This window comes from Musca vetustissima, unplaced genomic scaffold (genome assembly GCF_032173495.1).
Source record: "Musca vetustissima isolate MV318-11 ecotype Yass unplaced genomic scaffold, APGP_CSIRO_Mvet_v1 utg19474, whole genome shotgun sequence".
NCBI classification, from domain to species: Eukaryota; Metazoa; Arthropoda; class Insecta; order Diptera; family Muscidae; genus Musca; species Musca vetustissima.
Window position 1 is genome coordinate 56082 of NW_026876593.1, and position 72089 is coordinate 128170.

General features: G+C 35.2%; 2 protein-coding genes across 2 annotated transcripts in view; one reads left to right on the top strand and one right to left on the bottom strand.

Annotated features, from left to right (window-relative positions):
• Window positions 1–13595: 13595 nt before the first annotated feature.
• LOC133321134 (fibronectin type-III domain-containing protein 3A-like) lies at window positions 13596–53307 on the top strand (the record flags this gene model as incomplete). Its single annotated transcript, XM_061530228.1, is given in 5 exon segments — window positions 13596–13790; window positions 48757–49114; window positions 49187–50773; window positions 50776–52265; window positions 52333–53307. Coding segments are annotated over 5 exon segments (4605 nt in total), but the record flags the coding sequence as incomplete, so codon positions are not given.
• A 13504-nt stretch (window positions 53308–66811) lies between these two features.
• Window positions 66812–72089, bottom strand: part of LOC133321135 (coiled-coil domain-containing protein 28A) — a 14212-nt gene continuing 8934 nt past the window's right edge. Inside the window, exons 3-4 of the mRNA XM_061530229.1 lie at window positions 70981–71061; window positions 66812–67073 (exon numbers count right to left, since the gene is read on the bottom strand). Coding sequence (XP_061386213.1) covers window positions 66853–67073; window positions 70981–71061 — 302 coding nt within the window. The 3' untranslated portion in view covers window positions 66812–66852. The remainder of the gene's footprint in view (window positions 67074–70980; window positions 71062–72089) is intronic.

The window sequence follows — 72089 nt, forward strand, 5'->3', positions numbered from 1 at the left end:
TTAAAAAATCCACGCCTTGTCTAATGTCTTCCAAGAATTTTCTTTAAAAAATCCACGCCTTGTCTAAGGCCTTCGAAGAATTTTCTTTAAAAAATCCACGCCTTGTCTAATGCCTTCCAAGAATTTTCTTTAAAAAATCCACGCCTTGTCTAAGGCCTTCCAAGAATTTTCTTTAAAAAATCCACGCCTTGTCTAAGGCCTTCGAAGAATTTTCTTTAAAAAATCCACGCCTTGTCTAAGGCCTTCGAAGAATTTTCTTTAAAAAATCCACGCCTTGTCTAAGGCCTTCGAAGAATTTTCTTTAAAAAATCCACGCCTTGTCTAAGGCCTTCGAAGAATTTTCTTTAAAAAATCCACGCCTTGTCTAAGGCCTTCTTTAAAAATCCACGCCTTGTCTAAGGCCTTCTTTAAAAATCCACGCCTTGTCTAAGGCCTTCTTTAAAAATCCACGCCTTGTCTAAGGCCTTCGAAGAATTTTCTTTAAAAAATCCACGCCTTGTCTAAGGCCTTCGAAGAATTTTCTTTAAAAAATCCACGCCTTGTCTAAGGCCTTCGAAGAATTTTCTTTAAAAAATCCACGCCTTGTCTAAGGCCTTCGAAGAATTTTCTTTAAAAAATCCACGCCTTGTCTAAGGCCTTCGAAGAATTTTCTTTAAAAAATCCACGCCTTGTCTAAGGCCTTCGAAGAATTTTCTTTAAAAAATCCACGCCTTGTCTAAGGCCTTCGAAGAATTTTCTTTAAAACGTCTTTCTCGGGGGTCTTTTCCAGGATTTGGCACAGTGTGAATATGTGGTCGATGGTGGATTTGCCAGGACCGAAATAATGACATTGACCATTGGCTTCTGTCGTTCACACAGAACGCTAGATATTATTTTATATGCGATGTTATTCTTATTCCTCTATAGTTGGCATATATCGTCTTGTCTCTTTTTGTTGTGAACGGGACACAGGATGCTGAGGTTCCAATCATTGGACATGTATTCCTCTAGCCAAATTGTACTAATCAGCTGGTGCATGCTTCTGGCCAGCATCTGACCACCAGTCTTGAATAGTTTGACTGGTGTTGTGATGACTTCCGTCTATCACAACATGATCAATTTGATTTCTCGTTGCTTGATCAGGAGAACTCCAGGTGACCTTGTGTATATCGAGATAATTGAATCTGGTGCTGCTAACTACCATGTTTTTGCCGCCGCAAAGTCAATCAACATCATGCCGTTGTCTGATGTTTCTTCGTGGAGGCCGAATTTTCCGACGGTGGGACCAAAAATAGTTTCCCTTTTGATCTTTCCATTAAAATCTCCTAGCAGAATTTTAATGTCATGGCCAGCACAACGGTCGCACGCTGTTTCTAGGCGCTCGTAAAATATGTGTTTGGTCTGATCATCTTTATCTTCGGTCTTAGCATGGGCGCAAATAAGGCTGGTGTAGAAGAACTTTGCTTTTATACGGATTATAGCAATTCGCTCATCTACTGGAGTGAATTTGGAGACGAGGTCTTTTATTGTCCTGCTATAATACAAGGCGTAATCACCTGATTTACTTACGCGCCAGTCCCATTCCATCGCATTTCCTGTAAGGCAATAATATCGGCTTTGTACTTCTTGAGTACATCCGCCAAAGCGAACACTGCGTCTGTTCTGTACAACGTGCGCACATTCCAAGTGCAGATTCGCAGATCGTGGTGGGTTTTCTTTTCCTTTGCTTTTTCCTAGTAGGTTAGGTTTTTGAGTGTGGGCAACTACCCCGACGTCTCAACCCATTTTATATAGTTCTTATGGGTGAACTCGCGGCACATATTAGCTCATGTTAGGTGATGAAAATAGCTACCCCTGGTGGCACCATGGAGAGGTTAGTGTCCAAAATTGGGATGAAAGAGAGCACAAGATAAGCCTGGACTTCGCCATGTTAAAGCCAATCAGAGCCATGTTAAAGCCAATCCCCTACGCCACCTTTAAAAAAAATCTACGCCTCATATAAGGCCTTGAAAAAATATTATTTAAAACCAGTGAGCGGAGCAGTATAGTCGGACGGCGCCGACCATATGATACCCTACACAACTACCACGAAAAGCACACTTTCGGCGGTTCTATCCTCTGAGCCTGGGCAATATTTCGTGATAATTGCACCCTTTTTACAGTTTATAGATCAACAACTCCTATTTCTAAGTCTTGCATATTTTCCAAATGTTTTTTCTTGAAGAGAATTTTTACCATACAATAAAAAATTGGTCACTTTAGGTTTTGTTTGATTTGACCCTCAGAAAATTGACCGATCATCATCTAAACAGCCGCTCTAAGTGTTTTGTCAGATCCCATTCACCTTGCAAAATATTTGATGTTCTGTATATAATAATTGCCTCCAAAGCAACTAGAAAATCTGACAAAATTAAATTTTCGGTTCATTGCACCCCCTGAATGAAATCTTAACTTCATCGAAAACTATAAGCGTCGTCCTTGACCATAGTCGGAACTTCATGTACAATTTCAAAGCGATCAGCGCGACATTTCCGTCCTATAATGGAGTAAAAGTAATAATATTCATATAGTCACCTTTACATAATTACGTATAACTCCCGCATCGGAGTACATACAGCCATATAATTGGTATCAATTTGAAGGTCAACAACTCATCTTGGGCATACTATCAACATCTCGAGTATATGTCTTTCAGGAGCAAGTATATACGTCCCAGAATAAAAATTTTGTAATTTTTCACACAAAAGTCAGGGTCCATTTGACCCGCTAAATATTGACCGATCTTTATCAAAACAGGTATGCTTATTCTTAGCCCCGATCCCCTTCTCCATGTAAAATTTCACGATGTTCGAACCATAACTGCGGCCTCTGGAGCGACCAGAAAAACCGAAAAAATTTAGTATTTGGTCCATTTCATCCCCTAAATATTAACCGATCTTTATAAAAAACAATAGGGGTCTTCATTGGCCAGAACTCATCCTACATGCAAAATTTCGTGAAGATTGGTCCATAACTGTGGCCTGTATCGTGTTTTCAAATTATAATGGACAGGCGGACGGACGGACGGACGAACGTACACACATGTCTAGATCGACTCAGCTAGTCGAGATATGACGATCGGTATACTTAAAGGTGGGTCTAGGACCAATATTTCGCGGCGTTACAAACTCTTGGGGCTGCACAAAGCTATAATACCCTGACAACATAGTTGTGTAGGGTATAAAAATCTTCTTTAAACATTTAATCCTTGAAAACATCATCATACAACATCCCTAATGTTTTGCAATTAAAAACAAAATCAAAATCCTCATTAAATTTTGTTATTGTTGTAGAAATTCAAAAAATGCTGTAATCATTAAAGTAAATGTTCGCTTCGCACCATCAGCGTTCGCTGGCTTGTTCGTGCCATGCAACAATATTTTGGCCTAATATCTTTGGCATAATTTTGTGGACTTTTATTGTAGCAAATTGCGTTGCTATGTTTCCGTTTCCTTTTAAAGTGCGCCATATAATCTACAAGTTGCTTTTAACAACAACAACTAGAATAACAATGTTGTTGTTCTTCTTCTTCTTGTAATAGCAACATAGTAACCTAATTTCTCTACCAGGCCAAGCCATCTACATTTTGCGTGGTAGTAGAGTGAATGAGAAAAAACAGCTACAACAACAAAACCAGCAACATCTATTAAAACTAGTGCATACTTTCCGGTGTATTTGCCTATGGCAATGTTGCTTTTGTTCCCCACCCTTTCCCCACCCGCTCTGCGAACTTTTAATTTTATCGAATGTTTGGTATAGTTGCATATTGTTATGGGTTTTGGATTTACATTAACTTTTGTGAAAGAGCCTAGCCTACTTTTAGGGAGGAACGAGGCGTAGTGTGTATGTGTGTGAATGTAGTGGTGGTAAATTACCAACTATGTTTCGAAATAAGTTGGTCGATGAATTTTCAAAAAACAAACCAAATTACACATAGACCATTTAATTTGAGTGTGTGTCTGTGTGTGGGTGTAAAACCCCGATTATCCAACATTATACCACTACCGAGGCAACAGCAACACTACTATGACGATGACAAAATATAAAAATGACTCTAAATAAAATTGCATTTTTATACATTTGTGAAAACTATATATGCGTCTGTCCGCCACTCTCTCCCTTGTCGAAATGCAATCGACTCTAATGACCGCAGAGCGTAAAACCGCCACTATTTGCCATGACATTTTGCCCCCGTATTTTAAAGCTAAAACATTGGGACTTTATTTTGGATAATTGGTTAGTGGTGGTGTTGTTGTGTGGCGTTGTTTGCAAAAAAGAAAAATATTAAAAAATTGTTCCATTAGAGCATAATTGTAACCTGGCAATGGTTTGATGGGGATATTGAATGCATTACTTTTGTAAATACCAGTAATTAAATGTGCTGATATCCATCCGGTTGGTTAAAGGTTGAATAATAATAGGGGATCGTGTGGCGTATACGTGTTGTCAGTAATTATACGCCTGAATTATAAAAATGTAAAAAAATTAACTACAGGGATTAAATGTGCCTGTCAGGAATTGCTAAATAGGCAGAAAATAGTTTTTGCAAAGATCAACACATTGTATATTAGTTCAGTAACACTTTTTCAAGGATCATATATGCCTTGAATACAAATTCGTGGCAGAGAATTTCCCACTCCATATAAGGCGTGGCCTTATATAAGGAGTGAATTTTTCATGGCTAATAAAAGGCTTGGATTTTTTAAAGAATATTTTTTCAGGCTAATATAAGGCGTGGGGGTGGCGTAGTGGATGATAGATACCAAGCAGCGGCTCTGATTGGCTTTAACATGCCGAAGTCCAGGTTTATCTTGGTCCATCTTTCATCTCAATTGTGGACACTGACCTCCCCACGGTACCACCTGGGGAGCTGTTTTCATCACCCGATGAAATAGTGAGCTAATATGTGCCGCGAGTTTACCCATAAGAACTATAAAAAATAGGTTGAGGCGTCGGGCTAGTTGCTCACTCTCGGAAAACCCAACCTCCTATGAAAAAGCAAAGAAAAAGAAAACCAAAACCCCCTAATGTTGACGACCCCCGCCAACGTATAAAGGATCATGATCTGCGAATCTGCACTTGGAATGTTCGCACGTTGTACAGAACAGGCGCAGTGTTCGCTTTGGTGAATGCACTCAAGAAGTACAAAACCGATATTATTGCCTTACAGGAAATGCGATGGAAAGGGAGAGGCGTAAGTAAATCAGAAGATTACGCCCTGTATTATAGCTGCCATGAAATGAGACGTGAATTTGGCTGCGGATTTATGGCTAACCGGAGAATAAAAGACCTCGTCTCCATATTCACTCCAGTAGATGAGCGAATTGCTATAATCCGTATAAAAGCGAAGTTCATCTACATCTGCAAAGCCCATGCTCCGACGGAACACAAAGATGAACAGACCAAAGACATTTTTTACGAACGCCTAGAAAATGTATATGAACGCTGCCCCGGTCATGACATTAAATTAAATACATTAAAATATCTTTGGCCCCACCGTCGGAAAATTCAGCCTTCATGGAGAAATATCCGATAACGGCATGAGGTTGATTCACTTCGCGGCAGTAAAAAAAACAAGGTAGTTAGCAGCACCAGATTCAAAGATCTCGATATACACAAGGCCACCTGGATTTCTCCTGATCAAGCAACGAGAAATCAAATTGACCATGTTGTGATAGACGGAAGGCATTCATTCAGTGTAAGGAGCGAATATCGATTCGGACCATTACCTTGTGGAAGCCAAGGTACGCACCCGTCTTAATGTAGCAGCAAAGGTGCGATCTAATGTAACACGCAAATTTGACATCGAAAAGCTGCATATACAACAGATAGCAGAAGCCTACTCCGCTCAACATACCCAACTGCTTCACGAAAGCAATAATATAGAAGCACAGTGGCAGAGAATTTCCCACTCCATACAAACTGCATCAAAAGCAACATTTGGGTACCAAAGACCACCATTAAGAAATCCGTGGTAATATCCGGAGTGTCACAATTCTACTGATCTGAAAAACGCAGCGTATAGGGCAACCCAGCAGATACTAGCAACACGTAATGCGATAGAGAATTATCGGGAGAAAGAGATAGCGGAGAAACGTATTTTCAGAAAAAAAAGAAGAAAGAACAAGAAAAACATGAGCGTGAGCACATCGAGATGTACAGGATTCAGAATGAAGTCCGAATATACTACCAACGGGTAAAACATCAAACCGAAGGCTTTGGTGCAAGCACATCCTCCTGTAGAGATGGAGAAGGAAACATGGTGAAAGATACAGACAGCGTGTTGAGGATATGGAAGGAGCATTTTGAAAAACTTCTGGTATCAAATAGTGGCAATGAAGAAGATACACCAGAACAAATATAAGATGATGGTATAGAGTCTATACCACCTAACCAAGATGAGGTCATAAAAGCAATTAATCGGCTCAAGAACAATAAAGCAGCAGGAGCCGATGGGTTACAAGCCGAACTATTCAAGACTGGTGGTCAGATGCTGGTAAGGAGCATGCACCAGCTGATTAGTCAAATTTGGCTAGAAGAATACATGCCTAATGATTGGATCATCAGCATCCTGTGTCCCGTGCACAAAAATGAAGACAAGGCGATATGTGCCACCTATAGAGGAATAAGTCTCCTTCCCATCGCATATAATGTGCTATCCAGCGAGCAGTGTAAACGACTGAAGCCAATGGTCAATGACATTATTGGACCATACCAATGTGGCTTCAGACTTGGCAAATCCACCATCGACAAGATTTTCATTCTGCTCCCAATCCTGGTAAAACCCCACGAAAATCACATCGACACATTCCACCTATTCGTCGACTATAAAGCCGCATGCGACAGCCCTATCCGTTCAAAGGTGTATAAAGCCATGTCTGCGTTTGACATTCTTGCAAAATTAATACGGCTATGCAGGATAACTTTAACTGGCACAAGATCAGCAGTTAAAGTCGGAAAGGACATCTCAGAGACCTTTAATATCGAACGAGGATTCAGACAAGGTGACAGTTTGTCGTGTGACCTTTTTAACATCCTGCTGGGAGAGGTCATACGAGAGGCAAAAGTGAACAGAAATGGCGCTCTGTACACCTAACAACACACGTTACTCGCCTACGCCGATGACATTGACCTTTGAACAAATTGGGAAGGAGTCTGCCAAAGTGGGCCTGACAGAAAACAAAGCTGATGGTATCAACGCGCAAGACGTCCAGTAGACTCGGACCAACTGTGGAACTTTAGAACTACAGCTTCGAGATAGTAGATTTTATACACCATGGTACCGCCATAACTAAAACGAATGACTTCAGTTTTGAAATTCGGAGAAGGATAGTGATGGTCAACAGAAGCAAGGCCACCTCCCGCCAGACCAAACTCACATTCTACAAGACGCTGATACTACCCGTGCTGTTATATGGATCTGAAGCATGGGTACTTACGCAAGCAGATGAGGCAGCTCTTGGAGTGTTTGAGAGAAAAATTCTCCGAAAGATCTATGGGCCGATCTGCGTTGACGGCGAATATCGCCGTCGAATGAACCATGAGTTGTACCAGCTATTCTCGGATATCGACATTGTTAGACGTATTGAGCTGCAGCGACTACGTTGGCTAGGTCATGTTGTGAGAATGGATGAAGATGCCCCAGCCCAGAAGGCATATAAAAGCGAACCAGCTAATGGTTCATGCAGAAGGGGAAGGCCACGAATAAGATGGAAAGACCAAGTGGAAGACAACATTGCCGAATATGGTCTTCCAAATTGGAAAAACTGCGCAACAGACCGACGCGCCTAGAATTTTTTTTTTTTTTTTAAATTCGGCTTATGGAACTAAGCAAGCTAAAAAAAATTCCAGGCCTTGGACAAGCCGTGGATTTTTAAAGAATAATTTTCCAGGCCTTTGACATTGAGTTATTTTTTTAAGGATATTTTTTGATTTTTTTTTTAAATATATTTTTCAAGGCCTATATAAGGCGTAGATTTTGTAAATATTATTTTTTTCTAGGTTTAAATAAGGCGTAGATTTTGTAATTTTTTTCAAGGCCTTTATAAGGCGAAGATTTTGTAAATATTTTTTTCAAGGCCTTTATAAGGCGAAGATTTTGTAAATATTTTTTTCAAGGCCTTTATAAGGCGAAGATTTTGTAAATATTTTTTTCAAGGTTTATACAAGTCGTAGATTTTTTAAGTAATTTTTTTCGAAGTTTATATAAGGTGTAGATTTTTTAAATAATTTTTTTCAAGGTTTATATAAGGTGAGGATTTTTTAAATATTTTTTTTCAAGGTTTATATAAGGCGTAGATTTTTTAAATAATTTTTTTCAAGGTGTATATAACGCGTAGATTTTTTAAATAATTTTTTTTTCAGGGTTTATATAAGGCGTAGATTTTTTTAATAATTTTTTTCAAGGTTTATATAAGGCGTAGATTTTTTAAATAATTTTTTTCAAGGTTTATATAAGGCGTAGATTTTTTAAATAATTTTTTTCAAGGTTTATATAAGGCGTAGATTTTTTAAATAATTTTTTTCAAGGTTTATATAAGGCGTAGATTTTTTAAATAATTTTTTTCAAGGTTTATATAAGGCGTAGATTTTTTAAATAATTTTTTTCAAGGTTTATATAAGGCGTAGATTTTTTAAATAATTTTTTTCAAGGTTTATATAAGGCGTAGATTTTTTAAATAATTGTTTTCAAGGTTTATATAAGGCGTAGATTTTTTAAATTTTTTTCAAGGTTTATATAAGGCGTAGATTTTTTAAATAATTTTTTTTTTCATGGTTTATATAAGGCGTAGATTTTTTAAATAATTTTTTTCAAGGTTTATATAAGGCGTAGATTTTTGAAATGTTTTTTTTTTAAAGTTTATATAAGGCGTAGATTTTTTAAATAATTTTTTTTCAAGGTTTATATAAGGCGTAGATTTTTTAAATAATTTTTTTCAAGGTTTATATAAGGCGTGGATTTTTTAAATAATTTTTTGTTCGAGACCTACATAAGGCGTGGATTTTTTAAATAATTTTTTTCAAGACCTATTGACAGGCGTGGATTTTTTAAATAATTTTTTTCAAGACCTATTGACAGGCGTGGATTTTTTAAATAATTTTTTTCAAGACCTATTGACAGGCGTGGATTTTTTAAATAATTTTTTTCAAGCCCTACAGGCCTGGATTTTTTAATTAATTTTTTTCAAGGTTTATATAAGGCGTAGATTTTTTAAATAATTTTTTTCACGGTTTATATAAGGCGTAGATTTTTTAAATAATTTTTTTCAAGGTTTATATAAGGCGTAGATTTTTTAAAGAATATTTTTTCAAGGTTTATATAAGCGTAGATTTTTTAAGATATATTTTTTTCAAGGTTTATATAAGGCGTAGATTTTTTAAATAATTTTTTTCAAGGTTTATATAAGGCGTGGATTTTTTAAAGAATATTTTTTCAAGGTTTATCTAAGGCGTAGATTTTTTAAAGAATATTTTTCGAAAGCTACCAAAGGCGTAGATTTTTTAAAGAATATTTTTTCCAAGCCTATATAAGGCGTAGATTTTTTAAAGAATATTTTTTCCAAGCCTATATAAGGCGTAGATTTTTTAAAGAATATTTTTTCCAAGCCTATATAAGGCGTAGATTTTTTAAAGAATATTTTTTCCAAGCCTATATAAGGCGTAGATTTTTTAAAGAATATTTTTCCAAGCCTATATAAGGCGTAGATTTTTTAAAGAATATTTTTTCCAAGCCTATATAAGGCGTAGATTTTTTAAAGAATATTTTTTCCAAGCCTATATAAGGCGTAGATTTTTTAAAGAATATTTTTTCCAAGCCTATATAAGGCGTAGATTTTTTAAAGAATATTTTTTCCAAGCCTATATAAGGCGTAGATTTTTTAAAGAATATTTTTTCCAAGCCTATATAAGGCGTAGATTTTTTAAAGAATATTTTTTCCAAGCCTATATAAGGCGTAGATTTTTTAAAGAATGTAAATGTTGCGTATAAGTGTTGTCAGTAATTATACGCACTGTAGTACAGATGTTCAATCATTGAGGTTTAGTTTTATCTCTGTTTTTCTCTCTAGCATTTAACATTTGTAATCTTCATCCTGAAACGCATACACATATATGTTTTTAAGAGTTTTCCAATATCAATACCTAGCTTTCTACTTTCTATAAATTTATTCACAATCAAAATGTTGTTAATCTACCTTTAGGCTTTGTATGCCTAACGCTAGGCAATACTTTTTTAATCTTTGGCACAGACATTATTTAGTAAATAGAAAGTAAAAAAAAATATGAAAAACTAATCCTAATACCATATCTCTGCTTCTTCGTCTACTATATTTTAATTATTTCATTTGCAAAGCAAAATCTAACTCTTTCATTTACTACGAAAAGTATACTACAAAAAAATATCCCCTCAAGGTAGGCTACAGTATTTTTCATTTTATGTTAAACTAAGCCGTTTAGGTTTAGAATCATTAAAATTCTGTAAATTGTAGCAGAAACACAGTAGTTTGAATTGAACAAAAAGGAGGGGATTTTGAAATCAACAAAAACATATTTGCATATCATTTTAAAAAGGGAAGGGATTTATAAAAAAAGCTACAATTTAAAAATGGAAGAGGAGCTCAGTTCCATTTTTTGTGGTTCGCACACCGCCCCCATAGCTTTATGGTGGTTTCCATGTCACATAAATTTAATATAATTATCTTTGTTCCATAAAAACAAACACGCACACACACACAGACTCCAACATATCCTGAAATGTTAATTTCACATGAATACCCAGTGATTATTAAAGTGAAGTTAGCGTAGAGCTTTTTATAATCTGTTTGCTTCCTCACAACTTCTTCCCCAATTCCTTTTCTACTTTTTCGCCTTTATGTGTTTCTTAAAAACAACTCGAACATTTTCTTAAGATTTTAATCTTAATGCAGACACTCGCACACACACACACACACACATACCAAAAACGACACCATTTAGCTTAAAACTTAAATGAACAATCTCCCTATGTAAGTGTGTCTGTGTGCGTGTTCAGGATACTGATTTTTTTCGTAGCATCCTTGCCGCCAAAACAAAAAATCTCTGCAGTAAAACTGGAAATGCGGCAAAACCAAAGACAACAGACCCATAAAAATTATCATTTCATGTTTGCCATGAAAAAAAACTATAGGGACTCCATAAATGTTTTTATCTGATAAGAATAATAAGAATAATATAAAGAAAAAGTATGAAAAACTTAAACTTTAATTATTTATTTACAAAATATATGAAATAAAGTTAAAAGTTATAATTCATAGCTCCTCAGGAAGTCTTTGCGTATGATTATTATTAATTTTGTTTCTAGGGTGCGTATGATTGTTGACGGCAATCATACGCACCCTAGAAATACAATTGTTTAAACAATATTTTTTTCAAGGGCTATAATAGGCGTGGATTTTTTAAAGAATATTTTTCAAGGGCTATAATAGGCCCGGATTTTTTAAAGAATATTTTCTCAAGGTCTATAAAAGGCGTGGATTTTTTAAAGAATATTTTCTCAAGGTCTATAAAAGGCGTGGATTTTTTAAAGAATATTTTCTCAAGGTCTATAAAAGGCGTGGATTTTTTAAAGAATATTTTCTCAAGGTCTATAAAAGGCGTGGATTTTTTAAAGAATATTTTCTCAAGGTCTATAAAAGGCGTGGATTTTTTAAAGAATATTTTCTCAAGGTCTATAAAAGGCGTGGATTTTTTAAAGAATAATTTTTCAAGGCTAATATATGGCGTAGATTTTTTAAAGAATATTTTTTCAAGGCTTCAAGGCGTGGATTTTTTAAAGAATATTTTCTTAAGGTCTATAAAAGGGGTGGATTTTTTAAAGAATATTTTTTCAAGGCTAATAAAAGGCGTAGATTTTTTAAAGTAAATTTTTTCAAGGCTAATATAAGGCGTAGATTTTTTAAAGTATTTTTTTTTTCAAGGCTTGCATAAGGCGTAGATTTTTTAAAGAATATTTTTTCAAGGCTTACATAAGGCGTGGATTTTTTAAAGAATATTTTTTCAAGGCTAATATAAGGCGTAGATTTTTTAAAGAATATTTTTTCAAGGCTAATATAAGGCGTAGATTTTTTAAAGAATATTTTTTCAAGGCTAATATAAGGCGTAGATTTTTTAAATAATATATTTCAAGGCTTACATAAGGCGTGGATTTTTTAAAGAATATTTTTTTCAAGGCTTATCCAAGGCGTGGATTTTTTAAAGAATACTTTTTCAAGGCTAATATAAGGAGTAGATTTTTTAAAGAATATTTTTCAAGGCTTACATAAGGCGTGGATTTTTTAAAGAATATTTTTCAAGGCTTACATAAGGCGTGGATTTTTTAAAGAATATTTTTTAAGGCTTACATAAGGCGTGGATTTTTTAAAGAATATTTTTTAAGGCTTACATAAGGCGTGGATTTTTTAAAGAATATTTTTTCAAGGCTTGCATAAGGCGTAGATTTTTTAAAGTAAATTTTTTCAAGGCTTGCATAAGGCGTAGATTTTTTAAAGTAAATTTTTTCAAGGCTTGCATAAGGCGTAGATTTTTTAAAGTAAATTTTTTCAAGGCTTGCATAAGGCGTAGATTTTTTAAAGTAAATTTTTTCAAGGCTTGCATAAGGCGTAGATTTTTTAAAGTAAATTTTTTCAAGGCTTGGATAAGGCGTAGATTTTTTAAAGTAAATTTTTTCAAGGCTTGCATAAGGCGTAGATTTTTTAAAGTAAATTTTTTCAAGGCTTGCATAAGGCGTAGATTTTTTAAAGTAAATTTTTTCAAGGCTTGGATAAGGCGTAGATTTTTTAAAGTAAATTTTTTCAAGGCTTGCATAAGGCGTAGATTTTTTAAAGTGAATTTTTTCAAGGCTTGCATAAGGCGTAGATTTTTTAAAGTAAATTTTTTCAAGGCTTGCATAAGGCGTAGATTTTTTAAAGTAAATTTTTTCAAGGCTTGCATAAGGCGTAGATTTTTTAAAGTAAATTTTTTCAAGGCTTGCATAAGGCGTAGATTTTTTGAAGTAAATTTTTTCAAGGCGTTACTTTAAAAAATTATAAATGTTTAACAATAAATGATATGTGTAATTTATAATATTTATAAAATCCCTGCAATAATCTGAGGCGTATACATTATGTCAATAATCATACGCATACATTATGTCAATAATCATACGCCCCCAGGTTACAATGAATTAACCAACATGAAATACTCAAATTTAAATCCTTTAACTTATATCCAAAAACAACAACTACAATAAACACACCATATTCACAAACAATAAACAATGGAGGGCGTGAATAAATCAACCCTTTAGCAAACAATTTATCATGTTAAGTGATAAGACCATACGAAACACACTCTCGCCCACACATACATATATACTCTTTTTTGACATTGGCAAATTGATGCTGTCATTTACCAAAAAAAAACTTTCTTTCGGCACATTCTCCTTTGCCAGAGTCGACTGAAATTTAATTTGAAATAATCACTCATTCTTAAACAAACCCAGAGAGTTACCAATTTTTTTTCTACCTCCTTTTCATTTGTTTTCTTTTTTGTTTTTCCTTCTTTTTGCAGGTCCTACAACTGTACAAATGGTTTCACAAAATCGTCCCCCACCACCAATGACAGTGCCAGTACAGGTGCCTCAGGGTCAGATGGTACAGCCGTATGTCAATGAAAGTGGCACATTGACACATGTGGTATTGTCACCGCAACAATATCAGCAGTTACATGCCGGCCAAGGACACATACATCCATCATTTGTAAGTATAAAAGCCAAAACATACACATACATATTTAAATGTTCTCTCGCTCTCACTCTCTCTCTTTGTTTTGGGGGGGAGAGAGCTCTTTCAATTTTCTTTAATGTTGAGTCATTAAGTTAACCCCGATAACAATGCAAATGGAAAAATGGAGGTCTATAACCTTCTCAAAAGTGAATAGACTTCGCTTCCTGTAGGCTGGGCTGGGTGATTCACTGACAAGGGATTGACAAACTGGCTATTGACACGCACATCGGTGTTTGATTTTAAAATAACTACTGCGTTTTGCATGAAAGGGATTTTTGAATAATTTTCTAATTGACTACGATTGAGGTACGTGATTGTGGTAACTTGGCATATGAAAAAGTTCTGAGGTTTTAAAGTTATAATCCGTACGAAAAAATAATTTTTTTCCAGTATTCATTGTGCCTGAGGAAGCCCTAGCGTATGACTAATATTGATTAGTTCCAAGGGTGCGTATTATTACTGGCAGCAATCATACGCACCTATGTTTTTCAATCATATTTTTTAGGCCTTAGATAAGGCGTAGAATTTGTAAAGAATATTTTTCAAGCCATACCGAAGGCGTAGATTTTTTAAAGAATATTTTTTCAAGGCTTAATGAAGGCGTAGATTTTTTAGGAAATAGTTTTCAAGGCGTAAATTTTTTAAAGAATATTTTTCAAGGCTTAATCAAGTCGTAGATTTTTTAGGAAATAGTTTTCAAGGCTTAATCAAGGCGCAGATTTTTTAAAGAATATTTTTCAAGGCATACACAGAAGGCGTAGATTTTTAAAAGAATATTTTCGAAGGCATACAGAAGGCGTAGATTTTTAAAAGAATATTTTCGAAGGCACACAGAAGGCGTAGATTTTTTAAAGAATATTTTTCAAGGCATACACAGAAGGCGTAGATTTTTTAAAGAATATTTTTCAAGGCATACACAGAAGGCGTAGATTTTTTAAAGAATATTTTTCAAGGCATACACAGAAGGCGTAGATTTTTTAAAGAATATTTTTCAAGGCATACACAGAAGGCGTAGATTTTTTAAAGAATATTTTTCAAGGCATACACAGAAGGCGTAGATTTTTTAAAGAATATTTTTCAAGGCATACACAGAAGGCGTAGATTTTTTAAAGAATATTTTTCAAGGCATACACAGAAGGCGTAGATTTTTTAAAGAATATTTTTCAAGGCATACACAGAAGGCGTAGATTTTTTAAAGAATATTTTTCAAGGCATACACAGAAGGCGTAGATTTTTTAAAGAATATTTTTCAAGGCATACACAGAAGGCGTAGATTTTTTAAAGAATATTTTTCAAGGCATACACAGAAGGCGTAGATTTTTTAAAGAATATTTTTCAAGGCATACACAGAAGGCGTAGATTTTTTAAAGAATATTTTTCAAGGCATACACAGAAGGCGTAGATTTTTTAAAGAATATTTTTCAAGGCATACACAGAAGGCGTAGATTTTTTAAAGAATATTTTTCAAGGCATACACAGAAGGCGTAGATTTTTTAAAGAATATTTTTCAAGGCATACACAGAAGGCGTAGATTTTTTAAAGAATATTTTTCAAGGCATACACAGAAGGCGTAGATTTTTTAAAGAATATTTTTCAAGGCATACACAGAAGGCGTAGATTTTTTAAAGAATATTTTTCAAGGCATACACAGAAGGCGTAGATTTTTTAAAGAATATTTTTCAAGTTGTAGTTTTATAAAGAAAAAATTTTAAGGCGTACACAGAAGGCGTAGATTTTTTAAAGAATATTTTTCAAGTTGTAGTTTTTTTAAAGAAAAAATTTTAAGGCGTACACAGAAGGCGTAGATTTTTTTACAAAAACATAACAAAAGTGGTAATAAACCAGTGAGCGGAGCAGTATAGTCGGACGGGGCCGACCATATGATACCCTACACAACTACCACAGAACTTTAATTTTTGCTTATGTTTATTTCGAGCCTGATCAATATTTTGTGATATTTTACCTCTTGGCCGATTAGAGATCAACAGAATCTCTTCCTTACATTGACATATTTTCCGAATATCCCAATATTCTGTACAGCCCTTCTAATTACTTGTCCGGATTCACTTCACCGTGTGTTGTGATTTTCGGTTTTGTAGCCAATAGATCGACTCGAAAAAATACAAAAAATTTAATCTGATCATCACAGAAATTATAGGCGTTATCCTTGACCACACCTGGATCCTCAAGGAAAATTTCAAAGCGATGAGCGCTATATTTTCCCCCTCTATTGTGGCAATATGTTACTAAATAATATATGAATACGTAAGCTCCTGAAAATATTTACGTGTAACTCCCATATCCGAGTACATACGACCATATAATTGGTATCAATTTAAAGGTGAACCACTCCTCTTGGATATACTATCAACTTCTTGAGTCTATGTCCTTCAGGAGTAAATATATACGCTCTAGAATACAAATTTTGTAATTTTTCACACAAAAGTCAGGGTCCATTAGATCCGCTAAATATTGACCGATCTTTATCAAAACAGGCATGCTTATTCTTTGGCCCGATCCCCTTCTCCATGCAAAAATTCGCGATGTTTGGGCCATAATTGCGGCCTCTGGAGCGACCAGAAAAACCGACAAAAATTAAGTATTTGGTCCATTTCATCCCCTAAATATTAATCGATCTTTACAATAGGGGTCTTCATTGAGCAGAACCCATCCTACATGCAAAATTTCGTGAAGATTGGTCCATAACTGTGGCCTGTATCGTGTTTACAAATTATAATGGACAGACGGACGGACGGACGGACACACATGTCTAGATCGACTCAGCTAGTCGAGATATGACGATCGGTATACTTAAAGGTTGGTCTAGGACCAATATTTCGCGGTGTTACAAACTCTTGGGTCTGCACAAAGGTGTAATACCCTGACAACATAGTTGTGTAGGGTATAAAAAGTATTTTTTTTTTAATATGTATTTACAGTACGTGAGGAATACCTAACGTATGACTATTATTAATTGGTTTCTAGAGTGCGTATGATTATCGACCGTAATCATACGCACTGAGGTACCACAAGACTAATTTCTAAATAATTGTAAAGTGTGGATTTATTAACGATTTGAAAATTTTCAAGGATTATATTTCAAATAATTTCCACATAGTTTTCATAACAATTCTAATTCCTATCAAAATTATTTTAAGTGTACACACATCATTCTGCCTTCTCTTCAACATCTTGTTCTTCAAATAATTGCTTGTTAACATTTGTATACATTCTTTTGTCCTATTGTTAGATTACTCATGCTATCCAGATTAATTGATTACAATATCAAACATGTGTAATAATATTCGTTTCATTGATTGATTTCACATAAATTACCAAATAACAAATATTGAACAATTTAAAATTTTGCTAATTGTCTTCATGTTGTCTGCAGAACATATAGTTTTGGGCTAATTAAAAATTTAGCCAATCAAAATATGCTATGCCATAACTATGATGATGATGAAGCTAATGATGATTTCTTAGTAAATTTGTGAAATTGGATAAAGTAATTATGTACGAAAAACTTCTTAAGTTAAGGAATTTTGTATATCAAAATAATTTTAATTGAAAGTAAATTTCAATAAGATGTCTTGAAATGCCAACGATATTTTCTGCAAGTAAATCTATTTAATTTGAAATCAATTTTAATTAAAAGTTTAAAATCAATAATACTTGAATGATTTTCTAGGAATTGTAATCATTTTTGAAATAATGGGGAGCGTATGATTGTTAATTTGTAGAATATAAGTAATACGTCACCATGGACAAGTGTACTAATTTTATTAATAACAATCATACGTCTACTGGGAAAGATGAATTTTGTTAATATAAACAATGACATTTTGGAGGAAAGTGGAAAAATTAATAACTAAAATCTTGTGAATATTTATGTGATTTAGTTTTTCATTATTTTTCATAACTATTTTGATAGCCATTCGGAAAAATATATCAAAAAAAAAGTTCCTCACACAATATCCTCACACCAAAAATATATTTTCTCCCTCTCCTCACAAATTGCTATCCTTCCATTCCGTTAATTTCCTGACTAATCCATAAATTCACAATTCAATACCAAAAATATATATTATTAATGACCTGCTTGGGGTCATATTATTCATACACCTTACAAAATGCCGCCAGCAGTTAGAAATAATAATAGTAATAAATTATGTTCTATTATGTGCCGAAAATTTAACTTTTATTCTTAACCAAATTTGTGTGTGTGTTGTTGGATTGGATTATGTGGGAAATGTCAACAATAATATTTAAATATACCCTGCAGCTATTTATGTTAATCTATTGTCCAAATGTATACGCTCCACACACACACACACACCTGTTTTCTATGTGGTAACATATATTTGACAAAACAATTAACAGGATGTGACATATAGCCGTTAGGTATAGGTAAGGGATAAGAGGATAAGGTTTTTTCTCTGTGGCATAGAGAAGTTAAATTGTCATGTGAATGCCATCGACTGTTTGTCGAACAAAGAATAAATGATAAATGGTATATTAACGTTCTTTTGAAATCAAAACCACTGGGCGTATGATTGTCGACAATAAGCATACGCACCAAAGATTGGTATTAACCATAGAAAATTTATTTGTGGGTGTAATACACAGCGGGCGTATGATTGTGGACAAAGACTATATTAATATTAATTCACAGTGCTTGAGGAAGTCCTAACGTATGACTAATATTAATATGCACCAAGGGTGCGTATGATTATTATCCACACTCATACGGACCAAATTAACTCATAAGTACAGCACATTATACATTTTACATAAAATATTTTTTTTTCGAAAATTTACACGAAAATTTCATGTTTTCCCCCACAAGGTGTGGATAATTCCTTATGTGAACGAATGCCCTTGTCGGGTTTAGCCCAGAAGGAAAAAATCACCATTGGTCATTAAATTTGTCATTCCATTTGGAACACCTCGAAATATTCACCGGAGACCTACTATATATTCTTGATCAGAATAAAATGTAGATTTATGAGTGTCAGTCTGAACATATGAAGTGGTCTTAAGGAAACTTTTCACTTCTGAAAAAATGATTTTTTTATGAACTGTTGAAAAAATTATTTTTACAAAAATCATTGCATTGATAGTCTTTTGATTGATTGCATTATTTGATTGAATTTTTTAAAACCAACCTACGCACTTATAGCTATTAAAAAATATTATAGTGTCTGAGGAAACCCTAACGTATGACTGATGCACTGAAGTACCAAAGGTCTATTCTTTAATTTTTTTTTTTAAATATTTTGATTACAAAGAGCAAAGTGTCAAAAAATTATATATTTTTTTAATATCTACGCCCTGAATCATTAATTATATATATATATATATATATATATATATATATATATCCTACGTTTTTTATACTCTTCACCACACTGTGGTACAGGGTATTATGTCTTTGTGCATATGTTTGTAACAGGCAAAAGGAAACGAGATAGACACATGGTTCCTTTCGAGAATATGCATAGAATCAATTTCTAAGTCGATTTATGCATGTCCGTCCGTCCGTCTGTCTGTCGATGTTAAATTGTAAACAAAGTACAGGTCGCATTTATAATCCGATTTGGATGAAATTTGACACAAGTCACTTATTTGGCCCAAGGACGAACCCTATTGAAATTGGGAAAAATCGGTCCAGATTTAGATATAGCTCCCATATATATTTTCGTCCAATTTAAGGTAAATGGGGCACCAAAGTCCCTCGATATCTTTCGATTTGTACGAAATTTGTCACAGAGTACTGAATTAGGTCCAGAATGATGCGTGCCAAATTTCGAGAAAATCAGTTCAGATTAGGATATAGCTCCCGTATATTATTTCGTCCGATTTAAGGTAAATGGCGCACCAATGTCCCTATATATCATTCGATTGGCATGAAATTTGGCATAGAGTACTGAATTTAGTGTAGAATGATGTGTGCCAAATTTCGAAGAAAATCGGTTCAGATTTAGATATAGCTCCCATATATATTTTCGTTCGATTTTAGGTAAATGGTGCACCAAAGTCCCTATATATCTTTCGATTTGCACGAATTTTGGCACATCGTACTGAATTAAGTCTAGAACGATGTGTGCTAAATTTCGTGAATATCGGTTCAGATTTAGATATAGCTTCCATATATAATTTCGTCCGATTTTAGGTAAATGGTGCACCAAAGTCCCCATATATCTTTCGATTGTGTTATATCGTACTGAATTAAGTATAGAATGATGTGTGCAACATTTCATGAACATCGGTTCTGATTTACATACACTTCCTACCAGCAACGTACACAGGATTTCATTTCGGGGGGGTGGGCCGTTAGTACAAAATGAAAAAATTCGCTGTTGCAAACAAAAATTTAATGTGAAAAAAATTCATTTGCGTACGTCCCTGCTTCCTACATATATTTTCGTCAGATTTTTAGTAAATGGTGCACTAAAGATCCATAGCTAGGCCGATTGACACAACGTACATAAGTTAATATAAATTAATCGCTGGCAAGTATCCTTGAAGTCGGTTCAGATGTAGGTATAGCATAGCTTCCATATATAATTTTCATGTTACCAAATAATCAATGGGTGTCTGATTGAGATTAAATTTTAAACAATGCATAGGTTGATGTCAGCCGGTTTAGATATAGATAAAGATCACAAATTCAGTTCGTTCGTTCAATTTCATGTCAATGTTCCTTCGAAAATGCGACGCCTTTTAGGATACGTAGAATATACCCAAAGTGGTGAAGGGTATCATATAGTCGGCCCAGTCCGACTTTACCGCTTTCCTTACTGGTTTTAGTATGACTTATACTATTTTTCCCTAGGACGCGATGCTTTTTACCATCAATCATATGTACTGAGGTACCACAGGCCTATAGCCTATATTTTTAAATTTTTGTTTTAAAAAGGGCAGAGTGTCGATTTTTAAACAATATTTTATGGACCTAGACAAGACGTGGATTTAAAAAAATAATATTTTAAGGACCATGGCGTATATTTAAAAAAAAATAATATCTTAGGGACCAAGGCGTACATCTTTAAAAGAAAAATATTTATAGGGACCTAGATAAGGCTTGGACTTTTCAAAAGACATTTTCTGGGACCTAGACAAAGCGTGGATTTTTTAAAGAATATATTTTCAGGGTGCTAGAAAAGGCGTTGATTTCTACAGATTTGAATATTGAATGAATATTTTTTCAAGACCTATGGATATTTGAAAGATTTTTAGAGGATTGTTTTTTTTTTTAATATTTTACAAGGCCCACTACAAGGCGTCGATTTCTTTAATCTTTTTTTAATAACCATATATTTTTCAAGCCCAATGGCAATGTTTTAATAATTATTAAGTAATCAACACATTAACAGCTAATGAAACAAATATTGCTAAATAATCAACCCATTGATAGACTTTGAAATAAACATTCGGCAAAAACTCGCCTTAGTAGTCTTTGGAAAAATAGTAAAAAATATGTTAAGTGTTCCTTTTGTCCGAAGAAGTCCTAACGTATGAGTAATATTGATTTGTTCCTTGTATGCGTATGATTATTGTCCTCAATCATACGCACTGAAGTACCAAAGGCGTATAGCCTGTATTTTTCTAATATTTAGTTTTAAAGCCGCAAATATAGATTTTATTTAAGAATTTTTATTAAGAGATATAAAACACAGACTCGTTAAAAGATACATAGGTGTAGAGTTTATAAAGAGAAACCAATTTTTAAATAATATTTTTGTCGAGCAACTCTAAAGGGTAGATTTTTTTAAATACTATTTTTGTAAGAATGAACGTAGATTTTTTAATAAAAAGTTGTTTTTATAAAAACAACAAACTGGGATTCAGCCTGAATATTTTGCAAAAAGAAAATACAACTGGTATTCCAAATAACCCATCAACATTACTGATTTTTTTTTAATAATGTTTTTGCAAGGCCTAGCAAACCATAGATTTTTTCCAAGCACCACGAAGGCGTAGATTTTATATTTACCAAGCAAATCGAAGGCTTAGATTTTTTATAAAATATTAAAAAAAATCTCAAAGAAGTAGATTTTTTAAAAAAATATTAAAAAAATCTCAAAGAAGTAGATTTTTTAAAAAAATATTAAAAAAAACTCAAAGGAGTAGATTTTTTAAAAAATATTTAAAAATCTCAAAGAAGTAGATTTTTTAACAAATAGTAGATATTTTAAATAATATTTTGTCAAGGCCCAACGAAGTGTAGATTTCTTAAAGAATATTTTATCAAGATCCAAGGTGAATGTAGATTTTTTAAAAAATATTTTTCCCATACAAATGCACACTTTCATATTTCCCATATTACTCACATCTCTCGCATATTGTCCTGTCACCTGTCAACAAGTTTTATTTACTTTATACTCCCTCCATGAATGTTGTTTCCCTTTATTTCTTTCTTTCAAACACAAAATGTGTTTTTCAACAGAAATTTGTTATGACAACAATTAAAGTTACACATCTATGAATTTAAATGAAATTATTCTCACCCAAGAAGTTTTGCAGTAAAACCGAAGAAGAAGCAGAAGACTGAATGGCCACAAGAAATTCCAGAATAAATAATTTAAATAACTTTTAATTGGCTTTTGTGTTGTGTTTGTCCTGTGTCAGCACTTGGGGTTTTCCCCCACTATTTCTGTCCCCCTCTCTCTTGTTGATATGAAAATATTTACAGGAGACAAATAAACTTGGTCAAAGAAAAAAAAAAACGACAGTACAGGTTTACTGTAAATGGAAAGGGGACAAAATTGAAATGATGAAGTGTGAAGTGTGATAGCTTGAAAAAATATTCTTTAAAAAATCCTCGCCTTGTCTAAGGCCTAGAGAAAATATTCTCTAAAAAATCCACGCCTTGCCTAAGGCCTAGAGATAATATTCTTTACAAAATTCAGGCATTGTCTAAGGCCTTAGAAAAATATTGAAATACCATTCTCGGCAATGTTGTCTTCGACTTGAGCTTTCCATCGTATTCGTGGCCTTCCGCTTCTGCGTGAACCTTCAGCTGTTTCGCTTTTATATGCCTTCTGGGCTGGGACATCTTCATCCATTCTCACAACATGACCTAACCAACGCAGAGAGAAAAATCTGGTCAATGGTGGATTTGCCAGGTCTGAAGCCGCATTGGTATGGTTCAATAACATCATTGGCCATTGGCTTTAGTCGTTCATACAGTACGCTGGATAGCACTTTATATGCGATGGGAAGGAGACTTATTCCTCTATAGTTGGCACACAGGATGCTGAGGTTCCAATCATTGGGCATGGGCATTCTTCTAGCCAAATTGTACTAATCAGCTGGTGCATGCTCCTTACCAGCATTTGACCACCAATCTTGAATAGCTCGGCTTGTAGCCCATCGGCACCTGCTGCTTAATTATTCTTCAGCCGATTTATTGCTATTCACTTCACTGCTACTACCAGATCCTCAGCACGCTTGGTGTATCTGTCACCAGGTTTCCTTCTTTATCTCTACAGGAGGATGTACCTGCACCAAAGCCTTCGGTTTGGTGTTTTACCCGTTGGTAGAATTTTGGGACTTCATTCTGACTCCTGTACATCTTGATTTGCTGACGCTCACATTTTTCTTGCTATTTCTTCTTTTTTCTGAAAATACGTTTCTCTTCTATCCTTTTCTGCCGATAATTCTCCATCGCATTACGTGTTGCTACTGTCCGCAGGATTGCCCTATACGCTGCGTTTTTCATATCAGTAGCATTACGACACTCCTGATCGTACCAGGGATTTCTTGATGGTGGTCTTTGGTACCCAAGTGTTGCTTTAGCTGCAGTTTGTAGGGAGTGGGCAATTCTCTGCCACTGTGCTTCTATATTGTTCTCGGGACAAGGGGTGCTTTCGACGTCAAATTTTCGTGTTACATTAGATCGCACATTTGCTGCTACAGTGAGACGGGTGCGACAAGGTAATGGTTCGAATCGATATTCCACGCCTTGAAAAAAATATTATTTAAAAAAATCCACGCCTTAAAAAAATATTTTTTAAAAAAACCACGCCTCGAAAAAAATATTCTTTAAAGAAAATCCACGCCTAGAAAAAAATATTTTTTAAAAAAACCACGCCTCGAAAAAAATATTCTTTAAAAAAACCACGCCTTGAAAAAATATTCTTTAAAAAATTCACGCCTTGAAAAAATATTCGTGTTCACACGACAAACTGTCACCTTGTCTGAATCCTCGTTCGGTATTAGAGGGTTCCGATAGGCCCTTTCCTACTTTAACTGCTAACCTTGTGCCACTTAAAGTTATCCTGCATAGCCGTATTAATTGTGCAGGAATGCCGAAAGTAGACATGGCTTTAAACATCTCTGAACGGATAGGGCTGTCGAATCCAGCTTTATAGTCGACAAATAGGTGGTATGTGTCGATGTGTTTTTCGTGGGTCTTTTCCAGGATTTGGCGCAGAGTGAAAATCTGGTCAATGGTGGATTTGCCAGGTCTGAAGCCGCATTGGTATGGCCCATTGATGTCATTGGCTGATGTAGAAAAACTTCGCTTTTATACGGATTATAGCAATTCGCTCATCTACTGGAGTGAATCTGGAGACGAGGTCTTTTATTCTCCTGTTAACCATAAATCCGCAGCCAAATTCACGTCTCGTTTCATGGCAGCTATAGTACAGGGCGTAATCATCTGATTTACTCACGCCAGTCCCATTCCATCGCATTTCCTGTAAGGCAATAATATCGGTTTTGTACTTCCGCCAATGCGAACACTGCGCCTGTTCTGCACAACGTGCGCACATTCCAAGTGCAGATTCGCATATCGTGGTCCTTAATACGTTTGCGGGGGTCATCAACATTAGGGGGTTTGGTTTTCTTTTTCTTTGCTTTTTCATAGAAGGAGGGGTTTTCCGAATGTGGGCAACTAACCCGACGCTTCAACCCATTTTTGTATAGTTCTTATGGGTGAACTCGCGGCACATATTAGCTCACTATTTCATCGGGTGATGAGAATAGCTCCCCAGGTGGCACCGCGGGGAGGTCAGTGCCCACTATCGAGATGAAAGAGGGACCAAGATAAGACTGGACTTCGCCATGTTAACGCCAATCAGAGCCGTTGCTTGGTATCTATCATACCCCACGCCACCTTTAAAAATCCACGACTAGAAAAAAATATAATCCACGCCTTATCTAAGGGCTAGAGAAAATATTCTTTAAAAAATCCACGCCTTATCTAAGGGCTAGAGAAAATATTCTTTAAAAAATCCACGCCTTATCTAAGGGCTAGAGAAAATATTCTTTAAAAAATCCACGTCTTATCTAAGGGCTAGAGAAAATATTCTTTAAAAAATCCACGCCTTATCTAAGGGCTAGAGAAAATATTCTTTAAAAAATCCACGCCTTATCTAAGGGCTAGAGAAAATATTCTTTAAAAAATCCACGCCTTATCTAAGGGCTAGAGAAAATATTCTTTAAAAAATCCACGCCTTATCTAAGGGCTAGAGAAAATATTCTTTAAAAAATCCACGCCTTATCTAAGGGCTAGAGAAAATATTCTTTAAAAAATCCACGCCTTATCTAAGGGCTAGAGAAAATATTTTTTAAAAAATCCACGCCTTATCTAAATGCTAGAGAAAATATTCTTTAAAAAATCCACGCCTTATCTAAGGCCTAGAGAAAATATTCTTTAAAAAATCCACGCCTTGTCCAAGGCCACGCCACCTCTATAGTACCTTAAACAATAGCCTGACTCCGGTTCTCTTTTTTTTTTTTTTTTGCTTGGGTTATAATAAAATATTTATCTTAATTAACTGTTTTGTTAAAACAAAATGTCAGTTAGTCTGGCCATCCAATATTTCAATTAACTTCGTCCAGACAATGGTTAATCCCAAATAATAAAAATAAAGAGCTGTCTTCTCGTGTACAACCTTCACATCCATGTGAAGGAAAAATTCCATTAATTTTTGTTATTCTTTTTTTGTTTTCATTATTATTTATCTCAGCATGCCTCAAAACATTGACCTTTTGACTTGACCCACTAAGTAGCCGCCATCAATCGCAAACATAATATTTATATTTATTATTTTGTTTGTGTGTGTATGTGTGTTCTCTCGCCAAAACGCAATCAGGCATTAGCTTAATTAAATAACAACAAAAACATCATTGGCAATTTGTTGGTGCCATAAATTTCAATGATGAAGCTTCTGTTGGCTTTGCCATTGAGTACAGCAAAATCCGACCATGCCTAACCCATCAAAATTACCTTTATAAATAATAAATAAATAATTACACCTGATTTAACCGCATATGTGTGGTTGATGGTTGATGATATTTTGTGATAAATGCACGCGCACACACACTCACACGGAGGCACACATATATATTTCACCAAAAAAATATGGCCAATTTATTTCACTTCATTTCTCAAAACAGCAACAGCACTCTTTATTAAAATTGTATTAGAACAACAACATCAAAAACACCAAGAGCATATAATTAAATTAAAATATTACAATCAAGTCCTCCCCCAAACGCACACACACCCCTTGACATCTACACGTTTCCAGATCTGCCTTATTTATATGTAAACATATACGTACACACACATACATTTATGAATATTTATTTATGTGTCTGCTTGCTTGTATGTGTTAAGATGTCACGATACGCTTGATTGTTAACACAAACACGCATATTGTTGCAATGCAATGGATACCACAAATGTTGTTGTTATTGTAGTCACAATGGCAAATGTACCGTATGATGGCAGTCAGATTAATAATAATGTTCAATACAATTCCGGAATAAATGTAACCCAATGAAGTTATAAACCGATGTAAATTTAAATGTGTGGTGCATAGTTTTAGGCTAAGCAAACAATTTTGAAGAGCATTTTATTAAAAAAATCAGGACAATTTTTTTTTTAAATATTTTTTCAAGGTCTATTTGAGGTATGGATTTTTCAAAGAGTATTGTATCAAGGCCTTACCAAAGCGGATTTCTTAAAGAATATTTTTTTCAAGGTCTACCAAAGGCGTGGATTTCTTAAAGAATATTTTTTTCAAGGTCTACCAAAGGCGTGGATTTCTTAAAGAAAAATTTTTCAAGGTCTACCAAAGGCGTGGATTCTTAAAAAATATTTTTTCAAGGACCATTAGACCAAGGCGTGGATGCATAAAGAATATTTTTTCAAGGTCCACCAAAGGCGTGGATGCATAAAGATTATTTTTCAAGGTCTACCAAAGACGTGGATTCATAAATAATATTTTTTCAAGCCCTTAGACAATGCATGGATTCAAAGAATATTTTTTGAAGCCCTTAGACAATGCGTGGAGTTTTAAAGAATATTTTTTCAAGGTCCATTAGACCAAGGCTTGGATTCATAAATAATATTTTTTCAAGACCTTAGACAAGGCGTGGAGTTTTAAAGAATATTTATTCAAGGCCTTATTCAAGGCGTGTATTTTTAAAGAATAGTTTTTCAAGGGTGGCGTGAACAATTCTGGACACTGACCTCCAAGCGGTTTCACTTGGTGTAGCTATTTTCATCACCCGTTGAAATAGTGAGCTAATATGTGCCGTGAGTTCATCCATAATAACTATAAAAAAATGGGTTGAGGCGTCGGGTTAGTTGCCCACACTCGGAAAACCCCTCCTACTATGAAAAAGCAAAGAAAAAGAAAACCAGACCAAATCAAACATATAAAGGACCACGATCTGCGAATCTGCACTAGGAATGTGCGCACGTTGTACAGAACAAGCGCAGTTTTCGCTTTGGCGGATGTACTCAAGAAATACAAAGCTTTACAGGAAATGCACACCAAACAACACATGTTACTCGCCTACGCCGATGACATCGATATAATGGGTCGCAAATTGCGAGCGGTAACAGCCACCTTTGAACAAATTGAGAAGGAGTCTGCCAATGTGGGTCTGGCAGTAAACGGCGAGATGACCAAGCTGATGGTATCAACGCGCAAGACGTCCAGTAGACTCGGACCAACTGTGGAACTTGAGAACTACAGCTTGGAGGTAGTTAACGATTTTATATTCCTTGGTACCGCCATATATAAAACGAATGACATCAGTTTTGAAATTCGGAGAAGGATTGTGATGGCCAACAGATGCTACTATGGTCTAAGTAAGCAGTTTAGAAAGAAGGCCACCTCCCGCCAGAACAAACTCACACTTTACAAGACGCTGGTACTACCCGTGCTGTTATATGGATCTGAAGCATGGGTACTTGCGCAAGGTCTTGAAAAAATATTCTTTAAAAAATCCACGCCTTGTTTTGTCTTCGACCTGTCTAAGGCCTTGAAAAAATATTCTTTAAAAAATCCACGCCTTGTTTTGTCTTCGACCTGTCTAAGGCCTTGAAAAAATATTCTTTAAAAAATCCACGCCTTGTTTTGTCTTCGACCTGTCTAAGGTCTTGAAAAAATATTCTTTAAAAAATCCACGCCTTGTTTTGTCTTCGACCTGTCTAAGGTCTTGAAAAAATATTCTTTAAAAAATCCACGCCTTGTTTTGTCTTCGACCTGTCTAAGGTCTTGATAAAATATTCTTTAAAAAATCCACGCCTTGTTTTGTCTTCGACCTGTCTAAGGTCTTGAAAAAATATTCTTTAAAAAATCCACGCCTTGTTTTGTCTTCGACCTGTCTAAGGTCTTGATAAAATATTCTTTAAAAAATCCACGCCTTGTTTTGTCTTCGACCTGTCTAAGGTCTTGAAAAAATATTCTTTAAAAAATCCACGCCTTGTTTTGTCTTCGACCTGTCTAAGGTCTTGAAAAAATATTCTTTAAAAAATCCACGCCTTGTTTTGTCTTCGACCTGTCTAAGGTCTTGAAAAAAAATATTCTTTAAAAAATCCACGCCTTGTTTTGTCTTCGACCTGTCGAAGGTCTTGAAAAAATATTCTTTAAAAAATCCACGCCTTGTTTTGTCTTAGAGCGGTCTAAGGTCTGGGAAAAATATTTAAAAAAAAATCCACGCCTTGTCTAAGGTCTTGAAAAAAAATATTTCATTGGGTTAGCTATTACAAGCTCATATTTCACCGCTAAATTTTCGTTGCGAATTACAATCAGACCATGTTATAATAATAATAACAACAACTTTGGTATATTGAATTACCCACCGACACAAAATAAATTTCCCATTTTACAACAAATAGACACACAACAACAACAACAATGTATATGACAATTGCCGATAAACAACACGTTGCCAGCCATACATCATTGTTCTACATTATTGGCCATGTATAGAATGGACTACCTCCCGCCCTTCCCCATTTTCTTCTATCCCGATTATGGCTATAACGGTATCAGCCGACCAACACTGAAAAAAATTGGTTGACTTTGCTTTCCAACAACAACAAATATTAAATAACGAATATTTATTGTTTTTTTTTATTAGCCGGGAATGGTCAGGAGTGCTGGAGAGGCTGCCATTAATTCTGAGAAATCGCAATGATGATGTGGATGATGATGAATGATTTTTAAGCTAGCCGGGGGAATAGTAGCGGATCATATAGCAACAACGAACAATACAATACCAAATAAAAAAATTCAAAACCCTAGCCCTCTTGATTTTTCGTGCAATTATTGAAAATAGTGTAGTTGTTTTTGTTGTTGGAAAATACACAGTTAATGTAATTTTTTGAAATTCAGCGTAGCTGAATACAACCAAATTTGCCAGGCCACACTAAAACTACTCTCGAAAACCAACAAACAGAGGCATCCGAAAAAACAAAATTGGAAACAAATTGAAAATAATTATTAAACGATTTTCAATTTGGCTGGTATATACAACAACTACAATCAAGTGTCTGTTGTTGTTGGTTGTGTGGATATTCCGAATAGAGAGAAATTATATTTATGGGTATTTTTGAAAGCGCCAAACACACACTCACAAATCGACACACACACACAAACGGGCGGACGGACGTGTATAGGCACAAAATATGGAAATCTAATTGCTGGCTCAAAACGATAACAAATTTTCTTTGCAATTTATTTCAATTAAGTAATTTTACACAAGAGTTGATTTAGATGATGCCGAATAGTGAGTAGTAGAGTAGTGAGTGGCAATTTTTAGGCAAATTACAGTTTAGCCGCTCACTTTTATATAAGCGAATTAGGCAATCAACATGACGGTTACAATGTTTTGGGCGGAAAATATTGGTAGTGAATTTTGAAAATATTTTTTTGGGAAAATTTTCAAAGAGGAAATAACTATAAGAGGAGTGTATAAAGGCATAGCCGAATTAATTTTGCAGGAATGTCAAACGCAGACATGGCTGTAAAACACCTCTGAACGAATAGGGCTGTCGAATGCGGTTTTATAGTCGACGAGTAGGTGGAATGTGTCGATGTGTTATTCGTGGGTTTTCTCCAGGATTTGGCGCAGAGTGAAAATCTGGTCAATGGTGGATTTGACAGTTCTGAAGCCGTATTGGTATGGTCCAATAATGTCATTGACCATTGGCTTCAGTCGTTCACACAGTACGCTGGATAGCACTTTATATGTGATGGGAAGGAGACGTATTCCTCTATAGTTGGCACATATCCTCTATAGTTGGCACATATCCTTTTTTGTGAACGGGACACAGGATACTGAGGTTCCAATCATTGGGCATGCATTCTTCTAGCCAAATTGTACTAATCAGCTGGTGCATGCTCCTTACCAGCATCTGACCACCAGTCTTGAATTGTTCGGCTTGTAACCCATCGGCACCTGATGCTTTATTATTCTTCAGCCGATTTATTACTATTCTCACTCCATCTTGGCTAGGTGGTATACACACTATACCGTCATCTATTATTGGTTCAGGGGTATCCACTTCACTGCTACCATTTGATACCAGAAGTTTTTTTTTCAAAATGCTCCTTCCAGATCCTCAGCATGCTGTCTGTATCTGTCACCAGATTTCCTTCTTTATCTCTACAGGAGGATGAGCCTGCAACAAAGCCTTCGGTTTGGTGTTTTACCCGTTGTTAGAATTTTCGGACTTCATTCTGACTCCTGTACATCCCGATTTGCTCACGCTCACGTTTTTCTTGTTCTTTCTTCTTTTTTTCTGAAAATACGTTTCTCCTCTCTCCTTTTCTCCCAATAATTCTCCATCACAATACGTGTTGCTACTGTCCGCAGGGTTGCCCTATACGCTGCGTTTTTCATATCAGTAGCATTACGACAGAGTCCTGATCGTTCCACGGATTTCATGATGGTGGGCTTTGGTACCCAAGTGTTGCTTTTGCTGCAGTTTGTAGGAAGTGGCCAATTCTCTGTCATTGTGCTTCGATATTATTATAGGGACCAGGGGTGCTTTCGTCAAGCAGTTGGGTAAGTTGAGCAGAGTAGGCTTCTGCTATCTGTTGTGTTTTTCAGTTTTTCGACGTCAAATTTCCGTGTTACATTAGATCGCACCTTTGCTGCTACATTAAGACGATGCGTAATGGTCCGAATCGATATTCGTTCCCCGGATCGATCGGACGTCTAATACACTGGATGAATGCCTTCCGTCTATCACAACATGGTCAATTTGATTTCTAGTTGCTTAATCAGGAGAAATCCAGGTGGCCTTGTGTATATCGAGATGCTTGAATCTGGTGCTGCTAACTACCATGTTTTTTGCTGCCGCAAAGTTAATCAAACTCATGCCGTTGTCTAATGTTTCTTCATGGAGGCTGAATTTTACGACAGTGGGGCCAAAGATATTTTCCCTTCCGATTTTTGCACTAAAATCTCTTAGCAGAAGTTTAATGTCATGGCCAGGGCAACGATCATATGCTGTTTCTAAGCGCTCGTAAAATATGTCTTTGGTCTGTTCATCTTTATCTTCGGCCGGAGCGTGGGCGCAAATGTGACTGATGTAGAAGAACTTCGCTTTTATACGGATTATAGCAATTCGCTCAACTACTGGAGTGAATCTGGAGATGAGGTCTTTTATTCTCCTGTTAAACATAAATCCGCAGCCAAATGGATGTCTCGTTTCATGGCAGCTATATAATACAGGGCGTAATCATCTGATTTACTTACGCCAGTCCCTTTCCATCGCATTTCCTGTAAGGCAATAATTTCGGCTTTGTACTTCTTGAGTACATTCGCCAAAGCGAACACTGCGCCTGTTCTGTACAACGTGCGCACATTCCAAGTGCAGATTCGCAGATCGTTTTCCTTTATAAGTTTGCGGGGGTCGTCAACATTAGGGGGGTTTGGTTTTCCTTTTTCTTTGCTTTTTCATAGTAGGTTGGGTTTTCCGAGAGTGGGCAACTATCCCGAAGCCTCAACCCATTTTTATAGTTCTTATGGGTGAACTCGCGGCACATATTAGCTCACTATTTCATAGGGTGATGAAAATAGCTCCCCAGGTGGCACGGCGGGGAGGTCAGTGTCCACAATTGAGTTGAAAAAGGCACCAAGATAAGCTTGGACTTCGCCATGTTAAAGCCAATTAGAGCCTTTGCTTGGTATCTATCATCCCTTACGCCACCCGAAGCGTGGAGCTAGAAACTTGACATTTTGAGTGTGGGTTGTTGTTGGTGTATAGGCGTGAGATAAGGCTGGGTTTTTGGAAATTCGTACTTGAACGGTACGAAAAGTACTAAAAAGTACTAAATATGGTATTATTTGTATTTGGCGAACCAGTAGAGCTAGAACTCTGAAATTTTGCTAGCAAAGGGTTTTTTGGATATTCGAACTATAAGTATCCGAAAAGTACTGAAATGTACTAAATTTGGTACAAGTTCGTAGCATGTGAATAGATTAAGCTAAAAACTTGAAGTTTGAAATGCAAATTAAGGTTGAGAAGTAGGGTCGATATGACGAGAGTTTGGAAAGCGTATACTCATGTGTACGAAAAGTACTATATGGTACTACATTTGGTACAAATTTGATTTGGAGGTATAATTCGAACTGGAATCCTGAAATTTGAAAGTAACATTACCGTCGGAGTGTAGGATTGGGATATGTACGTAGTTTTGGAAATTTTTACTTATGTATACGAAAAGTACTAAATCGTACTATAATTGGTGCAATTTGGATTTGGGTGAACCAATAGATCTGGAACAATGAAGTTTTGAGTTGTGGGATGTAGAATGTAGGATCTGGAATCAGTTTAACAAATTAATACTTCTGGGTACTAAATGGTACTAATGTACTAAATTTGGTACAATTTCGTAGCATGTGAATGGAATGAGCTAAAAACTTGAAATTTGAAATGCAAATTAAAGTTGAGAAATAGGGTCGATATGACGAGAGTTTGGAAAGCGTATACTCATGTGTACGAAAAGTACTATAGAGTAGTATATTTGGTACAAATTTGATTTGGAGGTACAAATCGAGCTGGAATCCTGAAATTTGAAAGTAACATTACCGTCGGAGTGTATTTTTACGTATGTGTACGAAAAATACTAAATCGTACTATAATTGGTGCAATTTGGATTTGGGTGAACCGATAGAGCTGGAACAATGAAGTTTGGAGTTAGGATCATTGTGGGGATGTAGGATCAGGATTCAGTTTAACAAATTAATACTTATGGGTACTAAATGGTACTAAATTTGGTACAATTCTATATTAGGTGATTCAATAGAGCTAGAATCATGAAATTTGGAGTCAGAATCACTGTTAAGGTGTAAGATTGATATATGTAGGAAGTTTTATACATTTTACTAATGTGTACTAAATTTGGTACAATCTGGTACAATTGTGGGTGAAGCGATTGAGTTAAAATCATGAAATTTTGATTTAGGATCACTGTGGAGGTGTAGGATTGGGGTATGTAGGATGTTTTGGAAATTGGTACTACTGTGTACTAAATTTTGTAAAATTTGAATTGTGGGTGAACCGATAGAGTTAAGATCATAAAACTTGGATTTAGGATCACTGTGGGGGGTGTTGGTTTGGGGTAAGTAGGAGGTTCTGGAAATTCGCACTACTTTGTACTAAATTTTGTACAATTTGAATTGTGGGTGAACTGATAGTGTTTGAATACTGAAACTTAGATTTAGCATCACTGTTGGGGTTTAAGATTGGGGTCTGTAGGAAGTTTCGGAAATTGGTACTACTGTGTACTAAATTTGGTACAATTTGAATTGTGCGTCAACCAATAAAGTTGGATTCCTGAAACTTGGATTTAGGATGACTGTCGGGGTGTAGGATTGGGGTATGTAGGAAGTTTTGGAAATTCGCACTACTTTGTACTAAATTTGGTACAATTTGAATTGTGGGTGAACCGATAGAGTTAGAATCCTAAAACTTGGATTTAGGATCACTGTGGGGTGTAGGATTGGGGTATGTAGAATGTTTTGAAAATTCGTACTACTGAGTACTAAATTTGGTACAATTTGAATTATGGGTGAACCGATAAAGTTAGGATCCTGAAACTTGGATTTAGGATCACTGTGGAGGTTTAGAATTGCGGTATGCATGAAGTTTTGGAATTGGTAATACTGTGTACAAAATTTGGTACAATTTGAATTGTGGGTGAACCTATGGAGTTGGAATCCTGAAACTTTGGTTTAGAATCACTGTCGGTGTGTAGGATTGGGGTATTTAGGAAGTTTTGGAAATTTGTACTACTGTGTACTAAATTTGGTAATTGAAATTCGTATTTATGTCTACAAAAAGTACTAAACGGCACTAGATTTGTTACAATTTGGATTTAGATGAATGGAGAGAACTGGAAACCTAAAATTTGGTATAATGGTTGCTTTTGAAATACAGATTTGAGATATTGAAGCATAGCACTTATGTGTACTAAATGGTACTATATTTGGTACAACTTGATTAAGTGTGAATGGATAGAGTTGGACTCCAGAATTTTCGAATTAAAATTACTTTTGGAGTGTAGGATTGACGTAGTTTATGAAATTCTTAATTATAGAAACAAAAAATACTAAATGGTACCAAATAGTTAACAATTTGTTTTTGTGTGAATGAATAGGGTTGAGATCCTGAAATTCTGAATTATTATTATTGTTGGAGTGCAGGATTGAGATGTGTCGTTAGGTTTTGAAAATGTGTCATTACGTATACTAAATGGTACTAAATTTGGTACAGTTTAGATTAAAGTGAAAGGATAGAGATGGAAAACTTAAATTTGGAATGCAAATTACAGGATTAAGGTAGTATTCAAATTTCGTACTTATGGATATGAGAAACACTAAATGGTACTAAATAGGGTACAATTCGTTCTGTGTCAGCGGGAGTCCTAAATTTGGAATTAAAATTAAGGGTGGAGTGTAGGATTGGAGGTAGTTTTGAAAATGTGTGATTAGGTGTACTAAATGGTACTAGGTTTAGTACAATTTAGATTTAAATGCAAGAATAGAGATCAAAAACTTTTATTTGAAAATAAAATTACCGTTAGAGTACAGGATTGAGACAGTGGTGAAAATTCAAAACTTATAGTACGAAAAGTACTAAATGGTACTAAATATGCTACAATTTGGATTTATGTGAACGGATAGTGTTGGAATCCTGATATTTTTCATTAAAAATAGTTTTGGGGTGTGAAATTGAGAAGTTATAGAAACTCGTACTTACCTCTACGAAAAGTAATAAGTGGTACTAAATTTGGTACAATTTGGTTGTAGGTGAACGGATAGAGCTGGAATCCTTAAATGTTGACTTAAGATTATTATTGGAGTGAATGACTGAGGTAGCTTTGGAAATTCGAAAAGCAACATGGGTACGAAAAGCACAAAATTTGGTACAATTTGGACTTGAGTGAACGGTTAAAACACGAATTCTGAAAGTTGCCTCTTAGATTACTGTGGGAGTGTAGGAAAAGTACAGAATGATACCAAATCTGGTAGAATTTGGAGAACAGACAGAGCTGAAATTTTTAAATTTGAACTTACGATTGCTATTTGAAAGCAGGTTTGGAATATTGAGATAGGTTTGGAATATGGGTACGAAAAGTGCAGAATGGCACCAAATTTGGTATAATTTGTTTTTTAATAAACAGACAGAGCTGGAATTTTTCAATTTGGACTTACGATTACTATTTGAAAACAGTATTGAGGTACATTTGGAAATTTGTACTTATGTGTACGAAAAGTACTAAATTTGGTACAATTTGGATTTTGGTCGAATTAAGATTACTGTTAGAGGGTAAGATTGATGTAGTTTTAGAAATTCTTACTTTTGAGCATGATGGTACTAAATTTGGAACAATTTGAATTTGGTTGAATCCAGAGATTTGGAATTTAGATTACTGTTGATGTTTAGTATTGAGCTATAGAGAACTTTGGAAACTCGAATTGATGTGTACGAATAGTAAATAGAATAGCAAATGCACTAAATTTCGATTTGGATAACGGAGAGAGCTCAAAACCTAAAATTTGGAATGTGGTTCACTAACGGAGGGTTAGAAAGAAATACCAAAGGGTTTTTGTACTAACTGGTACTAAATTTAGTGGTGGTGGTGATGGTATGAAGGTAGTCTTTAAAATGTGTACTTATGTGCTCGAAAAGTGCTAAATGGAAGTAAATGTGGAACCTGTACGTATTTGCTAAAATTTGATCTATTTTTAAACTGTGTAATAAAATAAAAGAAGAGAAAATTCGGAAAATAGTGTTTATGTGTAGGAAGAGTACTAAATGGTAATAAACCTGATATTAGATGTAGAAATAGAGGTGGACTTCAAAACTATTGTACAAGAAATTATACAGTATTCACGATTTCCATATGAAATATTTTTATACCATCCAACATAGTATGGAGGGTATATTAATTTTGTCATTCCATTTGTAACACATCGAAATATTCATTTCCGACCCTATAAAGTATATATATTCTTGATCAGGGTAAAATTCTAAGACGATCTAGCCATATCCGTCCGTCCGTTCTTGGGCGTGTTTTTCAACCGAATTCGCTAAAATTTGGTACTTTGAGTTCTTATTGAGTAGCAAATCTCCCTACTAAAAATTATAAATATAGGTCAATTTTTTCTGGAACCCCCTATATAACGGTACCTCTCAATTTTCGGTATTTTTGGGGTTCTTTAACGCGTTTTTCAGCCGAGTTTGGCTGAAATTTACTACATTGGGTTCTTATTGGGTACTACCTGTCTCCACAAAAAATTATTAATATAGGTCCACTTTTTCCAGTAGTCCCCATATAACGATACCCCCTAACTTTCAGTATATTGGTGGGTTTGATCGTATTTTTCCGCCGAATTCCGCTGTAATTTAGTATTTTAAATTCTTAATAAGTACCAAATTTTCCCACAAAAAATTATGAATATAGGTCCATTTTTTCGAATAGCCCCCACATAAGGGTACCCCCAATTTTCGGTATTTTGGGGGGTCTTGAGCGCGTTGTTAACCGAATTTGCTGCAATTTGGTATTTTGTAGTCGTATATGGTAACAAATCTCCCTATAAAAATCATTAATATTCGTCCCCTTCTTGGGGTCGTCCCCAGAACATAAGGTTCGGTAATTAACCTTATATATATATATATATATATATATGTATATAGATATGTGTACTGTAACCTTCATTTAGGTTTAGACCCTGTGTGGGTGGTACCAGAAGGGGTGGACCGATATTCCCCATGTTCGAACATGAACTGGATGGACAAATGTGGGATGAAGTCAAACTTTTTTGAAACAAATTTGGTCCAAAGAAACATGGGGTCTAGGACCAATATTTAGAACCATAATCGGTTTGCATAAATGTCCGTATAGGTACACTTTTTGGTATGTTAGCTATATTTTTATTTCGAGTACCTGTCAGTACATATATGGTGGAGGGTATCCAAAGTTCGGCCCGGCCGAACTTAACGCTTTTTCACATGTTTTGTATTCCCATTCCGCATAAGAAGTGGCGGGCAATTTGCAAGTATTTTTATAAAATCCGCCCAAGAACCCCATAAAATCTGATGACTTTGAACAAATATTTTTGTAAAATCCACGCCCCTTTGATTTTTGAAAAAATATTTTTATAAAATCCACGCCTCTTAGGACCTTTGAAATAATACATATTTTTTATAAAAAATAAAAAAAAAAAATATTTTTAAATAACAAAATATATCTGTGTGTATGTTTGTGTGTGTGCATGCAATAAATATTGCATGCATTTCAGTCACCATAAAACAGTTTGCCATCTGTTATTACCCTTTTATTAACGTAACGGTAACAAAACCATTCCGGTATATAAACAATTTATAATAAAAAGTTAATGAATATCTGGCACATCACAGTTTTGTGTTTTAGAATATTTAATTAATAAAACGCATGCAATGTGATAATTAAGATTATAATTTATTCAAACACATACACGTTCAGAGACAACACGGAAAGACACACACACACACACACAAATACAGCCACAAAGTGTGAATGGGTGTTAGAAATATTTAAAATATTAAATTGTTATATTTTATGAGTTGAATGAACGCGACAGAGTTTGTGTATAATTTATACAAGGAATTTAGATATTTTTAATTTAAATTTTAAAAATATTATTTAAAATTTTTTTTTTTAAATATTTTAAATACAAATTTAAAATAAAACCAGTGAGCGGAGCAGTATCGGGGCCGACCATACCATACCCTACACAACTATCACGGAACTCAAATTTTCTGCGGATGTTTATTCCGAGCCTGGGCAATATTTTGTGATATTAGCATCCTCTTGCCCGATTAGAGGTAAACAGCACCTCTTCCTCACACTGACATATTTTCCGTGGGTTGTGTTGTAATGTTCGGCTTTCATTTGTGGTTTATATATCGACTCGAAAATAACACAAAAAATTAAGTTTTCGGTCCACTTCATTCCAAAATTATCATCTGATCGACACCGAAAATTATAGGCGTTGTCCTTGACCATAACTGGAACCTCATGGAACATTTCAAATCGATCTGCGCTATAGTTCCGCTCTTTAGGGTGATAATGCTTTACTAAATAATATACAAATACGGAGATACCTGTAAATATTTAGGTGTAACTCCCGCATCCGAGTACCTACGACAACATAATTGGTATCAATTTAAAGGTCAACCACTCCTTTTGGATATACTATCAACTTCTCGGATCTATGCCATTCAGGAGTAAATATATACGCTGTAGAATACAAATTTTGTAATTTTTCACACAAAAGTCAGTGTCCATTTGACCCGCTAAATATTGACCGATTTTTATCAAAACACGCATGCTTATTCTTAGGCCCGATCCCCTTCTCCATGTAAAATTTCACGATGTTCGGACCATAACTGCAGCCTCTGGAGCGATCAGAAAAACCGACAAAAATTTAGTATTTGGTCCATTTCATCCCCTAAATATAAACCGATCTTTATCAAAAACAATAGGGGTCTTCATTGGCCAGAACCCATCCTACATGCAAAATTTCGTGAAGATTGGTCCTTAACTGTGGCCTGTATCGTGTTTACAAATTATAATGGACAGACGGACAGACGGACGGACGGACGGACACACATGTCTAGATCGACTCAGCTAGTCGAGATATGACGATCGGTATACTTAAAGGTTGGTCTAGGACCAATATTTCGCGTCGTTACAAACTTTTGGGGCTGCACAAAGCTATAATACCCTGACAACATAGTTGTGTAGGGTATAAAAATATTTGTAGGTTTGAAACAAGGTAAATATCTTACAATTTTTTTTTCTAAACCCAAAAATATTTAAAGTGCACCGTCCATACATGGTACATGGTGTGAGTTCCGATTTCTTTTTTAATTTATATTTCATACTTAATTTTTTAATCACATTACAATTAATAATAATAAAAACAATTATTATGACTGACAGCAGCGCCTACATAACAAATACTAAAATTGAAAAAAAAAAAACTATACATTCACTTATTTAAATATTTATGCCGGTTGGGTTTTTTTCGCCACCACGATGACGTTGATTAACTCTGAATATGGAAGTATAGAAAAAAAACCCCGACTAAAATTCATTTATATTTTTCTACAGAAATAATTTTTAGGTTTTTTTGAACGTTTACAAAATGCAATGAAATGCTAACAACTTTGCAACAATGTTGCACTTCACATAAATAACACTTGATGGATAAATGTTGTCATTATAGACCGAGTAGAGTTGTTGCCCCCCAGAGGATTCAAGAGGTTGTTTTTTTTTTTTTTTTTAATGGAAACTTTAAAGTCAATTTTTTTTTTTTTTTTTTTTTTTTTTTTTTGTTGTATTTTGCATTACTGACAGAAATTAAGTATTCAGGTTTTTATATATTTTTGGTGAATGGGAAATAATAATATTTTGGTTTCGAAGTAGACAACTAAATGATGTGAAGAAAAATTAAATTGAGAGGTTTAAGGAAAAAATTTTGAGGCAGTAATTTATGGATGGTTGTTTGCATTTAATTTAATTTAAAAATGTGGATTTTATAAAAATATTTTTTCAAGCACTATAAGAGGTGTGGATTTGTTAAAATATTTATTTTATTTTTATTTCAAATATTTAACTATATTTTTTTATAATATTTGTTCTCGATATCGGCGGTTGTGTTATCTTACCTGTTGCTCCGCCCTTTTTAATATTCATTATTTAATTATAAAAACAAAATGTAATTAATTTTAATAACATCCATTATTAAATCCAATTTTTATACCCTTCACCACTCTGTGGTACAGGGTATTATGTCTTTGTGCATATGTTTGTAACAGCCAAAAGGAATCGAGATAGACCCATGGTTCCTTTTGAGAATATGCATAGAATCACTTTCTGAGTCGATTTATGCATGTCCGTCCGTCCGTCCGTCTGTTGATGTTAAATTGTAAACAAAGTACAGGTCGCATTTATGATCCGATTTGGATGAAATTTGGCACAAGTCACTTATTCGGCCCAAGGACGAACCCTATTGAAATTGGAAAAAATCGGTTCTGATATAGATATAGCTCCCATATATATATTTAACCGATTTAATGTAAACGGTCCCTCTATATCTTTCGATTTGCACGAAATTTGGTACAGCCTAATCATTTAGGCCTAGAATGATGTCTGCCAAGTTTCATGAAAATCGGTCCAGATTTAGATATAGCTCCCAAATATAGTTTCGTCCGATTTCATGTAAATGGTGCACCAAAGTCCCTATATATCCTTCGATTTGCACTAAATTAGGTATAACGTACTGAATTGAGCCTAGAATGATGTTTCCCAAGTTTCGAGAAAATCGGTCCAAATTTAGATATAGCTCCCATATATAGTTTCGTCCGATTTCATGTAAATGGCGCCCCAAAGTCCCTATATACCCTTCGATTTGCACTAAATTAGGTATAACGTACTTAATTTGAGCCTAGAATGATGTCTGCCAAGTTTCGAGAAAATCGGTCCAGATTTAGATATAGCTCCCATATATAGTTCCGTCCGATTTCATGTAAATGGTGCCCCAAAGTCCCTATATATCATTCGATTTGCACGAAATTTGGCATAACGTACTCAATTTGAGCCTAGAATGATGTCTGCCAAGTTTCGAGAAAATCGGTCCAGATTTAGATATAGCTCCCATATATAGTTTCGTCCGATTTCATGTAAATGGTGCACCAAAGTCCCTATATATCTTTCGATTTGCACAAAATTTGGCATAACGTACTGAATTGAGCCTAGAAATATGTCTGCCAAGTTTCGAGCAAATCGGTCCAGATTTCTATATAGCTCCCATATATAGTTTCGTCCGATTTCATGTAAATGATTCACCAAAGTCTCTATATATCTTTCGGTTTGCACGAAATTTGGCATAACGTACTGAAAATCGGTCCAGATTTAGATATAGCTCCCTTTTATTATAGATTGATTATAAGTAATTGACGCAGCAAGGATCCAATAGGCTGATAGGAACAGAACGTTCTGAAATTAGTATAACCTAACCTGTGATAAGTTTGTTTGAAATCGCTTAATATTTGAATAGAGCTTCCATACATATTTTCGCCCGATTTCAAGTAAATTGGGCATCAAACTCCTCATGTTAGTCAGATTGACATCAAAGTTTGCATAACTTAAAAAATTGAACATAGAATTACGTAGTTGCGTTTTCTAGAAGTACAGACATAGCCCAACGGATGACCTATTTATATTTGTTTGAAGTCGATTTACATACTTTATGGATAGATCTAGGTAGATTCATATTTAGATAAATATCACATATTTTATTTCATCAATTTTTAATAGTCTTGTTTAATATACCCATAGTGGTGAAGGGTATCATATAGTCGGCCCCGTCCGACTTTACTACTTTCCTTACTGGTTTTTTTAATGGAAACTTGAAAGTCAATTTTTTTTGTTGTATTTTGCATTACTGACAGAAATTAAGTATTCAGGTTTTTATATATTTTTGGTGAATGGGAAATAATAATATTTTGGTTTCGAAGTAGACAACTAAATGATGAGAAGAAAAATTAAATTGGGAGGTTTAAGGAAAAAAAATGAGGCAGTAGTTTATGGATGGTTGTTGACATTTAATTTAATTTAAAAATGTGGATTTTTTAAAAATATTTTTTTCAAGCACTATAAGAGGTGTGGATTTGTTCAAATATTTATTTTATTTTTATTTCAAATATTTAACTATATTTTTTTATAATATTTGTTCTCGATATCGGCGGTTGTGTTATCGTAACCTGTTGCTCCATACTGTTTAATATTCATTATTTAATTATAAAAACAAAATGTAATTAATTTTAATAACATCCATTATTAAATCCAATTTTTATTATTATAATAATTACATTTTTATTATCATGTTTTAAACATTAAAGTAAAATTGTATAATGTTTTTTTTTTTTTGCTAATACCATTGTTAGTGTGTGTTTGTGTGTGAGTTAAATTTTTGTGTATTTTTAGTTTTAAGTTGTGTCGTGAACTTTAATTAAAAATGAAATTTTTGCGTAGCACAGCTTATCACAAATGAAATTAATTCATTTAAATGATAATAACAGATTTAGTAAACAAACAAATAACAGAAGCAACAACAACAACAACATGAATAACACAATAGCTATCAGTAGGTCAAGAAATCCACAAAATCACAAATAGCAGCAATAACAATAATAATAACAACAAGAACAACAACCATAAATGAATAAACATATGAATATATAAATTCAAATAATTACAAACAATTGTGTTATTTGTATGTGAGGGTGTATGTGTGTGTATTAATTTATCCACAATGGATAAATAGAATTTATGTAGATGGGTCCAATGTTTAGAGATGACATTAGGTTTGTCTGCTTTGTTAGAAAAAACGACAAAAAAATAAAAAAAGAAAATAACTGATTTAATTTTTATCAAGATTAAAATCAGCTTTTTCTAGTTGTTCTTAAACGAGTCGCTAAATATCAGCTGTTCCTATGGACAGCTGATTCGAAAATTTAGTTAAAAAATATTTTAAATTTTAATATCAGGGAAATTCTCAAAATTCATATGAGGAACTAACTTCATATCAAATTTAAACAATTTAACGGAAAATTAAAAACCAGTAAGGAAAGTAGTAAAGTCGGACGGGGCCGACTATATGATACCCTTCACCACTATGGGTATATTAAACAGGACCATTAGCATGAAATTGGATGAAATAAAATATGTGATATTTATCTAAATGTGAATCTACCTAGATCTATCCATAAAGTATGTAAATCGACTTCAAACAAATATAAATAGGTCATCCGTTGGCCTGTGTCTGTACTTCTAAAAAACGCAACTATATGAAACTTGGCAGACATCATTCTAGGCTCAATTAAGTACGTTATCCCAAATTTCGTGCAAATCGAAGGATATTTAGGGATTTGAGACACCATTTACATGAAATCGGGCGAAACTATATATGGGAGCTATATCTAAATCTGGACCGATATTCTCGAAACTTGGCAGACATCACTCTAGGCTCAATTCAATACGTTATCCCAAATTTCGTGCAAATCGAAAGATATATAGGGACTTTGGTGCACCATTTACATGAAATCGGACGAAACTATATATGGGAGCTATATCTAAATCTGGACCGACTTTCTCGAAACTTGGCAGACATCATTCTAGGCTCAATTAAGTACGTTATGCCAAATTTCGTGCAAATCGAAGGATATATAGGGACTTTGGTGCACCATTTACATGAAATCGGGCGAAACTATATATGGGAGCTATATCTAAATCTCGACCGATATTCTCGAAACTTGGCAGACATCACTCTAGGCTCAATTCAATACGTTATGCCAAATTTCGTGCAAATCGAAAGATATATAGGGACTTTGGGGCATCATTTACATGAAATCGGACGAAACTATATATGGGAGCTATATCTAAATCTGGACCGATTTTCTCAAATCTTGGTAGACATCACTCTAGGCTCAATTCAGTACGTTATGCCAAATTTCCTGCAAATCGATGGATATATAGGGACTTTGGTGCACCATTTACATGAAATCGGGCGAAACTATATATGGGAGCTATATCTAAATCTGGACCGATTTTCTCAAAACTTGGTAGACATCACTCTAGGCTCAATTCAGTACGTTATGCCAAATTTCCTGCAAATCGAAGGATATTTAGGGATTTGGGACACCATTTACATGAAATCGGACGAAACTATATATGGGAGCTATATCTAAATCTGGACCGACTTTCTCGAAACTTGGCAGACATCATTCTAGGCTCAATTAAGAACGTTATCCCAGATTTCGTGCATATCGAAGGATATATAGGTACTGTTGTGCACCATTTACATGAAATTGGACAAAACTATATATGGGAGCTATATCTAAATCAGAACCGATTTTCTCGAAACTTGGCAGACATCACTCTAGGCTCAATTCAGTACGTTGTGCCAAATTTAGTGCAAATGGAAGGATATATAGGGACTTTGGTGCACCATTTACATGAAATCGGGCGAAACTATATATGGGAGCTATATCTAAATCTGGACCGATATTCTCGAAACTTAGCAGACATCACTCTAGGCTCAATTCAATACGTTATGCCAAATTTCGTGCAAATCGAAAGATATATAGGGACTTTGGGGCATCATTTACATGAAATCGGACGAAACTATATATGGGAGCTATATCTAAATCTGGACCGATTTTCACGAAACTTGGCAGACATCATTCTAGACCTAAATGATTAGGCTGTACCAAATTTCGTACAAATCGAAAGATATATAGGGACCGTTTACATTAAATCGGTTAAATATATATATATATATATATATATATGGGAGCTACATCTAAATCTGAACCGATTTTTCCCAATTTCAATAGGGTTCGTCCTTGGGCCAAACAAATGAGCTGTGCCAAATTTCATCCAATTCGGATCATAAATGCGACCTGTACTTTGCTCACAAAAATACATGGACAGACGGACGGGCGGACGGACATGCATAAATCGACTTAGAAAGTGATTCTATGCATATTCTCAAAAGGAACCATGTGTCTATCTCGTTTCCTTTTGCCTGTTACAAACATATGCACAAAGACATAATACCCTGTACCACAGTGTGGTGAAGGGTATAAAAAGTGATTTGGAAACTTTAAATCAGCTGTCACATGAAACAGCTGATGTTTAACAGATGAGTTAATAACAAATTGGAACAACAGAATTTTAATTTCGGAGAGAATATTTAAAGATGATGAATATCAGCTGTTCCATGGAACAGCTGATTCAAAATTTATTTAAATCATTATTTAAGTTTCCTAGTAAAATACTTTAAATTCTGTATGGGGAATATCCTCTTATTTATGAATATATATATATTTCCCAATAAAGAAATCTTAATATATAAAAGAGCTTGGTGTTAAGTAAGTGACTGAGTGACTGACAGATCATCGCCCAGACGATACGGCAAAAGTTAGAAGCTTGAAATTTTAAGAGTGGGTTGTTGTTGGTGTGTAGGCGTGAGATAAGGCTGGGTTTTTGTGGAAATTCGAACTAGAAGAGTATGAAAAGTACTAAAATGTACCAAATATGGTACCCTTTGTATTAGGCGAACGTGAATAGCTAGAATTCTGAAATTTGGAATGTGGTTCACTGATGGAATGTTATAAAGATGTACACAAGATTTAGTACTAATTGTATAATTCGCGGGGGTTGTGGTTTCGCCCCTCACCAAGGGGGAGAGTATGCCTTTTGCATGCTCTCCGATTGGTACAGCACTTTGGTGCTGGTTGGCGCATATGGCTCAGCCACTGCGAGGTTCCCCTATGGGCAGGTACTCGAATAAAACACTTTCAGATACTGTATATATATATATATATATATATTGAACATATATAGCTAGAATCTTGAAATTTTATATGGAATAAAGGTTAGGAAGTGGTGTTGATGTATGTGAAATGGTTTATGAAATTAGTACACATATATATAAAAAGTGCAAAATGGTACTATATTTAGTAGGGGAGAGGGGGGCACCTTTGAACGTGGGGCACCTTTGAACAGCGCTCATAAAATCTTTGTTTAATATTTTTTCGACCCGCATCCACATTTTTGTATATGACAATCTTGTTCTCTATATGCGTAAACCACTTTGGCTTGCTTTTTCAGTTGTCGAAAAATTGCGCATGGGTGACCATGTTTTCTCAGTGTCATTGTAAACTTTTATTCATTTGGTTGTAAGGGCGCAGGAAGAATTCTGTGAAAGTTTTCTTTTGTCAAACAAATTTTTTGCATTCCAATAATCATTTCAAACAAAGCTAATGTAATTTCTTTCATATATATTTATTACAAAAAAAGTTATTTTAAATTTCCGTAAAATGTCATGGGTGGGGCACCTTTGAACATGCCCATTAAACTCGGGTAAAAATAGGATTGGTGCCAAAATAGGGTGGTGCCAAAAGTACAAAATTTTGTACAATGCGGATTTTGGGAGAACGGATGGAGCTGAAAATCTGAAATTAAGATTGCTGTTGAAGATTGAGGTATAGAGACAACTTTGGAAATTCGTTTTTATGTTTTTTTTCGTTTTTTCCATATAGCTCCTTTGCTCCATATAGTACTTTTGCTCCACATAGATCCTTTCAATATCTCTCTTTCATCGTTCTTTTTTTTCGCTCACATAGTTCCGTGTTGATTTGTTAATAAATGTAAAAATTGAAAAATGTGCAAAAATGAAGAAAAAAGAGAAAATGAAATGAAGCTAAAGAATTCAACTGCAGGACGATAAGCAAAAAATACTTTTTTTATAAATAAATAAAAATATTTAAAACAAAAAAATAAAATTTAACTATTTACACAATCTGAAATACGAACGAATGAAGAATATGGGAATAAAGGAACGAGATCAGGAAAAGAGAACGAGAAAAAAAGGAAAAGAAAAAAGAACGAGATCAGAAAAATGAACTATGTTAATTAAATAGCTGGAACTAATTCCGATCGTTCTTTTCTCGGAATAGTTCCAATGAACTAGTTCGTTCCGGAACTACCCAACTCTAGTATTTACTAAATATATATTTAGAATTCTGATATAGTTCTTATGTGTAGGAAGAGTACTAAATGGTAAACATGATATTAGATGAACATAGAAATATAGATGGAATTCAGAACAATAGTACAACAAATTATACGATATTCATGATTTCCATATGAAATATATATGTATATTTTTGTATTCCCTTTTCCGTATACGAAGTAGCGGACACTTCGCTGGTAATAAATAAACAAATAATATACAGTCAAACCTTATGTGCGGGAAGAACAGAGGAAAATGAATTCTAACCACACAATTTATATACACGGGGCACAAACACACACACACCACAACCACCCTATCCCGAACCTATACACGTAATTTGTGGTTGCCACAAATTAAAACGATATTCAACCAAAGCCGACCGTTGTATCCAAATACAATATTGATTGGAAATTTAATTCTGACCGAGTGATTGGATATACAATGGATGGCCCATTTAGAAGGGATAAACATGAATATGAGGAAGATTGAAATTTAAAATGAGAGCTATATTAAAAAATAAACTAAAAACAATTTTATAAAAATAACTTTAAAAAATAAACATCCAAAAAATTCCAAATTGAAATAATAATGAAGAATTTGTTTATAAAATCCACGCATACTATTTAACTTTGAAAATATATATTTTTTTATAAATATATGAAACTATTTTAAATAACCCACAATCTTTATTACCCTTTAAAAATATTTTAAATAAATCCCCGTCTCGTAATGGAAATATATTTTAAATAAATCCATCCTATAACAGTCTCAAAAAACCACCACAATTGACGGTTTTCAAGGAAATGGCGCGCTTTTTCATTGATTACACTTAACTACACTGTTTCTCTCTCACGTACTATGCTCTCATTCTCTCCCTCTGCCAACTGCAAGAACATTTGTTCTTGGCAAGTAATGATTTGGCGCTTTTTTGTCATACTCCATTTGACAACACTAATGAACAGCACTGTTCTGCTTCGCTGTCGCTCTCTCTCTCTCTCTCTGTGTCAGCCCCAGTCAGTCTCTCTCAAAACAACAATTTGTTGAACAACAATTGATTAGTGAATACCAAGAATAAAAAACAACACAAAAACAAACTGATATTGATAAGAATGCCGACGAGATAAACAATTCTGCTGCCACCACACACATATAAGAAATAAAAAATAATAATACAGAATCAGTAAATAAAGAAGACTACGTGAGAGTGCGACGCGGCGCATTGGGGGTTCTTAGGCTTTCGTTTTCCGTTCACTGTCGGGGTTTTTTGTTTCTGTCATACTTCAACGTAATACTATATCGAGAGAAGACACGTCAGCTGTCATCGAGACAAGTTCATGATGGAGCAGCAGCAGCAACATCAGCGAATTGATGCTGTTGTCCATCGGCCACCATGTCCTGTGCATCACATACACATACCGCCCGGAACTCCGGGACCAATTTTAATAAGAGTAAATGAAGTTCCGGATGTTTTATTACATACTTTTCCTTTCTATACGATCACTAATTGTTTTTCTTCTACTTCTCTCATTTTCAGATTGCCAATGGTACAACCCACTATTATGCCCCCATGCCAAATGGTTTTCAACCAGGTACAGGAGCTGCGGCGCCTTATCCTGTCAATCCACATGGCCATATGGCGCCACCACCCCATCAACCAACAACACCGCAACCTGCACATCCACAACAACAGCAGCAGCAACAAATGACCAATATGACGAATACAACACCGACACAACAGCAACAACATTCACCAATTTCACATTCCGCCAATCATTCGCCATCACCACCTAATAATCAGAACAACAACAATAATAATACTTATCACAAAGATGAAAGGACACAAAGACAACATAAAAAATTGTTAAGGAAGTTGGAGAAGAAACAAGAATATAGTAAGTACCCACTGCTTCATCCCCCTTTCATCCTAGTTTGATTACATTCCTCTTTTTATTTTCGTTTTATAGATTCTGTTGTTTCTTCACCCAATCATTCGCCATCACCCAGACGCCAGGAGCCACAAATAAATGGTCACAATGGATCTTTAAGGTCACAACATGCCAATCCGCAGCAGCAGCAGCAACAACCACGTAAATCCCATCAACAGCGTAATTACAATTCCCAACCTTCCAACAACAACAACACCATTAGCAGCAGTCATGGCTTTAATTCCAACAACCAAGGTGCCTCCTCTTCAAATGCCTCATCCGAAGAAGGTGAAGGCGATCTTGTGGCCACATCCGCCATAAATGGCCTACCACCCGACCAACTAGAAGAGGAAGAGGATTGCCAAGGAACCATCCTGGAACAATTATCGGATATTCAAAAACCTGAAGTCACCGAAATAACACCACGTTCCGCGAAAATTCTCTGGGATATACCGCAGAGTATCAATGAATCGGCCTCTCAACTAATCAACTTGGAAGAGTTGCGCTACAATGTCCTACTCAGTGAACGTACAAAAGAATGTAAATTTAAAAGTTTCTACAATGGTTCCTCATTCGATTGTGTATTGCACGATTTGAAACCGGGTCAAGAATATGTGGTACGTGTGCAGGTACACTATGAACATTTGCAGGGCACACCTTCGGAGCCGGTGGAATTTAGCACACCAGCCTGTGAGCCGGAACGTCCCACAGCCCCAAGGATGGTAATGTCCTCAAAGAATTCGTTACATTTGCGTTGGAACAATACCCTCTGTAATGGTTCGCCAATCCAGCATTATATCCTGGAATATGATGAAGGTCGAACCGGACCCCTGACCAATGCCAATGGCGCGGAGAAATCCATTAATTTTGTTGAGGCTGTGAAAACCAAGGGTCGCCAGTACATTGTCACCAAATTGCAACCATCCACATTGTACCATTTCCGTTTGGCGGCCGTTAATGAAATCGGCCCCTCCCTATATTCTCCCATATGTTCGGTGACTACCCAAGGTAATCCTCCGGCTGCCCCCAAACCTCCCACCCTACAATCGTTCAGCTCTTCCTCCCTCCGTCTGCTGTGGGAGAAACGCCAAAGCGATGGTGCCACATGCATTTACATTTTGCAAATGCTTGATCGTGAATCCGGTCATGGTTATTTGAATGTCTACAATGGCCCAGACTGCTCATACGAATGCTGTAAACTGCGCAGAGCCACATTGTACAACTTCCGTTTAAAGGCCGAAAATGAATCGGGTCCCTCAGCATGGTCGCCCGAAGTTTCCTATAAGACAGCACCCGAAAGACCTGGTCGTCCGGGTAAACCATATGCTAAGGGAAAAATTCATGGCACCCACTTTCGTGTACGATGGGAGCCACCCACAGATAATGGTGGTGCTGAAGTGCAGCGTTATTATCTCGAAATAAATGCCGGTGGCCAGAAATTCGAACGCATCTATTCCGGTGCTGAGTGTGAAACAAACTGTGATCGTTTACAGCCCGGCACCACCTATCAACTGAGAGCTTCCTGTGAAGGTCCCGGAGGATTTAGTCCTTATTCAGAGATTGGTCACATAACCTCTGAAGCTGTAGTACCTGCTGCTCCTCCGGCACCCTATTTTGACACTACACCCTTCCATTTGCAGCCGTACTGAGATTAGAGAAACCTGATTATAATGGTGGAGCTCCTATTCTAGAATATGAAGTACAAATTCGTAGACCAGGCGATCAAGAGCCACCCACATTGGCGTATCGGGGTAAAGAAGATTATTGTGTGGTAAATGCCCTACAGCCGGGATGCCAATATGAAGTTCAGGCCAGAGCTGTTAATCGCATTGGAGCCGGTGGTTGGTCTCCCTGGTTTGAATTTTCGTCAGCTGCCGCCCCACCCAATAACCCGGAAAATCTGAAAGTCATTGTAAAATCGGCGACACAATTGCATGTAACATGGCAGGAGCCGGCCAATAAAGGTGGGGCTGCCATATCGGAATATCGTCTAGAAAGTGCTACTGCTAATGCCTCGTCGTCGTCGTCCTCCGCGTCATCTTCAAAAGAAGAATCCATTCCCGAACCCCCACCAGCATCGGCATTCCATATATGCTATCAAGGTCTGCAATGTAGTACCGACCTGCGGAACTTACTACCCTTTACCAGGTACTATTTCCGTGTAAATGCCTGTAATGTGGCTGGCATGAGCAAATGGTCACCCGTGGTTAATTGTCAAACACCCGCAGCTGCCCCCTCACCACCACAAATCAAAGACTTTGAATTTACCTCCAATGAAGCCACTCTTCGCTGGTCCACACCCGAAAACAATGGTTCACCCATCATTAACTACACCATTGAATACAACAGTGCACCGTCGAATGTAACCACCATAACTACGCCTGACGATAAAACCGAATACACGGTTATCAATTTGCAGCCGGAAACCTCCTATAAATTCAAGGTACAGGCCATTAATGCAATTGGCTCGGGTCCCTTCTCTGCATATGCCAAACTGACAACATTGCCTTCGCCACCCTCACCACCGAAATTGGAATGTTCCGGGGTGGGTCATAATTTCATAAAACTGAAATGGGGTGATGGTAAAAATCTGGACTTCACCAAATTCTATGTGGAAATGTACGTGCAGAGGGCAAAGGAATTTCAGGTTGTCTACACCGGTACGAACTGTATGTGTAAGGTGAATAAATTGCAGGAACGTACATGCTATAAATTCCGAATTTGTGCGGGAAATGATCGTGCCGGTGTGGGTGAATATTCCGAGGAATATGTTTTCACCACAACCCCCTGTTTTCCGAGTAGCATTAAGGCACCGCGCATTGCTCAAAATCTAAACCCGGCATTGGGTGGTGCGACTGGCGGCACTGTGGCCACGGTGAATACCAATACAACAACATCGTCGACGACGTCGACAATAACGGGAGGTAATACACCATCAAATGCTAATGTCATACCCTCAGGTCTTATACCCGAAACACCTAGCTATCCCACGGGTTTGGGTAATCTAATGTTGGGTGTACCGCTCACCCTCGAGTGGCAACATTCTAAGAATTCGTTTAGCGATCGTGTGGAATATATGCTGCAGTATGCCATCGGCAAAGATGGTAATTTTAAAATGGTAAGATAACACCTTTTTTGTTTACTTAATATGGTTACTAACCCCCCCTGTCTTTTCATCTTCTCAGATCTACCGTGGTAGTGAGACCAAATTTACAATTGAAAACTTGGAACCAGCAGGCCTATATCAATTTCGTGTATGCCCCATACGTGTCACCAGCACGGGCGAAGATCTATTCGGTGCATTTACATCACCATTCCGTTATGTGGTACCGCTAATACCACCGCTTGAAGAAATCGATGATAATCTCTTGACCAATGCCGCTGCAACGATGATTGCTAGTCTCAATGCTGCTGGGGCAAATACCGAGGGCGGTGCAGCCACCTGTCATGGCCACTCGCATAATCATCATTCACATTTGCATCACCATCACGCGACCGTACATGCGCATCACAACAGCCGACACAGTGATAATAGTTTAGCAACAACATCCAGCGGTCTACATCATCGTTCCGTTTCGGCCAACAGCAACAGTAGTAAACATAATAATGCCGCAGCAGCATCGGGCAATAATACCTTACTTATAGGCACAAATGCCATGGGCTTCATACCCATTGGCAGTGTGGCCAATGAATTGGCAGCCAATTTTAGCGGTTGTGATGATCCCAATCACAATCATCATCATCACCACCATCATCATCATGCCTTCCATGACAACAACGGAGTTGCCAGCGGCAACAGCAGCAGTGGCAGCTCTCATCATCAGCACAATAGTCCAGTGTCGTCGGCTCAGAGATCCAATGCCAATACGGCCACATTATTGGCCGCCAGTGCCGCCAATCAATTATTTGCCAATAATCCCATTCTCTTGCAGGCAGCCACAGCTGCCATAAGTCATCATCAGCACATTTTGGATAATCAGCAACGTCACAATCAACATCACGGCGGCGGCAGTGTCCTCAGACGTTTTGTGCATCGCCTTAGCTCGGTGTATACGAATCGCAAACGTTTCACCGATCAAGAAAAGGCCGTCATATTTATGTTATCATTTTTATTCTTTACATTCGTATTTGCCACTTTTGTTAAAATGTTTATGCGCTAAGGAGAAAGGAGAAAACTGAGGACGGATAAGAATGAGAAGCTGGTAATTTGCTGTTTATACACCAAACACCACCACCTGTCTACGGCTGGGTAGTGGTGCGTCATCCGCTGTCTTAATATTTTACCAGTGCATGGTGAAATAATAACTGGACACAAAACTTAGTGATATGATTTGTCTTAAGCGCCAAAACTCCCCTGTGTGTCGCCATTGGACAATTCACTATCACGAAGATAAAAAAATCGATCAGCATGTTGGGGTTCTATACTTTGCTCTTTCATTTCATTGCTCAGCCTATGGTTTCATGGCATTATCGTTTCTATGTGGTGGTGGTAATAGTATGCTGTTGCAAGTGGTCCTGAACAAAATTATATCAATTTTCTATTTGTATCTTGGAATTGCAAAAATACCCCGTGGTATAGAGAATTTTTGAAAAGGTATGTAATAAACATGTATTTCTATTTTAAAAATCTTAAAATGTCCCAAGAGCTGCCAACCAGCAACTTGAGGACCTACCTACTCCTACTTCTAAGCTTATCGCAAATAACAGAGGATTGCGTAGACGACATGAAAAGGCTGTCGAACTTTGCACTCAACATCTTAGGGCAATTGGTGGTCGGAATCTGTTCTCTTCATCCACCATTACATTGAACAGGAGCAAAATGGTAATGTGAAGTGTGACATTGGATTTAATGTCGAATATTCCTCCTGATGATATTCCTCAGATGGAATAAACTCACCAATAATGGGACCCGATGCCATGATCGAATAATAAACGATATCTATGCAGTCTGGTTGTTGTGGAATATCAAAATGGTAGAAGTTCCCTGTTTCATTCTACGAGTCTTCTATGACTTCCACATATGAATGATGTCCACTATATCCAACGTTTCAAACACGACCAACCGTATCTATATCCTTGAGCAGTATAAAAAAAATGAATGGTCAGCTAATATGTGTGAAAATTTCGTGCAAAACTGTCGTAGGACTGTGCATTTTACGGAATCCATGTTGGTACTGCAAATCGATTCTCATTGATGGTAAAGAGTAGTGTCTCAAGTGACTATTGGCGACAGACATGAAATCGGCCTGTACGGTTCAGCGCTGCTCGCATTCTTGCCAGCCTTCAGTAGCGGAACCTGAATATTTTTCACGCTTTAGAAACTTTATGGGTTACCAACCTTCAGGTGCGGAACCATTCTGATTGCTTTCAACGCTTAACGAGAAATTTGTCATCTACAAAAAGCCTATCTGGTATGCCAGCAGTGATGAATGGTGCTTGAGGCACAGTTTTGGAGTAATGCAAAATTAATAGGTATTCCGTAAAATGCACAGTACTACGAGAACAAATCACACCATTTTTACACGTTTTAGTAGAGGACTGAAGCCGAGCAGATCGTTCAACCAAACCATTATTGTGACAGAAGGAATGTATTCGATATGTCAAGGATATGTGTAGACGCCAGACATATGAGAGAATCAGACGCAGAAATCGAAGACCGGTAGAGCGAAACAGAGAGTTTGACAATGTGGGGGGAACTGTTCGACCTCTACCTTTCTGATTTTCTATATATACCGGACGGCGTTCGTGACGTCAAGTCGTATTATTGATGCCATATGTGAGACGATAACAGTACCAAATCCACAGCAAAATTAATATGGCTTCCGTAAAATGCATAGTACTATGAAATCATTTCACGCCATTTTCACACATATTAGTAGAGGTCTGAACCCGAGCAGACCGAGCAACCGGACCGTTTTTGTGGCGAAAAGAAAGTATTCGATACCGTCAACAATGGCGAGGATAATGAACTTAATGTGTAGACGCCAGTCACACGAGGAAATTAGACAAAGGAAGTTGAAGACCCGCAGAGCGAAACAGAGAGTTCGCCCCACTGTTCGACCTCTAACTTTCAGATAATCCACAACCTCTGGACGGCATTCGTGTCGTCGAATCCTATTATTCATCAAATGAACAATGAAAATATGAGCATCAAATGTGGCTGTTCACAACTGGACGGCTCAAATTAAGCGTCCACAGAATATAATGGTCTATGGATAACAGTTTCCGACCAAAAAATTTTACCATGACAGTATTTTCAATCAGCTTTCTTTTCCTCATTCACCCTGCAATTTGCTCCGCCAGCACTTTATCCCTCCGATTATTAATTAGGACAATTCCGGAAATGTTTCCATCATTTGAGGGTTTATCAAACTGAACGGATTCATGGCCAGAAGTTTCTCTCAATTCTGACTACCCTGAGAAAGGGCTTCACTTGTGATCTTCCTCGTAATCATCACCTTTGCCTTGTAGATTATGATTTTTTTTAAATCATTTTTTATAACTAATTATTTTATTTTTATAATCCCAATCATTTAATGACAATCATAATAAATTAATTTATATTTTTGCAGTTCACTATTCACCTTGGATGGATGACATCAATTTATGGATTACCTGCAAACAATCACGATTTCCAATTGCCTCCTTATGACAACATAAAAAAAGTATTTCAAAATCTTCGTATGACCTCTGCAAATCTGGACTCCTCTCGCCACACATTAAACGAATGCTTGAAGATCCCCAACACACAAACAAAAAATTTTAATGTATAGCCCATATTCATAATGTCTCAAAGTCTATATAGATAATATAATTCATGAATGATTTTATTTATACATAAAAATTTCTATATATATGTGTATAAAGACAAATGCTTTGTCTATAAAAAAAAACCCCTACATATATAACTAAAATCAATTTTTTTAATTAATTCAAATATATTTTTTCTAAATAAAATATATTATTGAAATTTATATTATATATATATATATATATATATAATTAGTGGTAATAATAATAATAATGTGCATAGCTTAAGTGAACGAAACGGAATCTATATATATATATATACATACAATACATATTATATACAAAAACAATAACAAACAATCTATGTGTTTCTATGTAAATGTGTAAAATAAAAAAAAAACGACAACAACAACATTAGCTTAGCCACAAAATGGTGAAAAAATTATGCATTTCCATTACAAAAATAAAACAAATCGTAAATAAAAAACAATGTTTATGTAAAAAATTACTAAAATAAAACAAAAAAATAACTTCTAACATAGTGTATGTACTAAAAACAAAATTGTATAATAAAAAAATATATGAAATATCTATGAAAAAAAAACAATTCTAAAGAAACTAAACTACTGTGTAATATAATCGCCTATGAATAATATCATTTGAAATTTATATATTTTTTGTGTGTATTTTTTTAACTATACTATATACATATTTTTTTAAAACCTATATAAATAATTATAACACAAATTTCCATTGCATATATATATACATGTGAAAGTTTTTTTTTTTTACAACAAATATATTTAAATGCATTTCCTTTTAATATTATTATTATACATTTTTTCTAATGCATAAACGAAAACGTATTTTTAGCTTAACGAAAAACAAAAAAAAAACTTTTTATATTTTTTAAAATTTTATTTTTTTTCTTCGCTCTCTCTTATCTCTAAATGTATGTATTTATATATATATATATATATATAAAAACGTGTCAACACATACCTATTTGTATAACAAAAAAAGTAAAAAACAAAAAGTGCTTTTCTTTAGAAAAATTTGTAAAAAAAAATTTATATAAATTATAGTGAATATATTTTACGTATAACAAAAACTAAAAAAAAAAAAACAAAGTGGTGACAAACTCAATGAAAGTGATATAATTTTGATAGCAAAGAAATCTTCCCCCAACCCCCACTCTTTTACATACTTTTTATATATGTACTATATAGACTATTTTAATTTTCATATATTTATTTTTCACAATGTGTGGTTATGAGTGAAAATTGTGTTATAAAAGTTATGGATTTAATAAAAAGTTATCTAATAGTAATTGTCGAAATGAGTCTTCTACTGGGATTCAAAATTCGTCTTTTACTGGAAGACTAGTTTGTCTTTTTTAGTAGACGAAATTTGTCTTCCAATAGAGGATCTATTTGTCTTCTAGTAGAAGACATATTGGTCTGCTAGTAGAAGACAAATTGGTATGCTAGTAGAAGGCAGATTGACAAATTGGTCTTCTAGTAAAAGACATATTGGTCTGCTAGTAGAAGGCAAATTGACAAATTGGTATTTTAGTAGAATACAAATTGGTCATTTAGTAGAAGACAAATTGGTCTTCCAATAGGCGAAAAAATTAGAATTCTAACAGAAAATAATTAGGTCTTCTACTAGAAGACGAATATTTGTCTTCCACTAGAAGACCAATTTGTCTTCCACTAGAAAACCAATTTGTCTTCTACTAGGAAACAAATTAGTCTTCTGCTAGAAGACCAATTTGTCTTCCACTAGAATACCAATTTGTCTTCTACTGGGAAACAAATTAGTCTTCTGCTAGAAGACCAATTTGTTTTATACTAGAAGACTAATATGTCTTCTACTTGAAAAACAATTTGTCTTCTACTAGAGGACCAATTTCTGTTCTACTAGAGGACCAATTCGTCTTCTATTGAGTGTTTTTCACTTAAACGCCAATTTGTCTTCTACAAGAAGATCAACCTTTCTTCTACTAGAAGAGCAATCTGTCTTCTGTTTGTAGACAAATTTGTCTTCTACTAGAAGATCTAATTATTTTCTTTTTCTATGGGAAGCCAATTTTTTCTTCTTCTTTCCATTTTTTCATCTCTTAGAAGACTAAATGTAATAAGAAGACAAAATTGCCTTCTGTTAGTAGCCCCACCTGTCTACTATTAGAATCTAAATTTATCTTCTACTAAAAGACAAATTAGTCAATCACTAGACCACTATTAGCCCTCTTCTAGAAAACCAATTTTATTATCTCCCAGGAGATCAATTTAAATCCAACCGGAGGACCTACTTATCTCTCACGTACGTGAGAGTTAAACAGGGAATTCCCCAAAGAGGGGTGTTATCTCCGGCACTGTTTAACCTCTACCTCTCTGGAATTCCACGACAGCATAAAGACCGTAACATATGCAGATGATTGTACGATTATGGCGTCAGGACCTAAAATTTATGACATTTGCGAGAGGCTGAACCACAATCTCATGGATATTACAGACTTTTTCCGCCAAGTCAACGGTCATCATTGAATGTGCAGGTCGAGGAGTCCACAATTCCGGCCACCAATTACCCCAAGGTTTTAGGGGTTACATTCGATAGTCTTTATAAGTCGTCCACGCACGCCACAGCTATTTGCGATAATATCAGGAGCAGAAACAAGGTTCTCAAGTCGCTAGCCGGCAGCACTTGCGGAGCTGACAAGGAAACATTGTTGACGACATACACAGCAATAGGCCGGTCTGTGGTAAAGTATGCGGCGCCAGTGTGGCCCGCAAACGTCAGTGCAACGCAGTGAAAAAGGGTTCAATCGTGACTGCAACAGGGTGTTTCCTCATGACTCCAATATACCACTTACATGAGAAGACCAAGATCCTTCCTGTTGTCGATGCAATACCTGTTTGGGTGTTATAGGAGTACCATCCAAATCGTTACCTAATGTATAGGTACCCACCTAAAGTATGTCAAGAAGGATCTTCATAATCTGGAGAGAGAGATCCAAATGTACAAAAGGGATCCTCTAGATCACAGGACTATCAAGCAGGTTTGAGTTCAGAGTGAATACAATCCTTGGAGAAAAGCCACCTACGAAAGCAGCAGCGGAACACACGACACATTCGACCCGTTTCCACGACAGAGGGGTCTACGATCCAAAACGACACGAGTCTTACTCGGCCATCGTCTGTCACCTCAGCCCATTATGTAAAAGCAATAAGGCTGCTACAACAACACATTCGACCTTTTCAACGTGATACACAGCAAAAGAAAATTTGGTGTTATCGCCGAGAACATCCCTGCCATATCCTCCCGGCCAGGTACGTTAGGAAAGATCTTCATGATCTAAAGAGAGAGTGAGAGAGAGGTTCAAAGGTACAAACGTTTGTCTCTAGATAAAAAACCTATCAGGCAGATTTAAAAGACAGTTATGATCAGAATGGTTCAACGGCCTCAATTACTATTGGGCACGAATTGAGGCTCCATAACCCAACAAATGGCGGAATATGTTGACCTTTTCCACCTACCTTTCAATGGAAGACTCATTTTTTCAACGTTTTTGAGTTATTTCACAAGTGCCGCCTATTGGTCTCATAAAAAATATTTTTTTTAAGTAAAAAATCACCAAACACAATTTTCGCTACACAACCTCAACATTTTGTTTAGAAACATTTTTCGTCAATAGCTCTGTGTTATTTCAATCTCAACTATACTGGACATCAGTTTTTGTTTGCATTTTTTTTTTTTCAAACTGATGATTAAGAATTTGAATTTTTTTAACAATTTAGAATTTATATTTTATTTTTTTACTTAGCTTCCTTAATTAATTTTCATAGAAATAATTTCTTTTTTGTTGTATTAGTTTATTTTCTTATGGCAATATTTTTTTCGTTTTTATTTTAGTTATTTTTTATTATATTTAGAAAAAAAGAAACGATTATATTTATTATTAAATTTTTGTATATGGTAAATGGTCATTATTTTATGCATATATATAAATTAATTATTTTTTATATCAACATATGATGATTTTATGTAAAACTATTTTATATTTGATTTTGATATTAGAATTGGACATTTTCAATTTTCCAAACAGAATATCTGTTATTCTCGCATAATTTTATCTTGTATCGAGTACATACAGACGTAATTGTAAAAAATATTGAAAAAATCTAATATTGGTATTTTTGAAATTGTCGTTTTAAATGCAGAACCAGTCGGGGTAAAAAATTATTTCGAATAAAGTCGAATTAACGCCCTCGTCTGTCTACGGCATTAAACTTACCTCCTCTAGACTTTGAATTCATTTAATCCATTTTTTTTCAAACACATTTTGAAAAATTTTAAAATGACTATAGTCTTTTTTTCATAATTTCGATATGATCCTATTTAGGCCAAATAAGTTATATTGGAATTTTTAGATGTGTAATATAATGAAAATAATTTTTTTTTTATTTTGTTGATTTTTTTTTTAATTTTCTTATTTTTTGTAGAATATATATATATATTTTTAATTTTCAAATGATTTTTTTTATTGTATTTATGTTTTTATTTCTTTTGCTCCTAAATTGAAAAAAATAGATTTGTTTTTTTTTTAAATTTTTTGTTTATTTTAAAAATTTATTTGAAATCCTTTTTTGATTAAAAAATATGTAAATTAAAAATTATAATTTTAAATTTATAATTTTTTTTATAAGTAAAGCAAATTCCTCTATCTTATATACATCTCTCTCTATATATATCAATACATATATTTTTTTACAACACAAAAAATGTCTATATATAAAAAAACAAATAAAAAATCAAAATTAACTATTAAAAAAATTATATAGTACTAAATGTAGAAGATTTTTTGTTTTGTTTTTGATGTTTTTTAGACAAAAATTAAAAAAAGAAGTGCAACTGAAAATAAATGTTAAAAATATATTACTTATAAAAAACAACAACAATAACATGTAAAAAAGCTAAGATGCTTTAAAACAAATTAAAAAAAAATAATAACTAAAAGTCTAAGGCAAAGCATTGTTTCATTTGTAACTACTACTACTGCAAAAATTTGTTAAATGTTAAACAAATCTATACATATATACCTACGACATTATTCATTATTTTTTTAAATATACTGCTAAAATACAAAACTTGTATAAAACAAAATACATTTATATATATATTATACATATTTGAAATTAAATTAATTATAAATATTAATTACAAACAAAAAAATCTAAAAAATCCAATTGAACTTATGTGCATTATTTAGTGTGGTATGCGGTGTAAAAAAATAAATTATAACAAATATAGTATATAAAAATATATATAAAACAATATAAAATAAATAAATTTATTATTAAAACAAAAAAATTATCTTAAAATAAAAAAAATCTAAAAACAATAATAAGAAACCCAATTTAGCAACAACATGAACCCATTATAAATAATAACAACAAAAGGAAGAACAAAAAAACAAAAACAACATAAATATATATAGTAAAAAAATAAATAAAACAAATCATACAATTTTTCTCTATATACAAATACTATATACGAAATGTGTAATACAAAAAAAAACCTGCATAAAAACAATAATCCTTTTTGGCTTGTTTTTTAATTATATATTGAAAAAATATTTTACACATTTTTTTCTTTTTGTTTTTTTTTTAATTATTACCAATTTTTTTTATTTTATATATTTTTTATTCTTATCACAATATATACAAATACACAATTGCATATGTGAATTATATATATACATACATAAAACATTCTGAAAAATATTAAAAAAAACACATCCAACAATTATACATAAAACATATATATAAATAAATAAGAAAATTATATATATACAATATACATATGAACAATATATATATATAAATAAATGAATATATATGATGAATAAAAATCATTATGAAAATATAAAAAAAAATATTGTTTATTATTTACAAATGGTTGGTGGAAGTAAGTATTTAAATTAGTCCCCGAAAAAATATTCTTTAAAATCCTCTAATAATCCCTCAAGAAATATACTATAAAAATCAACGCCTCGGATAATCCCTCAAAAAATGTACTTTAAAAAATCAACGCCTCGGATAATCCTTAAAAAATGTACTTTAAAAAATCCACGCCTCGAATAATCCCTCAAAAAAAATACTTTAAAAAATCCACGCCCCGAATAATCCCTCAAAAATCCACGCCTTGGATAATCCCTCAAAAAATATACTTTAAAAAATCCACGCCTCGGATAATCCCTCAAAAATCCACGCCTTGGATAATCCCTCAAAAAAATATACTTTAAAAAGTCCACGCCTCGGATGATCCCTCAAAAATCCACGCCTTGGATAATCCCTCAAAAAATATACTTTAAAAAATCCACGCCTCGAAAAAATATTCTTTAAAAAATCCACGCCTCGAAAAAATATACTTTAAAAAATCCACGCCTCGGATAATCCCTCAAAAATCCACGCCTTGGATAATCCCTCATAAAATATACTTTCAAGGCCCCCAAATAGACCTGGATTTAGTAAAGAATATTTTTTTCAAGGGCCCCAAATATGCGTGGTATTATTATTAAAGAATATTTTTTCAAGGGCCCCAAATAGGCGTGGTATTATTATTAAAGAATATTTTTTCAAGGGCCCCAAATAGGCGTGGTATTATTATTAAAGAATATTTTTTCAAGGTGGTATTTTATCCTCTGAAATCTTAAATGTCAAATTTCAACCACTTTGATTGGAAAATGCGAATGCGAACAGCATTTTGCCGATTTAAATTATGTCCACTTGATAAAATTGCAACACAACATGTTCTCTTTATTTCCTTAATTTTCGTTATTGTTTTTCTGAAAATGAATTATTTCCAAATGACAACAAGCATTCAGCAACAATCTAATATCAACATTTTCTCAAATACACCAATTTCCATCCATTCAAAGCTAATTCAACGTTTTTGCAAACGATCATGATTTTCATAGTTCTCCGTTGTGAGTTGTGTGTGTTTATCGACACACATACAAGCAACACAATCTCCCCTAAACAATGGTACAAGTTTGATGTCAATACGTTCATTCATTACTGAGTTATAGCCATTTAAAGTTAACCTTCTGTCAAAATATAGCGGCTACACGATTCTGTTGGTCTGGTACCTCAAATTGGAAAAATGAAGAAATCGCATATGGGCAAAAACATAAAATACTGCAATGTTACCAGATCGCCGCCACCATAGTGTTTCAATGTTAGTTTATAAATTCTGAGCATACTTTCAGGCGTTACATTAAAATCACGAACATATAACTTTCACATGGATATCGTTTTAAATGATGCGCCTGAAAGTATGCTCAGAATTTTGTAAACCAACCATCAAATCAAAGAAAAAATCGAACAATGTGGCAATGATGCTGCTGTTTTGTACTTTTTCGCTTTTGTGAAAATGCCAATTTCAACCATTTTTCCAATTTGAGCTACCAGGCCAACAGAATCGTGTAGCCGCTATATTTTGACACAAGGTTAACTTTAAATGGCTATAACTCTGTAATTAATGAACGTATTAACATCAAACATGCACCATTGTTTAGGGGAGATTGTGTTGTTTGTATGAGTATCGATAAACACACAAAACTCACAACGGAGAACTATCAAAATCATGATCGTTTGCAAAAACGTCAAATTAGCTTTGAATGGCTGGAAATTGGTGTTTTTGAGTAAATTATGATATAAGATTGTTGCTGAATACTTGTTGTCATTGGGAAATCAATTTATTTTGAGAAAAACAATAACGATTGTCGGAAAAATTAAGGAAATAAAGAGAACAATGTTGTGGTGCAATTTTATCATGTGGACATAATTTAAATCGGCAAAATGCTGTTCGTATTCGCATTTTCCAATCAAAGTGGATGGATAAAATACCACTTCTTGACATATATATTTTTTAGTATAGGAGTATATATTTTGACGAGTAGTTCCTATATAAATATGTGTCCAGAATGATTTTCGATATTTTAAGTGTTGTAATTGGGTATTTCGGTTTTTCAAAGTATAAACAAGCTTCTCATAGGACTACAGGGGTCTATGTTTTTTATCTAGCTTCCATATAATGGTAACGTGTCATTTTTGATATTTTGAGTCATATCTAAATTTTTGGGCCCTTGAAAAAATATTCTTTATAAAAATCCACGCCTATTTGGGGCCATTGAAAAACTATTCTTTAATAAATCCACGCCTATTTGGGGCCATTGAAAAAATATTCTTCAATAAATCCACGCGTATTTGGGACCCTTGAAAAAATATTCTTTAATAAATCTACGCGTATTTGGGACCCTTGAAAAAATATTCTTTAATAAATCTACGCGTATTTGGGACCTTTGAAAAAATATCCTTTAATAATAATACCACACCTATTTGGGGCCCTTGAAAAAATATTCTTTAATAATAATACCACGCCTATTTGGGGCCTTTGAAAAAATATCCTTTAATAATAATATCACGCCTATTTGGGGCCCTTGAAAAAATATTCTATATAAATATCCACACCTATTTGGGGCCCTTGAAAAAATATTCTATATAAAAATCCACGCCTATTTGGGGCCCTTGAAAAAATATTCTTTATAAAAATCCACGCTTATTTGGGGCCCTTGAAAAAATATTCTTTATAAAAATCCACGCCTCGGATAATCCCTCAAAAAAAATATATATTTTTTTTTTGAGGGATTATCCGAGGATTTTTTAAAGATTGTTTTTTGAGGGATTATCCGAGGATTTTTTAAAGATTGTTTTTTGAGGGATTATCCTAGGCGTGGATTTTTTAAAGATTGTTCTTTGAGGGATTATCCTAGGCGTGGATTTTTTAAAGATTGTTTTTTGAGGGATTATCCGAGGCGTGGATTTTTTAAAGTATATTTTTTGAGGGATTATCCGAGGCGTGGATTTTTTAAAGTATATTTTTTGAGGGATTATCCGAGGCGTGGATTTTTTAAAGTATATTTTTTGAGGGATTATCCGAGGCGTGGATTTTTTAAAGTATATTTTTTGAGTGATTATCCGAGGCGTGGATTTTTTAAAGTATATTTTTTGAGGGATTATCCGAGGCGTGGATTTTTTAAAGTATATTTTTTGAGGGATTATCCGAGGCGTGGATTTTTTAAAGTATATTTTTTGAGGGATTATCCGAGGCGTGGATTTTTTAAAGTATATTTTTTGAGGGATTATCCGAGGCGTGGATTTTTTAAAGTATATTTTTTGAGGGATTATCCGAGGCGTGGATTTTTTAAAGTATATTTTTTGAGGGATTATCCGAGGCGTGGATTTTTTAAAGTATATTTTTTGAGGGATTATCCGAGGCGTGGATTTTTTAAAGTATATTTTTTGAGGGATTATCCGAGGCGTGGATTTTTTAAAGTATATTTTTTGAGGGATTATCCGAGGCGTGGATTTTTTAAAGTATATTTTTTGAGGGATTATCCGAGGCGTGGATTTTTTAAAGTATATTTTTTGAGGGATTATCCGAGGCGTGGATTTTTTAAAGTATATTTTTTGAGGGATTATCCGAGGCGTGGATTTTTTAAAGTATATTTTTTGAGGGATTATCCGAGGCGTGGATTTTTTAAAGTATATTTTTTGAGGGATTATCCGAGGCGTGGATTTTTTAAAGTATATTTTTTGAGGGATTATCCGAGGCGTGGATTTTTTAAAGTATATTTTTTGAGGGATTATCCGAGGCGTGGATTTTTTAAAGTATATTTTTTGAGGGATTATCCGAGGCGTGGATTTTTTAAAGTATATTTTTTGAGGGATTATCCGAGGCGTGGATTTTTTAAAGTATATTTTTTGAGGGATTATCCGAGGCGTGGATTTTTTAAAGTATATTTTTTGAGGGATTATCCGAGGCGTGGATTTTTTAAAGTATATTTTTTGAGGGATTATCCGAGGCGTGGATTTTTTAAAGTATATTTTTTGAGGGATTATCCGAGGCGTGGATTTTTTAAAGTATATTTTTTGAGGGATTATCCGAGGCGTGGATTTTTTAAAGTATATTTTTTGAGGGATTATCCGAGGCGTGGATTTTTTAAAGTATATTTTTTGATTGATTTTTAAGTGAATTATTAGGGGCGAGGATTTTTTAAAGAATATTTTATACCTGTAAAAATAATAGTATAAAAACACACATTTTCATTTAAAACATATTTTTGGTTTCTATTTATTGATAATATTTATTTCTTTAAATTGTTTTTTTGTTTAAAATCAATTGCAATTGATTTTGTTACTACTAAAGTTATCATTCTGTGTTTTTTGTTTTAATATTGACAATAAACTCCTACAAAAAATTTTACTACCATAAAAAAGGTTGTATTTTGTTTTTTTTTTTTCAACTGTAATTATTTTTTATCCTTGCTTACTTAATTATTATTATAAAAAAATAACTTTAAACTTTACAAAAAAGGTAAATACAAAAATAAATGGAAACCAAAAACAAAAATATATATAAACAAGATTATAAACAGTACAAAAATAACAAAAAAAAAGTGGAGAATCTTTACAAAAACATATAAAAAGGATGAATGGAGGGATCTTACAAGAGAGCAATAAGAAAGAACTTTGGGAGATTTGGGATTTTGTTTTTTTTTTAGAAATTTCCTGGTTATCAAATAATTAATTTTTTATATATAGAACCATATGTTTACAATTGTTTCTTTTCGTTTTTTAAAATTCCGTTTTGTTTTTGTTTTTTAGAAAATGAAATCACAACAATAGTAAAAGCAAACGTGCATCAACCGTTTCTGGTTGGGATGAGGATGTTAATAATGTTGGCCGCTCATCAGTTACCACAAAATCGCTTACAGCGGATATCGTCGTCGTCATCGTTGTTGTTAGCACCGCTCTATTACTGCTACCAGTTCCCGCAACTACTACATCACTACCACTCACGTTGTCACACGTTGCTTGCAGTAAATCTCAGAGTCCAGTGTGACTGGTCTGCAATTGTTCAATAGAAATTGAAAGCTGTTCCAAACGTTGCATCAGCTGCAGCATATTCTCTTGAGCTTTGGCGGCATTAAAGTCATTACCATTCTCCAGTGAATCTTCCTCGGAGGCGGCCAGTTCGAAATGCAATTTGGCAAGGCTTTCTTGTTGTTCGCGTATTTTTGTCATTTGATCCATGGTACAGCCGGAACCTATGGTGAGTGGGTGGCGGTCGAGATGGTTTCGGAAAGAAAGAAAAAAGTTAAATGCAAATAATCGAATTGTTATTGTTTTTTAGAAAATCTTAACTACAATTAATTGCAAAAGGCAAAAACAAAAATATCACTCAAATGATAAGATATGGCGAATAATAAATAATAGGAAGAAATTTGTAGTTGTTGCTGTTGTTGACTTTTATCGCAATTATGAGGTTATTTAATTTTTGTTTATCAATGTTTTGATTTTTTGTTTTGTATTACTATGGGTAAATATGAATTATCTTGGGGTGGAGGGACACACATGACATATAACGATTTTTTAGGGTCTATAAGAAGCGTGGGGCTCTGATTGGCTTTAACATGGCGAAGTCCATGGTTATCTTGGTCCCTCTTTCATCTCAATTGTGGATACTGACCTTCCCGCGGTTTCACCTGGGCTAACTACTTTCATCATCCTTTGAAATAGTGAGTTGATATTTGCCTCGAGTTCAACCATAAGAACTATAAAAAATGGGTTGAAGCGTCGGGTTAGTTGCCCACACTTACTATGAAAAAGCAACGAAAAAGAAAACCCCGCAAACATATAAAGGACCACGATCTGCGAATCTACACTTGGAATGTGCGCACGTTGTACAGAACGGGCGAAGTTTTCGCCTTGACTCAAGAAGTACAAAGCCGATATTATTGCCTTACAGGAAATGCGATGGAAAGGGACCCCATGTTTCTTTGGACCAAATCCGTTTCAGAAAATTTAGATTTCATCAGAACTTTGCCCATCTTATTATTTCTTCAAACTTAGTTCCGAAGATGGGGAATGGCGTAAGTAAATCAGATGATTACGACGTATATTATAGCTGCGATGAAACGAGACGTACATTTGGCTGTGGATTTATGGTTAATAGGAGAATAAAAAAACCTCGTCTCCAGATTCACTCCAGTAGATGAGCGAATTGTTATAATCCGTATAAACGCGAAGTTATTCTACATCAGTCTTATTTGCGCCCATGCTACGACCGAAGATAAAGATAGAAGAATAGAAACAGCATATGATCGTTGTCCTGGCCCTGACATTAAAATTCGGCTACGAGATTTTAATGCAAAAATCGAAAGGGAAAATATCTTCCGATTTTTGAAGAAACATCAGACAACGACATGAGGTTGATTGATTTCGCGGCAGCAACAAATATGGTAGTTAGTAGCACCAGATTCAAGCATCTCGATATACACAAGGCCATCTGGAGTTCTCCTGATCAAGCAACGAGAAATCAAATTGACCATGTTGTGATTGACGGGAGGCATTCGTCCAGTGTTTTAGACATTCGATCGATACGAGGAGCGAATATCGATTCGAACCACTAGCTTGTAGCAGCCAAGGTTCGCACCCGTCTCAATGTAGCAGCAAAGGTGCGGTCTAATGTAACACGGAAATTTTACGTCAAAAAGGTGCAAACACAACAGATAGCAGAAGCCTTCTCCGCTCAACTTACCCACCTGGTTGACGGAAGCACTTCTTGTCCCGATAATAGTATAGAAGCACAATGGCAGAGAATTGACCACTCCCTACAAACTGCAGCAAAAGCAACACTTGGGTAACTAAGACCACCATCAAGAAATCCGTGGTAAGATCAGGAGTGTCGTAATGCTACTGATATGAAAAACGCAGCGTATAGGGCAACGCTGCGGACAGTAGCAACACGTAATGCGATGGAAAACTATCGGGAGAAATCGAGAGAGGAGAAACGTGTTTCAGAAAAAAGAAGAAAGAACAAGAAAAACGTGAGCAAATCGAGATGTACAGGAGTCAGAATGAAGTCCGGGAGTTTTACCAACGAGTAAAACACCAAATCGAAGGCTTTGGTGCAGGCCCATTCACCTGCAGAGATGAAGAAGGAAACCTGGTGACAGATACAGACAGCGTGTTGAGGATCTGGAAGGAGCTTTTTGAAAAGCTTCTGGTATCAAGTAGTGGCGATGAAGAAGATACCCCAGAACCAATAAGAGATGACGGTATAGATTGTATACCACCTAGCCAAGATGAGGTCAGAATAACAAGAAATCTGCTGAAGAACAATAAAGCAGCAGGAACCGATGGGCTACCAGCCGAACTATTCAAGACTGGTGGTCAGATTCTGGTAAGGAGCATGCACCAGCTGATTTAGCTAGAGGAATGCATGCCCAATGATTGGAACCTCAGCATCCTGTGTCCCGTGAATAGAAAAGGAGACAAGACGATATGTGCCAATAATAGAGGAATAAGTCTCCTTCCCATCGCATATAAAGTGCTATCCAGCGTACTGTGTGAACGACTGAAGCCAATGTTCAATGGCATTATTGGACCATACCAATGCGGCTTCAGACCTGGCAAGTTCACCATTGACCAGATTTTCACTCTGCGCCAAATCCTAAAAAAAAAACACGAAAAACACATCGACACATTCCTCCTATTCGTCGATTATAAAGCCGCATTCGACAGCCCTATCCGTTCAGGGGTGTTAAAGCCATGCGTTCGGCATTCCTGCAAAATTAATTCGGCTATGCAGGATAACTTTACCTGGCACAAGATCAGCAGTTAAAGTCGGAAAGGCCCTCTCGAGCCTTTAATACCGAACGAGGATTCAGACAAGGTGACAGTTTGTCGTGTGACCTTTTTAACATTCTGCTGGAAAAGATCATACGCAAGGCAAAGGTGACCAGAAATGGTACTTTGTACACCAAACAACACATGTTACTCGCCTACGCCGATGACATCGACATAATGGGTCGAACATTGAGAGCGGTAACAGCCAATTTTGAACAAATTGAGAAGGTGTCTCCCAAAGTGGGTCTGGCAGTAAACGGCGAGAAAACCAAGCTGATGGTAACAACGCGCAAGACGTCCAGCTTCGAAGTAGTCAAAGATTTTATATACCTTGCTACCGTCATAAATAAAACTAATGACATCAGTTTTGAAATTCGGTGAAGGATAGTGTTGGCCAACAGATGCTACTATGGTCTGAGTAAGCAACTCAAAAGCAAGGCCACCTCCCGCCAGACTAAACTCGCACTCTGATACTCTGATAATACCCTGATACTACTCGTGCTGTTATATGGATCTGAAGCATGGGTACTTACGCAAGCAGATGAGGCAGCTCTTGGAGTGTTTGAGAGACAAATTCTCCGAAAGAGCCGATCTGCCTTGACGGTGAATATCGCTGTCGAATGAAACATGAGCTGTACCAGCTATTCTCGGACATCGGCGTTGTTAGACGTATTGAGCTACAGCGACGACGTTGGCTAGGTCATGTTGTGAGAATGGATAAATATGGGCATCATGGGCCCAAAAGGCATATAAAAACGAACCTGTTGATGGCTCACGCAGAAGGGGAAGATCACGAACTAGATGGAAAGACCAAGTAGAAAACAACATCTTGGAACGTGGTCTTTCAAATTGGAGGAGATGCGCACAAGACCGACACGTTTAGAAATATTTTTTAAGCTTGGCTTATGGAAGAAGGGAGTCTTTCTAGACGAGCTGAAGGGAGTCTTCCCAGACGAGCTGAAATTAGCCTTTATATACGAACTGAAGGGGGTCTTTCTAGACTAGCTAAAGGGAGTCTCTATAGATGAGCTGAAGGAAGTCTTTATAGAGCGCTGAAGGGAGTCCTTATAGACGACTTTATAGACGAGCTGAAACTTCTGGTCAGGCTAAAAAGGATATGGAAGTCTTTATATCTCGCCTCGGGGAGTCTCTATTAATGTTTGTTTGCAGATATCTGGAGTTCTAAACACTACGAAACCAAAAGGGACATAGGACCATTTCCGCTCCTTCAAATTTGTACTATTACTCCAAATTACTAATTTCTACATAATTAAATTAAACAAATTATAAAAAATCAAATTTTAAATTTCATTAACTACTCACCAAACGCTTTCAGTTTCCCCGAATGGAAATCATCCAATAGTCCTAACAGTGCCCGCTCCATATGTTTAACATCCGGTACTTCTGAGACAAAAGAATGATGTTTAATGGGACGTTGATCGAATTTATCACTGAGATTGTTGCTGGTGTTCACCGATGACATGAGACCGGGATAGCCAGCACTGACGCTGATGCCAGTGCTGGTGCTAACGCTCGGTTTGCGTCGTGACGGTGTTGTATTCGCCGCAATGACACTCGGATGATAGGCAGTACTGCTGGTTGGGGTTGTGCCGTTGCCGCTGCTGCTGCTACTGTGGCTTTTGTTGCTATTGCTAGTGTTGTTATTATTGTTGTTGTTGTTGATGATGTTGTTGATATTATTGTTATGAATGATGATGGTGCTGGTGTTAATTGCCTGATGAATATCATCGTTACTTAAAGTCAACGGCAAAGCCGATGCAACAGCCGTGGCAATTGTTGTGGCCGTCGTAAATGGTTGACTTAAATTAGTCGTACATATGCTGTTGTTGTTGCTGCTGTGATTGTAGTTTTTGTTCGATATGCTGTTTAAATTATGCGTATTGTAGATATCATCCCCGTCTATGTTTGTTGTACTTTCATCGCTTAGTGTGTCACTGCTACTCAGCTGGGTAATATCATTTAGACTATTTGAATCACAATCTATTAGAAGAGAGGGTCCATCCACATCATCATCATGCGTATCCATGGCAAATATAGCAGATCGCGGTATAATAAGACCAACATTAGCAGTAGCAGCAGTACCGGACACCGAGGTCGTAGAGCCAACGGCAGTAGTCACAATCATACCAGAGGTTTTTACCACCATTGTTTGTGATTTTGTGGTGGTCATCGTAGTTATATTTATTGACGATGTCATTGTTGTTGTTGATGGTGGGGCAATGGTATAGAAATTTTGGATTTTGTTGTTTTTGGTTTTTTGGTTATGATGACAAAATGATGTGACGTTGTGTTGAATATCGGGGGTTAACAACGTAACAGAAAATAATGTAAGGAAAAAAAATGAGGAGAAAAAAGAAACAAAAAAAAAATTAAAATTAACAAAAAAAATCCAAATTATTTTCAAAAAATAA